Consider the following 72,089-nt stretch of genomic DNA (forward strand, 5'->3'; position numbering starts at 1 on the left):
GAAATGTGGTTGGAACTCGGCATGAATCTTTATTCTATGACACACTCAATCTATATTCTATACTAAAGAGAACGGTCGTCGCCGGCCGCGGTGGCCGAGCGGTTCTAGGCGCTTCAGTGGGGAACCGCGCGACTGCTATTAGTTAAGCTTAAATAGTTCTAAGTTCTAGGGGCCTGATGACCTCAGATGTTAATTCCCATAGTGCTCAGAGCCATCTGAATCATTTAGAACGGTCAAAAAAGGGTTGGTCCAAATGGCTCTGAGCACTATGGAACTTAACATCTATGGCCATCAGTCCCCTAGAACTTAGAACTACTTAAACCTAACTAACCTAAGGACAGCACACAACACCCAGCCATCACGAGGCAGAGAAAATCCCTGACCCCGCCGGGAATCGAACCCGGGAAGCGAGAACGCTACCGCACGACCACGAGATGCGGGCGTAGAACGGTCGTCCTACGCAATAGTTATTTATTGAGATACAATCGGAAGTTTATTGAGCTTCTGATAGCTTTCCTCCCTTGTCCCTAAACGACAAATTAAGAACCATTTATTAGAGAACGAGCTAATTCTCTCTAAAAGAGTGGTTTTGAATACGGAACCAGCACTTGGAAAGTAAAATGCTGACTTGTACCTGTAAACGAATTAGTGGTAGGAAATAAAGAATTAACTGTTTTAACCTGAAAAAGCCAGTACCCGACTTGTCCTTTATCCCTAAACTATTAGAACAAACATATTCAAAAGTTTTTATTTCGAATATATCTTTTCGTATCAAAGTAAATCAAAAGGTCAATAAAGTAGAAGGCTGGCATATTGCTAAAAGCGAAGTTCAAAGAAATTAAAACCGTAAAGAAAAGGAATGATATTTTCCGGTTAATAGCTTGCAACAAAAAGAAAGCTAATTAATCTTTATTTAGACACGGAAAGCAAATTTTTGTTTCATTGGAAAGTGATTAAGTATAAATGAAAAGTTTCTCCATTTAATTCTGAAATGTTGAGATAGACGTAATAGTTTGTTACAATAGCATTTCAGTAGCGTCAAGGATATTGTTGTAACAAGGCGCTACTTATAGAGGTTATCTATCGTTGATTGACAACGAAAGATGAACAATATTAAATTATGTCTTTGTTTTGTGAACGTATTCTCCAATTTACGTAAAAATTTATAACGTTTACACTGTATATACGATTATTCGTTGAAGCTTTAGAATAGGAGCAGCTACAAGAGGCAACGGATCTATATGACGTTTTCATCAATTATATACAAAAGCTGTAGCTTCTAGCCCCTCCGATGTTGAGAAAATGTTTAGTTGTGTTGTCAGATTACACAGAGTAAGCTTCGCTACAGGTTGCCGTTATTGGTAAAGTAAATATATCATTCCTACTCCCCGTAGACTTTCGCATTTAGTATTTTTCTGGTGACTGAAACTAGCTTTGGTGGTACTTTATGTTTCGAACCTAGTGAAATCTGATAGTCGGGTGCCAACTTTGTTTGCACGTATAACACCACTTTCCCCACTACACAAAGAAATGTGCTATTGTGGCCATCCTTTTGCACATAGCGAGCTGTAGTATAATTTATATCGTGAGAAGCTGAATATCACATCTTACGTGACATCGTTGTATTGGTACAGACGATTATTTCCAGTTCCACAGATTACGTCTTGAGTGTAGGCAAGGTCTTGTTAGTACAACTTATCGTAGTATTACGGGAGTGAGCTACATTGTCCGACGTTGCTTTTCACCTAAGTAGTGCAGCGTCGTTAGAGCCTGTTCATGCAGTATATCTCCTACGAGTTAGTGGTATCTAAAGGATGGCGCAGTACACCTTTTTCCCCTTTACCTTCGACTATTTCCCGATAATTCCTAACATCTTGCTCCAGTTTACATTGTTGAACGCTTTTTGTGTGTATACAAATTTTACGAACGTGTCCTCATTTTTCTTAAATCTTGCACAGATTATCAAGCGCAACGTCAGAACTGCCTGCCTTGCGCATTTCTGTGTCCTAACAGCTCCAGGATTTTCTTTATATTTTTCTCTGTATTATTCTTGCCAGAAACTTGGATGTTTGAGCTATCGGGCTGATTTTGCGATAGTTCTTGCACTTATCAGCGTTTGCTATCTCCGAGATTGTGTGGATGATATTTACCGATCGTCTGATGATATTGCCGTAGACTCATAAATTCAGCACACCAACTTGAACAGTCGATCGGCTGATATTTCACCCGGTGATTTTATAAATTCCGACACAATGTTATTTATTCCTTCTACCTTATTTGATCACTAGTTCAAAAATGGTTCAAATGGCTCGGAGCACTATGGGACTTAACATCTGAGGTCATCAGTCCCCTTTCATTCTCGAGTGATTGCTATTCACTTAGAATATTTCCTTGAACATTTTTGTACTACCTATTTTCCTCGATCAACTAAAGTATTTCTTCTGTTACCCAAGGTTTCTTCGCACATTAACTTCCATGCACCTACGTTTTTCGAAATATTTCTCTGTTTGCCGTTTTTAGGGACGTCCATTCCTCTCCAGCTGAACTGGCTACTGTGGTGTTCCTAATCGCAGTATTTACAGCCTTAGTGGACTTGGGTGGACTCATAAGGTGAGGAATGAGTAGGTTCTGCGCAGAATCGGAGAGGAAATGAATATGTGGAAAACACGAATAACACGACTTGCGTAGTCTTGAAAATAGTCGGATAAGCAAGATGATTTACGACGACGTTCTGAAAGGTAATGCTTCCGAATTTTGTCTGTGAAAACTATTAATGGTTTCTAAATAAAACAAACGTCATTAACATTCTGGTACTTTATTTTCCACGTCTACGTATTTTGAGCCCTCTGTCGCCAGACGTCTCCGAATTGCAGCGTGTAACATGGCCACTTGTAACGTAACTACGTCGGCGCGGGAGGAGCGATGTGATGCAATAGTGTTTATAACTGGAGAAGAGAGTGTTTATAGATGGAGATCCTGTCCTTCAACATGGCAATGTGAAACCACACACGAGCGCTGCGACATATGCAACAATCCGAGACCTCTGTTCCACTGTCACCGATCATCCTCCATACAATCCCGACTGGATCCCACTCGATTTTCATCTGTTTCCAAAACTTAAAGAACACCTTCGAGGACTTCACTTTGATAGTGTTGAAGCGGTGCAAGCACAGGTGAGGTTACGGCTCCGTCGGCAAACTCAAACACTCTACAGTGACGGTGTCAACAAACTGGTCTCTCGTTGGGAGGAATGCGTTCGTCACCACGGTCAATATATTGAGAAATAAATATGTAGACGTGAAGATGTGGAATATTAATTAATTTTTTTTAATTTTAGGGGTTTTCACATTAAAAAATCGGAAGCATTATTTCTCAGAACGCCGTCTTAAAAAAGACTGGTCGTTCGGAGAGGTACAGATGGTATCGGAATGGTACCAGCCCTTCACGTGACCTGTAGCGCTGACGTAGGCCACTGCGGTGAAGAGGAGCGTACGTGGAATAGGGATGACAAAAACTGGCCGGTTAAAACCAATACCAGTGTTTTAGTTCTGAATAACCGGTATTTTTTGGTATTTGTTTGGTCTCTGTTATAACTTTTTTATTTTTTATTAAAAACCGAGAAAAAACCGAAATATCGACTAGCCATAGCAGCAGTGCTTAAAGTTTCCGTTTTAAATAATCGTTTTACAAAAAAAGGAGCAATTTTTATTCCTAAAATCTGCATTGATTTGGTATTGCGATATTAGAGAAAGTGGGAAAAGCGGTCAGTGCTGTCTTAATAACAATTCCAACAGAAATGAACAAATAACATATGGCATAAGAATTGATACAGCATTGCTGAGACGATGATGTTAGCATGTGCTGTGGCCTATATGATAGTACGGGTGTACATGCATAGCAAGACTTGCCCCATCTCATTTACGAGGGTCACTCCAAAAGAAATGCACACTATTTTTGTAACAATACGGTTTTCATACTGCATGTGTGAAAGTTTTGCAGTGTGTAGATACATCCTTCCCGCTTGTTTTCAAACTTATTTCAACCTGTTCCCGTGATTGGGGCTGTCACAGTATGTCTTCAAGATGGCTGCTGCACTTGACGTTGGTCAGAAGCAACGTGCTGTCATAGAATTCCTGTGCTGTGAAAACGAGGCAGTGGGAAACATCCACAAGAGCTTGAAAAGGGTGTATGGAGATGTTGCTGTCGATCGCAGTACACTTAGTCGGTGGGCAAGCAGGTTACGTGATGAAAGCGGGCACGGCAATATTGAGGATTGTCCTCGCAGCGGCCTAGTACTGCATACACTCCAGACAATGTGCAGAGTGTTAACGAATTGGTGACTGCTGACAGACCAATCACAGTGAACGAATTGTCACACTACGTTGGGGTAGGGGAAGGAAGTGTTTGCAGAATACTGAGACAGTTGGCGTTAAAAAAAGGTTTGCGTCAGGTGGGTTCCCAGGATGTTGACAGTGGCTCACAAAAAAACATGAAAAACGCTATGCAGCGAACTTCTGGAGCAGTACGAGAATGGTGGAGATGAATTTCTCGGAAGAACTGTGACAGGTGACGAAACATGGCTCCATCACTTTTCGCCAGAGACGAGGAGGCAATCAGTGGAGTGGCATCATGCAAATTCACCTGAGAAAAAAAATTCAAAACCACACCTTCTGCTGGAAAAGTTATAGCTACGGTGTTTGTCTGTTCCGAAGGACTCTTGCTTGTGGACATCATGCCAAGTGGAACCACCATAAATTCTGATGCATATGTGACGACACTGAAGAAACTTCAAGCTCGACTGAGTCGTGTTCGACCACATCGGAAAAAGCAGGATGTTTTGCTGTTGCACGACAATTCAAGGCAACATGCCAGTCGAAAAACCGTGGAGGCGATCACAAAAGTCGGATCGACAACACTGAAACACCCGCCTTACAGTCCTGACCTGACTCCATGTGATTGTCATCTCTCTGGGAAGCAGAAAGACTCTCTTCGTGGAACAAGGTTTGAAAAGATGATGATTCCCTTGTGTGCGCTGCCAAACAGTCGCTCCAACAGGTTGGTCCACAATTTTACCGTGCGGGTATACAGGCGCTGGTTCCAAGATGGCGTAAGGCAGTTGAGAGGGATGGAAATTATGTGGAGGAATGAAAATATTGTTCCTAAAGGATGTATCTACACACTTCAAAACTTTCAGACATGTAGAATGAAAGATGGATTTTAAAAAAATAGGGTGTATTTATTTTGGAGTGACCCTCGTGTATGATAGTTTCTCACTGTCGTCGTTGAAGATCAGCTGTATTATAGAATGCTACCGTCCCTAGTCTGCAAGTATTTTTACAAACTACGGTATCAATGAAGTACAATGCTCCATTTGGTTTAAAAGATTAAAAACACGGCGAGCCACAACCAACTTGTGACATAATATAAGGAGAAACGTAAAAATTAACGCTCTTATACTGCTACGGCGGTATAATGGCTAACACGCCTGCCTAGTAAGCAATGAGACATCGCTCCAACTTTAATTCGATTTTTCAGCTTCTATCATAATCGTAATTCATTCATAGTCTACATGACACACCTTTATCTGCTTGTAGCCATTGAAAACGGGCAAATTAACACGAAAAATACAGTTGTTCAGCCTCGGTTTTCACCCTTTAGCACCGAGTATTCGTATTGTCCAACTAGTGCTACGATCCGCGTTTAATACATGATTTCTGAGCAGAATTTCAAAATATTAGAAGCAATGAGAAAACTGGTGATTTTTTGTAGCAGTCAGCCACTTACCACTTTTCGACGTAAGCAGCAAATGGTGGAAGGACAAAGTTTTGTTTTATTTGCCTATTTAATTTAATATTTTGATTCTTACTATCTTGAAACTGAGGGAGTCAAAATTTGTCGATCTTTTTACGGTTTCTACGTTTATTACAGGAAATAATAGGAATGAAAAATCGGCAATCGGTTATTTCAGAAACCGGTTATTTTGAGCCGTTTTAATAGTCCAGTTAAACTAACCTATAAAAAACCGATATAACGGAAAACCGGTTGTTTCAGCGATAACCGCCAGCCCTACGGCCCAACGAGATATTGAATTCACACTGTGCGTATGGAGGGTGTACTTCAGGCAGTAGGTTGTTCCGTCATGTTTTGGGGGTGCTTCTCGTACCACGACTTGGACCCCTCATTAAGTTTACTATGAACGTGAACGTGAGCACTCTCAACGAAATATTGTCCTTCCTATCAGACCTTGTCTTGCAAGATAAAACAGCCGTGTTCGCAGAACTACGCGCATACTTTCCTGGTATTACGGACACTTTGTGGGCACCACAGGGCCCCTGCAAAAACACCCGAACTTAATTCCACACAAAATGCCTGGAACTCTTTCAAAACTGCAGGTGAAACGTAGCAATCGATATCTCCCTATCTGGTGCTTCTCCGGGTTGTAATCATTGAACAGTGCTGTGTGTGGCATTCGTAAAGAAACTTGTCGCCTTTGTTTCTCGCCGGATGTTGCGTGGGGGCTTAATTATATATATAATGCAAATAATTTTGATCTTAGTAGCTGACTGTCCGGTTACGCAGTCTCGTAACCGGTTGGCCCTGACTGGTATTAGTACGCAATCTGACTGCATAGAATAACAACAAGAAATGAAAGAAAACTTCCGTTAACACAATTAATTAATTAAGTCCCCAGCAACTATAAAAGCTACGAAACAAAAACTACGAACAACAAAGCACAAGTGCAACTGTTCTGTGTGTGGAAGTGTGATTCAACGTACACATCTGGCACGGTTCTTCCTCAAAAAGACAAGATATTTTAAATACCATTTACACTGAATTAATTAAATAAAACTGAAATACTATACCTGCACATAGAAACCAGAATTACGCTCTAATACATGAACACAAGCCAGATGCTTTGTTGACTGAACCTGTGACCAAGAGACATTATTGTTTAAGACATTTGAAATAAAAATAAAAAAATTTATTACCTTCATATACACTCCTGGAAATGGAAAAAAGAACACATTGACACCGGTGTGTCAGACCCACCATACTTCCTCCGGACACTGCGAGAGGGCTGTACAAGCAATGATCACACGCACGGCACAGCGGACACACCAGGAACCGCGGTGTTGGCCGTCGAATGGCGCTAGCTGCGCAGCATTTGTGCGCCGCCGCCGTCAGTGTCAGCCAGTTTGCCGTGGCATACGGAGCTCCATCGCAGTCTTTAACACTGGTAGCATGCCGCGACAGCGTGGACGTGAACCGTATGTGCAGTTGACGGACTTTGAGCGAGGGCGTATAGTGGGCATGCGGGAGGCCGGGTGGACGTACCGCCGAATTGCTCAACACGTGGGGCGTGAGGTCTCCACAGTACATCGATGTTGTCGCCAGTGGTCGGCGGAAGGTGCACGTGCCCGTCGACCTGGGACCGGACCGCAGCGACGCACGGATGCACGCCAAGACCGTAGGATCCTACGCAGTGCCGTAGGGGACCGCACCGCCACTTCCCAGCAAATTAGGGGCACTGTTGCTCCTGGGGTATCGGCGAGGACCATTCGCAACCGTCTCCATGAAGCTGGGCTACGGTCCCGCACACCGTTAGGCCGTCTTCCGCTCACGCCCCAACATCGTGCAGCCCGACTCCAGTGGTGTCGTGACAGGCGTGAATGGAGGGACGAATGGAGACGTGTCGTCTTCAGCGATGAGAGTCGCTTCTGCCTTGGTGCCAATGATGGTCGTATGCGTGTTTGGCGCCGTGCAGGTGAGCGCCACAATCAGGACTGCATACGACCGAGGCACACAGGGCCAACACCCGGCATCATGGTGTGGGGAGCGATCTCCTACACTGGCCGTACACCACTGGTGATCATCGAGGGGACACTGAATAGTGCACGGTACATCCAAACCGTCATCGAACCCATCGTTCTACCATTCCTAGACCGGCAAGGGAACTTGCTGTTCCAACAGGACAATGCACGTCCGCATGTATCCCGTGCCACCCAACGTGCTCTAGAAGGTGTAAGTCAACTACCCTGGCTAGCAAGATCTCCGCATCTGTCCCCCATTGAGCATGTTTGGGACTGGATGAAGCGTCGTCTCACGTGGTCTGCACGTCCAGCACGAACGCTGGTCCAACTGAGGCGCCAGGTGGAAATGGCATGCCAAGCCGTTCCACAGAATCTCTACGATCGTCTCCATGGGAGAATAGCAGCCTGCATTGCTGCGAAAGGTGGATTACACTGTACTAGTGCCGACATTGTGCATACTCTGTTTCCTGTGTCTATGTGCCTGTGGTTCTGTCAGTGTGATCATGTGATGTATCTGACCCCAGGAATGTGTCAATAAAGTTTCCCCTTCCTGGGACAATGAATTCACGGTGTTCTTATTTCAATTTCCAGGAGTGTATATTGACGAAACATACACTCTGATCATTACAACATCCGTAATCGAACAGCATCGACTGTCTAGCTCATCAGAACAACTGCATACAACATGCTCACAACTAGTCACGGCTACATCAGAACTCCTACTGCCCACTTCTCAATATGCACTCTCCACGACGACTTCTCAACAAGCACTCTCCACTACCACATCTCAACAAGCACTGCCAGTGGAGGCGGCAGAATAAAACTCTTTGGCGCAATCTCTGGCGCTGTGACTCAGTGTAGCCACCTTTCATATGCCCCTCCTCCACAGGCTAGAATTTGATGGTATTTTTGCCAGCATTGGTGGTGAAAATACCACCAAATTCGTCCAAAAAATACAGACAAAAATTAAAAAGTAATATTAATAAGTGAATATCGCATAACTAAATAAATTTTGGCTTTGCACTGACCCTTCAATAACCTAATATATAAAATACAGTAAGGAATACAAATGCTTGCATACATATGATTTTACATAATAGTTTACACAGGTATCATGTGGTTAAACAATTCAATCAATAGCGTCAGCAATGACGAATAGGTGCAGGTAAGAGTCTCATAACATCTCATAAACAGTAAACACACAAAAAATCAGTTTATACAAATATTCACATAAAATCCTTTCAATAGTTCAATAAACAAGTACAACTCCTCAGAGTAGTTGACAGTTCCAACAGTAGCACCCAGCAATGATCAACAGGTGCAGATAGCAGTCTCATAACATTTCATCAGCATTATTTAAACAGCTTCAACAGTGGCACCCAAAAATGGCGAGCAGGCGCAGACACCAACAAGTGACATTATTTCAGTAGAAGCAGTCCATCAGTGGCACCCAGCAATGTTGAACAGGTGCAGACACGAACAACAGTTTGAATGCACACACAATTGCTTTTAGAAAGTTATTATCAACGCTCTTACACTAAACATACAAATAATAATAAACACACAAATGATATCAGATAATTGTCATATTAAATAATACACAAATATCAGTAAACCTATAATAATTATGTATGTCAGTGCAAACCACAACAAACAAGTAAAATAATATTTAGGAGATAGGTCGGTACCAATTATTTGGGATTAGGAAAGGAAAACACACAAAACACACTCACTCATCTTTCATCTACATTAAGTACTACTGTGTAATTGAATAGTGTTAACTGTGTAAAAAATTTATGTTCAACTTGTGTATCAAGTAGTAGTGGCAGCAATGTATAACAGTCAATAATAGTTAGTCAACATCGTAGTCATCATGTCAAGACCAATGTTTGCCAAGCCAAATCAAAATGTACGGTTGCTGAACAACTGTCAGTGTGCCAAGATATGCAATTACTTCCTCTCTCCAAAAAAAAAAAAAAAAAAAAAAAAAAAAAAAAAAAAAAAAAAAAAAAAAATTACTGCTTAGTGATTTAACAAAGTGTGTGTGTAGACAATCTTCTTTCCACTTGAGTGTTCTAGTCTGCCATCTTCATCCTCCTTGTTCCATATAAAGCAACAAAAAAAATATGCTCCTCACTTACTTTACCTCTTATCCACTAAAACTCCAATAATCATCACCATCACATAATCTTAATATTTCAATAATACCTCTTACGTCGATACATATAAACCTTATCATCAATATCATTTACCTTACCTCTTGTCCACCAAAACTCCAATAATCATCAACTTCACACAATCTCAATACCTCAATAATACCTCTTCAATACGTCGATACATATAAACCTTATCACCAATATCATTTCACTTCCATAACTACCCTTTCCTCTAGTCAGTCTCCTCGAACAAGTACAGATAAAATCCTAGTGCAAACTTCAATTTATCATCCCATGCAATCCGAAGACACAATGTCCACACACAACCTCTGTGTAGTCCACCTGAGCCAAATCTTCTACTCATTATGAATTACAAAATACATTTTGGTTACCTTGTCCATCATAAAATAAAAGAAATGCATACATGACCTCTAACAGGCTTCAGTTTGAATAACTTTCAGTAAGTAAGTACGAGTTCGGAGTGTGAATGATAGTAATATTTCACAGTGTGTACACCACTTCAAGAATCATAGCAAAACAGAAGCAAACATGTGGAGTATTTCTTGTGTCAAGTGTCACTTACTATTTCAATTGCTCACGAAGAATGCAGTGTAATGACTGTCAATGGTCTAAACCTAGTGTTGGTATGTCATGTCGTTAGCTTCCTTCCTAGTAACATAAATTTATACAGCTTCCATAAAACCTCCAGCTCATGTGACTTCAATGAAGTTTCTTGTACCAATGTCGTTCGTAGAATCATAGCAGTTCATTTTCTTATCATAAAATATAAGGCACTGAGCGTAAGCAAAACATGCAATAGCGAGTAAATATACCAGTAGAGAACAGAATGTCAAGCACAATCCCTAAAACGAGGCTCTGCCAAGCGAACAATCTATAATTAATACCATAGTGTGACCTAAACTCCATGTTCGTACACCGCATATCAGCATATCTATATACCAAATTAAAGAGTAGTTATGACAACAAACAGAAATGTATAAATATGCAATCCATATGCAAAGCAGCAAACATGTATCTTACATAATAAACAGGTCATTAGCATCATATCAGCATAAGCAAATAAATGATCATATGTAATCTTAATAAGTAAACATGAAGGCGCAAGCAGATAAATTACAAAGTGTAACCTACATACATAACCATATCAGCACAACTAATCAGGTGACAATTATAATTTAAATAAATAAGCACAGCAGGCACATAGTAAAAAAAATGTGACATCAGTGAAAAAGCATAGCAGCCAAGCGGTGCATAATATACACAAGTAACAACCCTGTTCATTAATCAATCATTGTCAAAATCAGTTAATGTACGCAAGTACGTCGCTTCACAAGTAAATTCATAGAACATGAAATTTAGAACAAAGTATAAATCACGTAATCGCGAGCAGCAAATTACGTCTAAAGTACGTACCTAAGTGGAAATCTGTTACCTGAAAAATAAACTCAATTAATAGTTACCTTTTTAGTTTATTAGTTTCTTCTTCGAAATTACATTCTTCCTGAAATTTTCTCGATAGCAAGTCCTCTTACCGTCGAACACACACAGAATTTACCTGAAGTTCTTAAATATTTTATACAACCGTATCCTGAAAAATACTGAACGTTAATAACATAATTTATCAAGTCACTATAGCTTTATACTGAATTTAATCAGAGAAATTAGACTGTGTATTTGTTTACTGCTGTCAGTGCATTCGCACTGAGCGCTCGATCAGCTGTAGGTACGCGTGACGTAGGAAGTAATTGTTTGCGGTAAACGACTGCCTTGTGCGGCGCGCAGACTTGACTGTTGCTTTGAGTATGTGCCGCCGCCGGAACACGGCGCGGTATCCTTGCATTCTCCACGTGTTTACGTATAACTGTTAGTTTCTCAAAAGTATGTCATTCCACAAAAATTTTAACGTTCGATATATGATGTATTCCCTTGGAGCGCCGAGATTTAAGGGTTTCTACTTCGACAGTGTTGTCATGAATAATTTTGCGAACTCTATATCGACCGTTATAAAACAGAAAAAATTTGCGACACAAGCCTTTTCCTTTGTGAGACAGACGATGAGACTTAATTAACACGTTTTGACCAACTGACAAGGTTTTTAAACGACCAGGACGTTTAGCTGATTTCTCTCTTCTAGCAGCCGCAGATGCAATATTTTGTAGAGCCAGATTCACAACTTCAGAATGCCGCAGTTTCGGTGTAGGCGGAAAAGGAACGATTTCAGAAATGCGATTTGTCGGTGCTTTATTTTTTAATATCAATATAGGCGGTAAAGAAGTTGAATCATTAGGGAGTTCATTCAGAATGTTTCGAAAAATGTGAAGATACTGATCCCAAGTTCTGTGATTCTGATGACAATAAAGTCGACACAATTTATTGATTTCCTTCATCCATCTCTCTGAAGCGTTAGATTGAGGGTGAAAAAGTGAAGTGAAGATTGGTTTAATCTTACGACGCCGTAGAGTACGAAGCCAAATTTTAGAACGAAACTGTGATCCATTATCTGATATAACCTTATCAACATGACCCACTTCTTTAAGAAAATGTTTGATGAAAGCGTTAGATACTGAACGAGCTGTTGCTTTGCGTAAAGGTGTAAAACACATATATTTTGATGTCAATTCCACTGCTACTAAAATGTACGCAACACCATTAGTAGGACGAACCGCTGGACCGAACAAATCGACTGCAGCCATCTCCTTTAATTTCGCTGGAATGATAGGAAACAACGGTGCTCTGTGAGAAATAGTTGGCGGCTTAGCCTTTTGACATAATTTGCATTTGGCAAGAACAGATCGGCAATAGTTTTCTGTACTACAACGCCGTTTTCTTCTATCTCTTGAAATAAGTGTGCACCTAGGCCTTTGTATGATGAGTCCGTCGCCAAACAAAAATCTTTAGATAAATACGGATGTGAAAGAAGTGGAGCAGCAACTAAAGCATCACGAAGTTGTTCAAATTCTGATTGAGCTTCCTCATCCCAAGACCAATTAGAATTCTTTCCAGATGGTTCACATAAACGAGGTGTGGCCAAATTGTCCAATCTAACAAAGCGTCTAAGAAAATTACAGACACCAAGGAAACTACGAACATCACGTTTTGTAGTAGGAACAGCATAATTATGAATAGCATCTAGTTTCTCTGGATCAGGAAGAATACCTTTTGTAGAAATAATATGACCAAGAAATTTCACCTGAGAACAACCAAATTCAGATTTTTCCAAGTTCACTGTGATGCCAACCCTTGCAAAAATACGTAATAATGAATCCAAAATTTTGTTGTGCTCACTCCAAGAACGTTTAGCAATAAGAATATCGTCAACATATGAAGTAATATTGTCACGAAGATAAACAGGTAAAATTTCGTTTAAACTACGAATGAATGCTGCAGAAGATACAGTAAGTCCAAATGGTAATTTCCGAAATTACTTTTGGGTAAATAGTCATATCCGGTTACTTTTTACCGACTCTCTAGATAGATTGATAGTTGAAGAGTTGTTTTGATAGATACAAAAAATAGTAAAAGAGTAGGCAGCAGTGCAGAAAACTAAAAGGGAAATAGCACTACTACAGCTCGGGGCCCTGTGCACGCTACGGCACATACTCACTTAGTGTAGTGAATCCCCTGAGGACTTTAATAGCCGCACATAAATTCCAGTTTGTGACTTAGTGGCCAATTTGGTGGAAGTGCGTACATAAATTGATCTAACCATGAGCATGGATGTATGTCGTTCTTAGAATTGCGAAAGAACTTAAATTTCCGAACAGTTAAGAAGTGTTTATAGTCAAAGTTTTCGCCTCGTGGCGACAAAGACCTACCGCGTCTGTCCCAGTCCGAATGTCGATTAGTGTCAAGTTCGCGCGCCTGGCGCTCTCTTGTTGCTTCTCGTAAATGAAATAAATTACTTTCTTCAAACCCCTCTGCTATCTGTGATTCTAAATTTCTTCTACTGTCTTTCCCTACGATTTCGCCTTCAATTTGTTTGACTTGCTTTTGTAATGCCTCAAATTCCCTTTTAACGCGATCATTAAATTTTCCCTGATTTTCAACATGCTTATTTATGTTCTGGTACTCTTCGGTTTCTGAAAATGGCAATTGAGCTGTATCATCTGAATCTCTGTCCCCTTTTAAACTAAGACTTGTCAATTTATCTGCAATCTCCTCAACTCTTTCCGATAAGTCACCTATTTGTTCTTTCTGTTTATTTACGTCTTCCGTAAGTGTCGCGACTCGGGTTTCAGCATTGACACATTTAGTAGTTAATTGTTCATACTGTTGTGTTAGGTTATATATTCTGTCATTTGTTACGCATTCCTCGATTCTTTAAAGTATTTCTTCCTTATCGTGTGCACGTTGTAAACTTAGCTCTGAAAATTTTTGTACTATCACGCGATCTCTTTCTTCCCGTTCTCTGTCCTGTTCCTCTTGTCTAATTTCTATTGAAATTAAACTATTATTGTGAGCATTCAAAATCGGTTGTACTTCTTCTCTAATTTCTTTCTTTGATTCATCTTTCGTATTTTTGAAACATGTCCCTATTCGTGAGTCTAACCGTGTTGTCAAAGTTTCCATCTTCGTTTTAATTCTTCCTATTTCTGTTTTAAATTCAGATCGTATCTGTGATCCCACTGTTTTTGATTCAGATCCCAAATTTAATATTGCACTCATCAACTGCTCCATATTAACTTGTTCGAAATTCTTTTCGCCCCTAACATTTCCCGTAAAACTAACTTCCTTCGTCATAGCATCTGTGTTCGATACTATTCCAGAATCTTCTGTCGTTAATCTCGTATTCTCAAAATTTTTTGATTGTGAAAAATTTTGAACTGGTTCCGGACTACTTTCCCGACTTATTAAATTGTTTTCTACTTCATTATTCAAGTTCTCCTGTGTTGGCGAGTTCGCCATGTCAACAATTTCGTCATTCTGACTATCCATCATTTTTGCCTTTTTCATCGATCGCGTAATCATTTACAAAACATACAAAACTCGTCACTATACGAAAATTACACACAATATGACACTTTATCACCAACAATACCATTCACACGAAACACGAAATACTTCCCTCAAACACGATTAGCGAACAATTGAAATCTTCATAATTGCACAATTGTCAAACGCGTATACAAGACATCAAAAATTAAATTCTGCAAAAATACCATTAGAAGAATGATAAGACAACTACAAATGTTCAATTACCAAATCTCCACATGCAATATAGACTACAATTACTAAACTACAAATTACTTCAACAGTACTACTGTCTGCTATTTTTACTATCAGAAGATTCCAAGGGACGATCCGAAGCAGCGGTCGCCACGTGCATGGGGGCTTAATTATATATATAATGCAAATAATTTTGATCTTAGTAGCTGAGTGTCCGGTTACGCAGTCTCGTAACCGGTTGGCCCTGACTGATATTAGTACGCAATCTGACTGCATAGAATAACAACAAGAAATGAAAGAAAACTTCCGTTAACACAATTAATTAATTAAGTCCCCAGCAACTATAAAAGCTACGAAACAAAAACTACGAACAACAAAGCACAAGTGTAACTGTTCTGTGTGTGGAAGTGTGATTCAACGTACACATCTGGCACGGTTATTTCTCAAAAAGACAAGATATTTTAAATACCATTTACACTGAATTAATTAAATAAAACTGAAATACTATACTTGCACATAGAAACCAGAATTACGCTCTAATACAAGATATTTTAAATATCATTTACACTGAATTAATTAAATAAAACTGAAATACTATACTTGCACATAGAAACCAGAATTACGCTCTAATACATGAACGTGAAAGAACTGTCCCCCCTTCTAACAGCCGTGTACCGCAAGTCTCTAGAGGAACGGAAGGTTCCAAATGATAGGAAAAGAGCACAGGTAGTCCCAGTCTTCAAGAAGGGTCGTCGAGCAGATGCGCAAAACTATAGACCTATATCTCTGACGTCGATCTGTTGTAGAATTTTAGAACATGTTTTTTGCTCGAGTATCATGTCGTTTTTGGAAACCCAGAATCTACTATGTAGGAATCAACATGGATTCCGGAAACAGCGATCGTGTGAGACCCATCTCGCTTTATTTGTTCATGAGACCCAGAAAATATTAGATACAGGCTCCCAGGTAGATGCTATTTTTCTTGACTTCCGGAAGGCGTTCGATACAGTTCCGCACTGTCGCCTGATAAACAAAGTAAGAGCCTACGGAATATCAGACCAGTTGTGTGGCTGGATTGAAGAGTTTTTAGCAAACATAACACAACATGTTGTTATCAATGGAGAGACGTCTACAGACGTTAAAGTAACCTCTGGCGTGCCACAGGGGAGTCTTATGGGACCATTCCTTTTCACAATATATATAAATGACCTAGTAGATAGTGTCGGAAGTTCCATGCGGCTTTTCGTGGATGATGCTGTAGTATACAGAGAAGTTGCAGCATTAGAAAATTGTAGCGAAGTGCAGGAAGATCTGCAGCGGATAGGCACTTGGTGCAGGGAGTGGCAACTGTCCCTTAACATAGACAAATGTAATGTATTGCGAATACATAGAAAGAAGGATCCTTTATTGTATGATTATATGATAGCGGAACAAACACTGGTAGCAGTTACTTCTGTAAAATATCTGGGAGTATGCGTGCGGAACGATTTGAAGTGGAATGATCATATAAAATTAATTGTTGGTAAGGCGGGTACCAGGTTGAGATTCATTGGGAGAGTGCTTAGAAAATATAGTCCATCAACAAAGGATGTGGCTTACAAAACACTCGTTCGACCTATACTTGAGTATTGCTCATCAGTGTGGGATCCGTACCAGATCGGTTTGACTGAGGAGATAGAGAAGATCCAAAGAAGAGCGGCGCGTTTTGTCACAGGGTTATTTGGTAACCGTGATAGCGTTACGGAGATGTTTAATAAACTCAAGTGGCAGACTCTGCAAGAGAGGCGCTCTGCATCGCGGTGTAGCTTGCTCGCCAGGTTTCGAGAGGGTGCGTTTCTGGATGAGGTATCGAATATATTGCTTCCCCCTACTTATACCTACCGAGGAGATCACGAATGTAAAATTAGAGAGATTAGAGCGCGCACGGAGGCTTTCAGACAGTCGTTCTTCCCGCGAACCATACGCGACTGGAACAGGAAAGGGAGATAATGACAGTGGCACGTAAAGTGCCCTCCGCCACACACCGTTGGGTGGCTTGCGGAGTATAAATGTAGATGTAGATGTAGAACACAAGCCAGATGCTTTGTTGACTGAACCTGTGACCAAGAGGCATTAATGTTTAAGACATTTGAAATAAAAATAAAAAAAATTATTACCTTCATATATATTGACGAAACATACACTCTGATCATTACAACATCCGCAATCGAACAGCATCGGCTGTCTAGCTCATCAGAACAACCGCATACAACATGCTCACAACTAGTCACGGCTACATCGGAACTCCTGCTGCCCACTTCTCAATCAGCACTCTCCACCACGACTTCTCGACAAGAACTCTCCACTACCACATGTCAACAAGCACTGCCAGTGGAGGCGGCTGAATAATACTCTTTGGCGCAATCTCTGGCGCTGTGACTCAGTGTAGCCACCTTTCAATGTAAACTGTTACAGAGAACAGAGGCGGTGTTGTGCGATTGTAGCGGTAGGACTGCAACTAAACGGAAGCCAAGTCTTCGACGGAATCACTTGAGCTACGAATTCGCGACATCCAGCAACATATGGCCCAAGTATGCCAATATCGATTTTTTGAGAGATGCGTATAGGGCCTGAAGATGGCATAATGAATTCTCAAAACTGGTGGCAAAAATAAAATAGAGTAACATCTACATTCTACATCTACATTGATACTCCGCAAGCCACCCAACGGTGTGTGGCGGAGGGCACTTTACGTGCCACTGTCATTACCTCCCTTTCCTGTTCCAGTCGCGTATGGTTCGCGGGAAGAACGACTGTCTGAAAGCCTCCGTGGGCGCTCTAATCTCTCTAATTTTACATTAGTGATCTCCTCGGGAGGTATAGGTAGGGGGAAGCAATATATTCGATACCTCATCCAGAAACGCACCCTCTCGAAACCTGGCGAGCAATCTACACCGCGATGCAGAGCGCCTCTCTTGCAGAGTCTGCCACTTGAGTTTATTAAACATCTCCGTAACGCTATCACGGTTACCAAATAACCCTGTGACGAAACGCGCCGCTCTTCTTTGGATCTTCTCTATCTCCTCCGTCAGACCGATCTGGTACGGATCCCACACTGATGAGCAATACTCAAGTATAGGTCGAACGAGTGTTTTGTAAGCCACCTCCTTTGTTGATGGACTACAATTTCTAAGCACTCTCCCAATGAATCTCAACCTGGTACCCGCCTTACCAACAATTAATTTTATATGATCATTCCACTTCAAATCGTTCCGCACGCATACTCCCAGATATTTTACAGAAGTAACTGCTACCAGTGTTTGTTCCGCTATCATATAATCATACAATAAAGGATCCTTCTTTCTATGTATTCGCAATACATTACATTTGTCTATGTTAAGGGTCATTTGCCACTCCCTGCACCAAGTGCCAATCCGCTGCAGGTCTTCCTGCACTTCGCTACAATTTTCTAATGCTGCAACTTCTCTGTATACTACAGCATCATCCGCGAAAGGCCGCATGGAACTTCCGACACTATCTGCTAGGTCATTTATATATATTGTGAAAAGCAATGGTCCCATAACACTCCCCTGTGGCACGCTAGAGGTTACTTTAACGTCTGTAGACGTCTCTCCATTGATAACAACATGCTGTGTTCTGTTTGCTAAAAACTCTTCAATTCAGCCACACAGCTGGTCTGATATTCCGTAGGCTCTTACTTTGTTTATCAGGCGACAGTGCGGAACTGTATCGAACGCCTTCCGGAAGTCAAGAAAAATGGCATCTACCTGGCTGCCTGTATCTAATATTTTCTGGGTCTCATGAACAAATAAAGCGAGTTGGGTCTCACACGATCGCTGTTTCCTGAATCCATGTTGATTCCTACATAGTAGATTCTGGGTTTCCAAAGACGACATTATAATCGAGCAAAAAACATGTTCTAAAATTCTACAACATCTCAATTTCAAGACTGTTTGGCGAATTCCAGTGGTAAAAGTTAAACATCCACGTTAATGTCAACTAATACGTGTCCGAATCCATTTGACCAGATAGTGTAAGGTCTGAGTAGTACGATCAACATGCAGTCTTGCGTTATCTTGTTGAAAGACAACATGACGGAGGGCTCCAATTTACCTCATAGCCAGCGTTATTAACACGTCAGACACGTACCGCCTGCAATGCAAATCGGCACTTCTGCGAATCTTGCATACCCAATGACACCCCATTCCATCATGTCGACGCTGTGGTCAACAGAGCTCTGATTTCCGATGGGTGGGAAGAAATCGGGAGTGTGTTTTTGGAAGTAACCACGCGGATGCTCACATTAATAGTTCCGGAAAAACCACCGGAAATTTAAGTCTGCACAGCCTAACGTGGCTTTGAATCACGGACCTCCCGAAAGCATGTGCATTGTCTTCCCTGTGGTCCGCCTCGCTCGATACTCTTGTTAACACTCATTAACCTGCCGGCCAGTGTGACCGAGCGGTTCTAGGTGCTTCAGTCTGGAACCGCGCGACGCTACGGTCGCAGGTTCGAATCCTGCCTCGGGCATGGATGCGTGTAATGTCCTTAGGTTGGTTAGGTTTAAGTAATTCTAAGTTCTAGGGGACTGGTGACCTCAGATGTTAGGTCCCATAGTGCTCAGAGCCATTTTAACCAATTTTTTGAACTCATTAACTCCCAATCCGGAAACTTAATATTTCCGGACGATATTTTGATACAATCTCCGCTTCTAACTTTCGCGTAGGGAATCATTTCCCTAACAGCGCCCATTACTTTTAACACATTCTCCGTTTTCACAGGTTGCGCTTCTGTAAGCGTTGTGAATAGGCCGTTGCCAAGATCGCTGCGGGACTTCCGTCCATTAATGACATCCGTTCCCGAAGCGTGTGTGGCTTACAGCCGCATACTGAAGCGATGCAGATACGTGGGCACTGTACGTGAAACGCATTAGGAACCGAGAGAGTAGGATACGCCACGTATCCTCGTTCTAAAACGAGCTCTGCAAACATTTCCTTCACACGGCTAAAGCTCTGCTCTCTAATTCCCGCTTATTCTGATCTTTCCTGGCGACGCACTGAGTTTTCCGTCTGATGCGCGCGCTCCTGCCTCCACGCCGCTGAATATTCACGATAAACAACTGACGCTCGTCGTTCAACGTATGCTGACTGGCCTGTGAATTGTAAACTAGGAGGAACGCGACAGTATTGCGTTACTAGAAGCTGACCCCGTCTTTATCACGGTTGCGAGTAACAAATTACTAACAAGCCTGCTGTTCATCATAGAGTACGAAACTTTTAAAATCCAACGAAAAGAATTCGCGTTACGTGGAAGCGCCTAGCCAATTTACGTGAGACAGTTTTACAGTATATAGTAATTAACAGCGGTGGGACTATAGAACGACAGAAACAAGAAAGAACGAGTAAATAATTAATGACCATGAAGGGAGCATTTTCAGAGATCAGAAGCAGTAACAGTTATGGGCCGTCAAGTGTCTGATGTACACAAACTAGATGGCATTTATTAATGCTGAGGGAATTAGATTAGGACATGAGACACTTAAAGTATTACATCTACATACATACTCCGCAATCCACCATACGGTGCGTGGCGGAGGGTACCTCGTACCACAACTAGCATCTTCTCTCCCTGTTCCACTCCCAAACAGAACGAGGGAAAAATGACGACCTATATGCCTATGTACGAGGCCTAATCTCTCTTATCTTTGTGGTCTTTCCGCGAAATGTAAGTTGGCGGCAGTAAAGTTCTACTGCAGTCAGCCTCAAATGCTGGTTCTCTAAATTTCCTCAGTAGCGATTCACGAAAAGAACGCCTCCTTTCCTCCAGAGACTCCCACCCGCGTTCCTGAAGCATTTCCGCAACACTCGCGTGATGATCAAACCTACCAGTAACAAATCTAGCAGCCCGCCTCTGAATTGCTTCTATGTCCTCCCTCAATCTGACCTGATAGGGATCCCAAACGCTCGAGCAGTACTCAAGAATAGGCCGCGTTAGTGTTTTATAAGCGGTCTCCTTTACAGATGAACCACATCTTCCCAAAATTCTACCAATGAACCGAAGACGATTATCCGCCTTCCCCACAACTGCCATTACATGCTTGTCCCACTTCATATCGCTCTGCAATGTTACGCCCAAATATTTAATCGACGTGACTGTGTCAAGCGCTACACTACTAATGGACTATTCAAACATTACGGGATTCTTTTTCCTATTCATCTGCATTAATTTACATTTATCTATACTTAGAGTTAGCAGCCATCCCTTACACCAATCACAAATCCTGTCCAAGTCATCTTGTATCCTCCTACAGTCACTCAACGACGACACCTTCCCGTACACCACGGCATCCTCAGTAAACAGCCGCACATTGCTATCCACCCTATCCAAAAGATCATTTATGTAGATAGAAAACAACAGCGGACCTGCCACACTTCCCTGGGGCACTCCAGATGATACCCTCACCATCGAGGACAATGTACTGGGTTCTATTACTTAAGAAGTCTTCGAGCCACTCACATATTTGGGAACAAATCCCATATGCTCGTACCTTAGTGAGGAGTCTGCATTAACTTTTCTACTAATTGCGTGAACAGAAACTTGCTATAGTCCTTCGTGGTTCCACATTTCTACTATCTGACTCACTGGAATACAAACGTTATCAGCTGAAGTGGAACCATGTGAGGTACCATAGTGGGTTGAGGATTATGTGGTAGGCAGGACGCAGAAATTTATCACGAATGGAGTGCAATGGATAGATGCAGAAGTAGCTGTAGGAGACCACGGGGAAGTGTGTTTAACATGAAGATTGACATTAATTATAGGACATACGACTAAATGCAGTTATTTGCATGTATATCAGCGTTATTCATTAACGGCGTCAAACTTATAGAGCACGACTGAATTGTGCTGGTAAATTTCTATGTTATATTAATATTTATTTTGTAGAACAAAAGCAAACTGGTCCTTTTCATTTATTATATACTCGTATTTGATACTGAAACAGCTGAGCAAAACTAAACGTAGACTGTTTTATCTTTACTTATTCTGATCATCACTAAACTGACACACAATATTTTAGCGCAACGCAATCTGACTTTCAATAATCCCTACAAAAGCATAGCCCTGACTAACAATAACCGCCGGCCGGGGTAGCCGAGCGGTTCTAGGCGCTACAGTCTGGAACCGCGCGACCGCTACGGTCGCAGGTTCGAATCCTGCCTCGGGCATGGATGTGTGTGATGTCCTTAGGTTGGTTAGATTTCAGTAGTTCTTAGGGGACCGATGACCTCAGAAGTTAAGTCCCATAGTGCTCAGAGCCATTTTTTAACAATAACCTATACCTTTCATGAATCACTTACCTCACAAAAATCTTTGTTACTCGAACTACTGCAATGTAGCGAGTGCCAATACTGCCAGCTAAAAAAAATGTTATTTATATCTACACTCCTGGAAATTGAAATAAGAACACCGTGAATTCATTGTCCCAGGGAGGGGAAACTTTATTGACACATTCCTGGGGTCAGATACATCACATTATCACACTGACAGAACCACAGGCACATAGACACAGGCAACAGAGCATGCACAATGTCGGCACTAGTACAGTGTATATCCACCTTTCGCAGCAATGCAGGCTACTATTCTCCCAAGGAGACGATCGTAGAGATGCTGGATGTAGTCCTGTGGAACGGCTTGCCATGCCATTTCCACCTGGCGCCTCAGTTGGACCAGCGTTCGTGCTGGACGTGCAGACCGCGTGAGACGACGCTTCATCCAGTCCCAAACATGCTCAATGGGGGACAGATCCGGAGATCTTGCTGGCCAGGGTAGTTGACTTACATCTTCTAGAGCACGTTGGGTGGCGCGGGATACATGCGGACGTGCATTGTCCTGTTGGAACAGCAAGTTCCCTTGCCGGTCTAGGAATGGTAGAACGATGGGTTCGATGACGGTTTGGATGTACCGTGCACTATTCAGTGTCCCCTCGACGATCACCAGTGGTGTACGCCCAGTGTAGGAGATCGCTCCCCACACCATGATGCCGGGTGTTGGCCCTGTGTGCCTCGGTCGTATGCAGTCCTGATTGTGGCGCTCACCTGCACGGCGCCAAACACGCATACGACCATCATTGGCACCAAGGCAGAAGCGACTCTCATCGCTGAAGACGACACGTCTCCATTCGTCCCTCCATTCACGCCTGTCGCGACACCACTGGAGGCGGGCTGCACGATGTTGGGGCGTGAGCGGAAGACGGCCTAACGGTGTGGGGGACCGTAGCCCAGCTTCATGGAGACGGTTGCGAATGGTCCTCGCCGATACCCCAGGAGCAACAGTGTCCCTAATTTGCTGGGAAGTGTCGGTGCGGTCCCCTACGGCACTGCGTAGGATCCTACGGTCTTGGCGTGCATCCGTGCGTCGCTGCGGTCCGGTCCCAGGTCGACGGGCACGTGCACCTTCCGCCGACCACTGGCGACAACATCGATGTACTGTGGAGACCTCACGCCCCACGTGTTGAGCAATTCGGCGGTACGTCCACCCGGCCTCCCGCATGCCCACTATACGCCCTCGCTCAAAGTCCGTCAATTGCTCATACGGTTCACGTCCACGCTGTCGCGGCATGCTACCAGTGTTAAAGACTGCGATGGAGCTCCGTATGCCACGGCAAACTGGCTGACACTGACGGCGGCGGTGCACAAATGCTGCGCAGCTAGCGCCATTCGACGGCCAACACCGCGGTTCCTGGTGTGTCCGCTGTGCCGTGCGTGTGATCATTGCTTGTACAGCCCTCTCGCAGAATCCGGAGCAAGTATGGTGGGTCTGACACACCGGTGTCAATGTGTTCTTTTTTCCATTTCCAGGAGTGTATTTGACGATGCTGGTGCTGATTCCGCATTTAACATTTGACGCTGCCACTGTGGCTGCAGTACATTAGGACTGTTTTTATTAAGCAGGTATGCCCCTTCATATTTAAAGCGCACAAATGTAAATTTTGTCAGTACTACTTTTCATTATGGTCTATGTATTGTTCTTAAACTGTAGGCAGTTTGCTGGTGTATTTATGTTTTTCCCATTTTTGCTGCAGATCTGATGATGGTCATTAAAGACCGAAACCGGTAATCTGTTAACAAAAAGTAACTTGCTGGCAGATTAAAACTGTGTGCAGACCGAGACTCGAACTCGGGACCTTCGCCTTTCGCGGACAAGTGCTCAATCAACCTTTTTTTTATTTCATTTTGTTCGTTTTCGTTCGTTGCATCTGATCGGGGCGGACGTCGTAAGACACCCTTATAAGTTCGTTGTTGATCCATTAACTCCGTTTTTTTATTACAGAGGGCAGGTAATCCTCTGACCGAACACGCTCAGCTACCGTGCCGGCACCAAATAAGCTACCCAAGCACAACTCACGCCCCGTCCTCATAGCTTATTTCTGCCAGTACCTCGCCTCCTACCTTCCTAACTTTACAGAAGCTCTCCTGCGAACCTTGCAGAACTAGCACTCCTGAAAGATAGGATATTGCGGAGACATGCCTTAGCCACAGCCTGGGGGATGTTCCCAGAATGAGAATTTCGCTCTGCAGCGGAGTGTGCGCTGACATGAAACTTCCTGGCAGATTAAAACTGTCCGCCAGACCGAGACTCCAACTCGGGACCTTTGCCTTTCGCGGGCAAGCGCTCCACCACTGAGCTACCGCAGCACGACTCACGGCTCGTCCTCACAGCTTTCATATCAGCGCACATTCCGCTGCAGAGTGAAAATCTAATTCTCGAAACATCCCCCAGGCTGTAGCTAAGTCACGTCTCCGCAATATCATTTCTTCCAGGAGTGCTAGTTCTGCAAGGTTCGCAGGAGAACTTCTGTGAAGTTTGGAAGGTAGGAGGCGAGGTACTGGCAGAAGTAAAGCTGGGAGGACAGGGCTTGAGTCGTGCTTGGGTAGCTCAGTGGTAATATATATATATAAAAGTGGTAGAGCACTTGCCCGCGAAAGGTAAAGGTCCCGAGTTGGAGTCTCGGTCTGGCGGACAGTTTTAATCTGCCAGGAAGTTTCATATCTGCGCACACTCCGCTTCAGAGTGAAATTCTCATTCTGTTAACAAAACGTTTGTGACCATAGACGTAAATTAAAGGAAACTTATTACATATACGGGTCACTGTTTTTTCGCGACAATGTCAACTTGTGAGACGCACATGTCTCGAATAGTGAATTCAGACCAGCAAGTCGATCTGTGAAAGGGGCTTAAGGTGTCAAGTCTGCATGTGGAAGGAAGTGTGTGTCGGGAAGGCGGGGTGGGGAAGGGAGTTGCAGAGGGAGACCGAGGTGGAATACGTTAAGATTGGTCGAAATGGGTGTAGGTTGCAGCAGTTACGGATAGCCGAAGAGGCCTGTGCAGGGTAGCATAGCGTGGAGAGCCGCAGAGAGCCAGTCACCGGACTGAAGACCCCGATTACGGCTAACACGTGGCGTACACTGTTATTACGGCGCTGTCGCACGGGGCTGCGGAGGTGTGCGGCGAGCGGCTGAGCTGGATTCGGCCAGCTGCCGGAAGGGACCGGCCTGGAGTGGTGTGGCGCCGCCCACGCAGGCGAGCCGGGCCCGCGGCGAAGGCCGCCCGCTTTGGGAACCAGAGCGCCGCCCAGCACAATGGCTCTGACGTCAGAGGGCGCTGCCGCCGCGGAAGGCGAGCGTCGTGTTGACGCAGGTAGGCAGTCAGTCACACAGCCGCCACACTCCACAGCTGACAGCCTCGCCCGTTATAGAGTAAAACCAGAAAAGAAGACTAATCGGAAATAATCGCTACAAAAGCTTTTATTGTTGGTGTTAGGACAGCAACCGACCACAAATTTACTTTCAGTTCCTTTATTCAAAGGGTACCGTTACCCGTTTCGAATCGTTGTGATTCATCCTCAGACGGTTTACACGCTTTCTTTATGACATGTGGTGTGTTTTGTACACATTAATTGTCCTAAAATATAAATAATACATAATTATAAACACGCCACACACAGATGGTTGCGTTACAGATTTTCGTTGCATGTGACTTACGTGAAACGTCGGTTTGGAGTGTTTGTTTCCATAACATTCGTCCAACAGATGTAAATGCATTCCCACTGCATTCTTATTGTTGGACACGTAAATTTTTCTCACTGAACACTTTAGATTTGTCACTGAGAAGATTTCTACCACGCACCACATGTTTTGATTCATACAAAGAGCTTACAATCATATGAGTATCACAGATGCTACGATATATCGTAACATTTGACAATGATGTCCTATGTTTGGGAAGGATCATATATTCACTTACGCAACTGTAACGCCTTTTACACTAGTACAGAGTCATTGAATTTTTGTAGTTGATATTGTTAAATTAATTATAATTTTTTTTAAAATATATATATCATAATAGCTGTGATTCTCATACGCTCAACTCCCTTCTCTCCTCGAAATCCAAAATTCCCCCACACTGTCTCAGAACATCATTCGCACCAACAGCGACCGTTCCCTCCAATTTCGAGGAGGGCTTTATGACGTCAGCTAGCCTCAGTTTAAGTTGACCAATCATGCCTCTGCTATTCAGCTGAGGGCACTGAACCTGCCGTTTGACCGGCTACGAAAACAACATAGCTAGACCACCGGCCATCCGGCGCCAGACAGTCGCTCCCAGCAGGGCACGGTCCACAAGTATCCTCAGAATCATGAGGACAGTGCAGTCAGTCGGTGCCAGGAATCATCGTTCCGGACGCGCCAGAACAGTAAACACACAAACTGTGGCGACACTCAGACGTCGCGCAGGTCGTTTCGCTCGCATACAACAGGCGAAACTTGACCGACACCAGTCGTTCTGCCAGGCGCTTAAGCCCATGGTAAGCACCCCTCAGAATTCAGGGAAGTGCAGCCCCAACCAGAAATGCAGTGTGCCACGTCCTCCAATGCTCGCCTCGCGCAGACCACCCAGGGAAGTAACCCAACATGCTTAAGAATCAAGTGAAAGGTACTTTTGTGCGCTCTCAGTACAAATACTCTCATTACAATAACCTTATTCAGTCTGTTACCACCCTGCAATGACATAGAACATTAATAAAATTGGTGAAAATGAGAGCACAGCATCTCCGAGGTAGCGATGAGGTGAGGATTTTCCCTTACGACCATTTCGCGAGTGTACCGTGAACATCAGGATTCCGGCAAAACATCACATCTCCGACATCAACGTGGCCGGAAAAGGATCCTGCAAGAACAGGACCAACGACCACTGAAGAGAATTGTTCAACGTGGCGCAAGTGCAACCATTCCGCAAATTGCTGCATATTTCAATGCTGGGTCAACAAGTGTCAGGGTGCGAAGCATCCAAAGAAACATAACTGATATGGGCATTCGGAGCCGAAGGCCCACGTTTGTACCGTTGATTACTTCAGTGTATAGACAAGAGGTAGCACAACAAAATTTATTTTGTAGATAACATGTTGACCAAGTATCAAATGATTACGTTTACAGACGTCTGTGACATGTGGTTCCTGACAGAATCAGTAGCCAGAGTAGCCGCCATTGTTGGAGATCACCGCTGCCACACGTCTCGGCATTGAGTCAAAGAGACGTTGGATGTGTTCCTGGGGTACAGCAGCCCAAGCAGCTTCCACACGTTGACAAAGATCATCTGGTGTGGCAGCTGGGGATGTAATCTGGGTCACTCGTTGAGCAACCATGGACCACATGTTTTCTATCGGCCAAAGATCCGGAGAGCGAGCCGGCCAGGGAAGCAATTCAATCTGGTTATTGACGAAGAACCTTTGGACAATGCGTGCCACGTGTGGTCGCGCATTATCCTGTTGAAATATGGCTGTGGTCGAGCCCTGAAGGCAAGGAAGGACAACTGGCTCCAGCACCTCGGATATGTAGCGCCGGCTATTTAAAGTACCGGCAATGCGTACTAGAGGCGTGCGAGAGTAATATCCAATACCGCCCCACACCATAATACGCGGTGCAAGACCAGTGTGGCGGTGCATAATGCAGCTGTCCAGCATCCTCTCTCCACGGTGTCTCCACACTCGAATCCGACCATCGTGGTGCTGCAGACAGAAGCGTGCCTCGCCACTAAAGACAACGTCATTCCATTCTGCCGTCCACATCCGTCTGTCATCACACCATTGGCGACGGAGACGTCTGTGGTTCTGCGTCAATGGTAGACGAAGCAATGGACGTCTTGCGGACAGACCACTCTGCTGTAAACGGCGTCGAATGGTACGCGCAGACACTGGATGATGCGTTACAGACGCAATGTGCTGTGCTATGGTTCGGGATGTCACTGAGCGATCCGTCACTGCCATGCGCACAATTTGCCTATCAGCACGTGCAGTGGTGCACCGAGGTGAATGCGATCGACCACGTCGGTCCGTCGTACCCTCCTGCATCCAATGGTCACATATCCGCATTACAGTTGTTTGGTTTCGTCCAACACGACTAACGATTTCTCTGTATGATAATCCACAATCTCGGTAAGCCACTATCCTTCCTCTGTCGAACTCGGATACTTGATCAAACGATGTTCGCTGTTGTCTACGAGGCATAACTGATCGTCTTGTGAAACAACCACAAGGTAAACACACGTGCCGAACGTACACTCGTCGAAATCGCCAAGCCTTAAATGGCGCTATGAGGTGGCGCCACAGGCGCGCGTGATGTGCGTCTGCGCTGAAATTCTAATCAGTTGCATATGTCATCGCTGCAAACCCATGGTGTAAATTTCACTTGATTCGGATGCTTCCTTCAGGGTGTTGCATTTACGGTGGCCAGCAGTGTATTTTGTTTCTCGAGTAAAATTCGGCACAATTATGTGCCTCGAATGATATTCTCGGGACACTGGGACATTTGTGTGAAGACTGGGACTGTCCGGGCAAAATCGAGACGTCTAGTCAACTGACGTAAACATGAGTCCGGCAACAAGCCGTTTGTGAAGTTACTGCACATTGTGGCTGTGGCCCGACACTGAGCTCAGCATGAAATAACGTCCCAGTTATTGCAAATCTACTTCAAATGTAAAATTTTCGACTAGCCACATCTAACTGGGCTCACAGTTCACCTGTGGCCACGGCTGAGACCGGCCGCTGTAACCGAGCGGTTCTAGGCGTTTCAGTCCTTAGTGGTCAGCGCGACAGTCTGTCAATCCTATGGGCCCGGGTGCCATTCCCGGCTGAGTCGGAGATTTTCTCTGCTCAGGGGCTGGGTGTTGTGTTGTCCTAATCATCGTCATTTCATCTCCATCGACGCGCAAGTTGCCGAAATGGCGTCAAATCGAAAGACTTGCTCCCGGCGAACGGTCTACCCGACGGGAGGCCCTAGTCACACGAAGTACACTACTGCCCATTAAAATTTCTACACCAAAAATAAATGCAGATGATAAACGGGTATTCATTGGACAAATATATTATACTAAAACTGACATGTTATTATATTTTCACGCAATTTGGATGCATAGATCCTGAGAAATCAGTACCCAGAAAAACCAACTCTGGCCGTAATAACGGCCTTGATACGCCTGGGCATTGACTCAAAAAGAGCTTGCATGGCGTGTACAGGTACAGCTGTCCATGCAGCTTCAACACGATACCACAGTTCATCAAGAGTAGTGACTGGCTTATTGTGACGAGCCAGTTGCTCGGACACCATTGACCAGACGTTTTCAGTTGGTGGGATATCTGGAGAATGTGCTGGCCAGGGCAGCAGTCGAACATTTTCTGTATCCAGAAAGTGCCGTACAGGACCTGCAACATGCGGTCGTGCATTATCCTGCTGAAATGTAGGGTTTCGCAGGGATCGAATGAAGGGTAGAGCCACGGGTCGTAACGCATCTCATATGTAACGTCCACTGTTCAAAGTGACGTCAATGCGAACGAGATGTGACTGAGACGTGTAACCAATGGCACCTCATACCATCACGCTGGGTGATACGCTTGTATGGCGATGGCGAATACACGCTTCCAATGTGCGTTCACCGCGATGTCGCCAAACACGGATGTGACCATCATGACGCTGTAAACAGAACCTGGATTCATCCGAAAAAATGACGTTTTGCCATTCGTGCACCCAGGTTCTTCGTTGAGTACACCATCGCAGGCGCTCCTGTCTGTGATGCAGCGTCAAGGGTACTGCACCCGTGGTCTCCGAGCTGATAGTCCATCCTGCTGCAAACGTCGTCGAACTATTCGTGTAGATGGTTGTTGTCTTGCAAACGTCCCCATCTGTTGACTCAGGGATCGAGACGTGGCTGCACGATCCGTTACAGCAATGCGGATAAGATGCCTGTCATCTCTACTGCTAGTCATTCGAGGCCGCTGGGATCAAGCACGGCGTTCCGTATTACCCTCCTGAACCCACCGATTCCATATTCTGCTAACAGTCATTGGATCCCGGGCAATGCGAGCAGCAATGTCGCGATACGATAAACCGCAATCGCGATAGACTACAATCCGGCCTTTATCAAAGTCGGAAACGTGATGGTACGCATTCCTCTTCCTTACACGAGGCATTACAACAACGTTTCACCTGGCATCGCCGGTCAACTGCTGTTTGTGTATGAGAAATCGGTTGGAAACTGTCCTCATGTCAGCACGTTGTAGGTGTCGCCACCGGCGCCAACCTTGTGTGAATGCTCTGAAAAGCTATTCATTTTCATATCGCAGCATCTTCTTCCTGTCGGTTAAATTTCACGTCTGTAGCACGTCATCTTCGTGGTGTAGCAATTTTAATGGCCAGTAGTGTATACAGTCCGTAACCGTGCGCCTGCTACGGTCGCAAGTTCGAATCCTGCCTCGGGCATGGATGTGTCTGATGTCCTTTGGTTAGTTAAGTTTCAGTAGTTTAGGGGACTGATGACCTCAGAAGTCCCATAGTGCGTAGAGCCGTTTGAACCATTTGCCACGGCTGATGGGTAAAGAAGCCTCCACTTGTCACTCTTCTTCACAGAGCCAGCCACTTCGTTCCCGGCCATTCAGACTAGTCTAACCTCAACGGAAGCGCGTGCACCAACTATGTCATACGATAGTGGATATTGCTATACGCTTCTAGCGAGTCAGCATGGATCGTTGCCGCATCCCTCGTCACGCCCCATGCCCCCCCCCCCCCCCCAATCCTCCCTCAAATGCAGAAAACGAATTCTCGCACCTCTTCCCTCTTTATCAGTGGGCGGCTCCAGCTTGTTTTGGTTCCTCAAGTACACTGGGCCCACTGCGGGTGGGACGGGCGAACCCTTAAAAATATCGATACATGTATCGAAGTTGTTATATACAGTGTATGAATGATCTACTACCACGAAAATATCGATATTTTGATATATCAGTCGATATTTACGATAATTACATGATTTCTAAAAAATCATCGAAGTCGCTGAAATGATTAACAATGATTTGAAAATTAACAAGTACTTTATTGCATACAACATTAACCAATAAAATACACACAATGCACTATAAAATATCTTATTTATAAAATACTAATTATTGAAACCTATAATCATCACCAATAGACATTAACACAACTCTTTGTTTAAATTGTACCCCTGTCAGTTTGCTTTTGTTATCTGCTGCAAAGAAGTCTACTTTACTCTTTGTGAGGTAACAGAAGGGGCTTGGCATATTAAGTATTTTTGAGCAATTTCTGACGAAACAGGTGTGAAGTGACGACTAAACATTTGCAACAACAGAATCCATTTTCCAATACACAGTAGTGAAGTAGTGTGTGTGATTTTTATGCCGACTGTACGTTATTTTTACAGAGCGTTTGGTCTTTGTTCGTCCACGAAATCAGGGGCTAAGACAAGCGCACATTCTGCCTCATAGTTGGGAGCAGGGAGTGATAATTTCCACCATTCTCATACAGTGCTGACACCAAACGCGTGTTTCTCTGCCCGGGGACTGGGTGTTTGTGTTGTCCTCATCATTTCATCCTCATCATCCGTGACAGTGGCTAGATTGGATTGTGTAAAAATTGGACTGTGTAAAAACTGGGACTTTTTACAGCGCTGATGACCGCACAGTTGAGCACCCCACGACCAAACCTCATTATCATCACCAAATGTGTGCATTTGGCAGCTTGTACCTATCAGTTGCAGCGGTAGAAATGACACACGAAAGTAACAAGTTTTCATGAATATGCAGTATAGATACATTGATGTTCAAATCTGGGCACATTTGTAGTACTGAATACGAAATTAAATTAAGTCCATTGTAAGACATTTACTGTCAGATTAAAAAGATTGGTAGTACTTGACATTGGCAAGAAATCTGCTGATTAGAACTATAGTGCCTATGAATCAAGAAAAGACAGACAATAATAATATCGTTTTCAGTATTCATTATTAAATATCGATTAATCGTCTACGAAGTTTGATGGCCAGCGGAAGTCTTTAAACTCAGAAGAGTGTTCCTGGAGCCACTCTGTACCAATTCTGGAGGTGCGGGCCTTCGCATTGTCCTGCTGGAACTGCCCAAGTCAGTCGGAATGCGCAATGGACATGAATGGATGCACGTGATCAGACAGGATGCTTACGTACGTGTCACCTCTCAGAGCAGAATCTAGATGTATCAGAGGTCCCATATCACACCAACTGCACATGCCCCATGCCATTATACGAGGTGTGGCTAGAAAAAAACCGGACTAGTACTGGTGAAACAATAAAACGAATGCAATAAGGCTGAAAGTCGCGTGGCCTGTCACGTGACTCTCGCTCCGCCTACTGCTCGAGTTTCATCTGCACTCAGTCTGCCCGTGGCGTCTGTTTTAAGTAGTTGACGTTTTGTCCGTGCGTCGGAAAATGTTGAGTGTACAGAAAGAACAGCGTGTTAACATCAAATTTTATTTCAAACTAGGAAAATCTGCAAGTGAAGCGTTTGTAATGTTACAACAAGTGTACGGCGATGATTGTTTATCGCGAACACAAGTGTTTGAGTGGTTTAAACGATTTAAAGATGGCCGCGAAGACACCAGTGATGACACTCGCACTGGCAGACCATTGTCAGCAAAAACTGATGCAAACATTGAAAAAATCGGTAAACTTGTTCGACAAGATCGCCGTTTAACAATCAGAGCAGTGTCTGAGTTAACAGGAGTTGACAAGGATTACCGATTTACCGATTTTTTCAATGTTTGCATCAGTTTTTGCTGACAATGGTCTGCCAGTGCGAGTGTCATCACTGGTGTCTTCGCGGCCATCTTTAAATCGTTTAAACCACTCAAACACTTGTGTTCGCGATAAACAATCATCGCCGTACACTTGTTGTAACATTACAAACGTTTCACTTGCAGATTTTCCTAGTTTGAAACAAAATTTGATATTAACACGCTGTTCTTTCTGTACACTCAACATTTTCCGACGCACAGACAAAACGTCAACTACTTAAAACAGACGCCACGGGCAGACTGAGTGCAGGAGGCAGATGAAACTCGAGCAGTAGGCGGAGCGAGAGTCACGTGACAGGCCACGCGACTTTCAGCCTTATTGCATTCGTTTTATTGTTTCACCAGTACTAGTCCGGTTTTTTTCTAGCCACACCTCGTACAGCCTCCACCAACTTAGACAGTCTCCTGCTGACACACAGGGTCCATAGATTCCTGAGGTTGTCTCCATACCCGTACACGTCCACCCGCTCGAAGTTTGAAACGAGACTCGCTCGACCAGGCAACATGTTTCCAGTCATCAACTGTGCAATATCTGTGTTGACGGGCCCAGGCGAGGTGTAAAGCTCTGTGACGTGCAGTCATCGAGGGTACACGAGTGCGCCTTCGGCTCCGAAAGCCAATATCGATGATGTTTCCGTGAATGGTTCGCACACTGACATTTGTTGATGGCCCATCATTGAAATCAGCAGCAATTTGCGGAAGGGTTGCACTTCTGTCACGCTGAACGGTTCTCTTCATTCGTTGTTGCTCCCGTTCTTGCAGTATCTTCTCCCGCGTCGCACCTGTATCGGAGATTTGATGTTTCACCGGATTCCTGATATTCGAGGTACACTCGTAAAATGGTCGTATGGGAAAATCCCCACTTCATCGCTACCTCGGAGATGTTGTGTCCCACCGCTCGCGCACCGACTATAACACCACGTTCAAACTCACTTAAATCTTGACAACCTGCCATTCTAGCAGCAGTAACCGATATATCAACTGCGCCAGACACTTGTCTTATATAGGCGTTGCCGACCGACGCGCCGTATTCTGCCTGTTTGATATCTCTGCATTTGAATACGCATGCATATATCAGTTTCTTTGGCGCTTCAGTGTATAACGATGTTACACTGATGAAATATCGATATTTTCTGCCCGTCCTTATACTGCGGCGAAGGGATTTCAACACTGACTGGTCTGGAATACAAACAAACAATAAACTAATTATGCAACTTTGTTGCTTTGCAGGTGGTAATTGAGACTGTATACCTATGCAGCGTATTAACACTATATGCCATAACATTTGACTTTATTTCCACACGTAACGTGCATATTAGAAATACCGGCTATTACGTCATCCGAACAGTTTAATCATTTTGCGTATGCTGTGCGTGATGAATGACTGGAATGAGTCTGCCGCACTAGAAAGTTCTGCGCGTTCTTGTGCTCTTATGACAGCTGCCCTCGCGAAAAATATCGATTGCGAGATATTAACATAAAAATGTCGTGTGGAACGCCACGTCCACAGGTGTTCGCTGAGTTGAGTGCGGTGTTACTGTCAAAGCGAGGTGATTAACTGCTAGCGATAAACCATAGTGTTAGCTTTTTTTCATTCGTCCACGACATAAATTTTCTGTTACAGGTATTGAGACTAAATTAAAATTCTTATGAGCAGTTGAAACTTGTTACAAAGGTAGCAAAAATAAATTTATATTCCTTGTAGTTCCACTCTCTGGCAGCAGTTGCCGCATGAGGTATTTCTGTGAGACAGCGAAAGCGGCATGCGTGAAGCACGCGTCATGTAATTTAATTGCCTTCTGTAAGGGTGACGAAACAGCGGACCACGGTTTGCGATGTGATACACGAAGAAAGTTTGCGCGACAAGATAGAGAAGCAAAAGATATTCCCTATGGTGGACACGTAAAAGAATTGGAAAATAACGGACAAAATGAGGCAAATTCATTTTCCTCCTCAGCAACAGAAGACTTCTAGATAATACATTTATTCCTAAATGTTGAACTGTTTTCAGCAAAAAAAAAAAAAAAAAAAAATCTGTATCAGCTGCACCGACATTTGCGCCACACTAGAGGAAAGGTGCCTATTATGCGATAGTTCCCTAATATGAGACACCCCAACTGTGCTCATGTTAGGGGTTGCACTCTGGTGGAAAGTTTCTTAAACACGTCTATTGTATGCCAGACGACGACACAGCGAGTAGGAAGCCATAGTTGAGCCGGACACAGTACGTAGAGGTTGATACAAAATTTCTTGTGTTTGGAGTTTTTGCGACATCGGTGTTGAGACAACATTTCAGCTTAGAGGTGAATGGATATTACTGCAATCTTTTATTTTTTTTTATTTGTAACGGTATTACCTATAATTATTGACAATTAGGTTCATTTTCCAACGAACGTTATTAGCAAGTACGTGATTCTTTGTGTAAGATGGCGAAATTCCTAATATGCGATAGTATGGGGATCCAAATACGCTACAGTGTCGCATATTACGATACCTATCGCATATTAGGGAACTCGAGCTCACACGATTTTTTATATGTAATTTACGCAATACTATCATGACATAACAATATTTCATCATTTATTGTAGTAAAATTTTGGCAAATGCGTGTATTTTAATTCGATTAAATTATGATAAACAGAGATTACTTTGAGTAATCTTATGATCAGAAATTGGAATGTTTTCTGAAACTTGATGGATGGTGCACCTGCAGGATTAATACGAGCTTGTTATCCAAGTGGCTGGATACAAACTCACATTTTTAGTCAGTGGTTTGATCATCTTGTGAGTCATGTAAAGCCATCTTCAAATGACCCTGTCATTTGGATTCTTGATGGGCATTATTCCCACACAAAGAATCTCGATGTGTTAGATAAAGCACGTGAAAACAATGTTCATGTTGTACGTTTTCCACCTCACTCAACGCATAAAATGCAGCCACTTGACGTCGGATTTATGGGGCCTTTGAAAACCTACTATGGCCAAGAGATAGAAACCGTGGTTGGCAAGTAACCCAGGTCGTGTTATCACCCCATTATTAATAGCCAACTTACTTGGGGCAGCTTACAACCGAGCAGCAGCAATGGAAGCATCTGTGAATGCCTTCAGAAAAACAGGTCTCATCCCATGCAACAGAAACATCTTTAGGGAACATGAATTTTCAATTCATCGCCGTGCTGACGCTCTTCAAGAAAGAGATGCCAAAAACGAAAATGAAACTACTGACGGTGATGGTGAAGCTGTCAGCCCGGCAGACATTAGACCTCTCCCACACATCGCAAAACCACCTGGAGTTAGTCAAGTAGGTCAAACATCGCGTTCGTGCTGTGCTGCGTTACTAACTTCAACTCCTTATCTGAAGCAATTGCAAGAAGGTAAACAGAAGAAATCAGAGGCTGAAGCTAAGAAAGCAGCCAGAAAGTTATTTGGGGAGAAGAGCGGAAAATCTTCAAATAGTAGACCTAAAGCAGAAGAATCGTCTAGTGACTCGGCATCCGATGTCCACATCTTGATGACAGTGCGGATTCGGACAGCAGTGATGACGATGACGCGGAGTGTCTGTTCTGTACTGGGCGCTCTTCTGAAGACAAACACGGGGAGAAATGGGCACAGTGCACCAAATGTTATCGCTGGGTTCACGAAGATTGCGGTGTCACGGAAGACAATTTTGCGTGCCCTGGTGGTGGTGGTGGTGGTTAGTGTTTAACGTCCCGTCGACAACGAGGTCATTAGAGACGGAGCGCAAGCTCGGGTTAGGGAAGGATTGGGAAGGAAATCGGCCGTGCCCTTTCAAAGGAACCATCCCGGCATTTGCGTGAAACGATTTAGGGAAATCACGGAAAACCTAAATCAGGATGGTTGGAGACGGGATTGAACCGTCGTCCTCCCGAATGCGAGTCCAGTGTTGTGTGCCCTGGATGCCGTAAATATAAACCTAAGTAGTGTGAAATGAGTGAAGGATAACAGAAATGAATGAACATATAAAAATTTTATTTTCATATGTCATTATTATGTAATAAAATAATTACAGCAAAATATTATTACTGTCTCATATTAGGAAACCTTGATCTCATTTCTACGAATTGCCTTGTTTGTGAAGATTTAGTAACTACTCTGAAAGATTGTTTATTATTGCAAATACGATAATTGTATGATAAAATTAAATAATGCAAGATCTTATTACCATCCTAAAAAATAAAATTGCATTTACTTTTAGGTCTTTCAAATGGGTTTACAAAAGTGTGTCTCACATTAGGCACCTTTCCTCTACTCTTTCCTGTTCTGCTCCTTTCTTTATCTACTTTCGTATGACAACACTGCTGTAATGGTAAAATGAGAATACGAACATAAAAAGATTTAATAACAAAAAATTGCTGCCCAGGACGCTGGAACCGTTCGATTTCGAGACTAGTCGATTCCCAGAGAACCGACGATTCTTGGACTTGTGGAATCGTAATCGGCACATGAGTCATCCCAAATTAAAATCATTATGGATAAATTTTTTTACTCTAATTTTTTGCAGTAGTATAGTATGAATAAAAACATAACCTACAGGCTACCTAGTTAACACAAACTATAGTTTATTTTAAGAATTACTTTTAAACAGCCGCACGGAGTAGCTGCGCGGTTTGAGGCGCCATGTCACGGATTGCGCGGCCCCTCCTGCTGGAGGTTCGAGTTCTTCCTCGGGCATTGATGTGTGTGTTGTTCTTAGTTTACGTTAGTTTCAGTAGTGTGCAAGTCTAGGGACCGATTACCTCAGCAGTTTGGTCCCTTAGGAATTCACACACACAACATTTAAACTGGAGTTTTGTTTTCCTTTTTAATACGTACTACACCAAGAATTGACCTCATTAAAAATGTGTAGTTATCTTTACAGTGCAGTTTATTACCCCCCAAATTCCCTAACTCTCAAGCAGTTCTTTCAACTTGGTTGCTGCAACGTCTCCTGGCAAAACACATATTATGTGTGGTAAAAAAAAAAAAAAAGGAAAAAAAAGGAAAAAAATAATTGAACTGAATGATTGTATTCAGAATGAGATTTTCACTCTGCAGCGGAGTGTGCGCTGATATGAAACTTCCTGGCAGATTAAAACTGTGTGCCCGACCGAGACTCGAACTCGGGACCTTTGCCTTTCGCGGGCAAGCGCTCTACCATCTGAGCTACCGAAGCACGACTCACGCCCGGTACTCACGCCCGGTACTCACAGCTTTACTTCTGCCAGTATCTCGTCTCCTACCTTCCAAACTTTACAGAAGCTCTCCTGCGAACCTTCGCGAGGGGACCTGCAGGCGTGATATAAGGTAGCCGCCGTGCAATGTTTGACTTCAGTTTCGGCGAATTAATGCGACGCCTTACTCAACTGAAGATGATGGATGCGTGGACCGCCGAAATATTGTGTCTCTTGCTGGAGACCCGATAGTAGAGATGGGCAAACTGAAACACGTAACTGTTTCGAAACAAATGAAACAGTACAATGTAATGTTTCAATACGCTGTTTCGAAACAGTGAAACAGTTTGTGTTTTGATATCTAATAAATCTACACATTTTATCATCTTGAATGTCTACTGTTTAAGTATGGACATACTTATACAGTATATAAACACAAATGAGGCGCGCGAGCGCTAATCATATCGCAGAAAGTATGAAACTATCACTTAGGTGTCTTGGTAGTTTCGTATTTCCTGCTTTCGTGTCTTGTGACTTTCATACTTTTCAATTTTGTCTTTCAAGGTGTTTCTAACCGTTACTATAAATTCACCATGCTTGCCAGCCCTTCCCGTTCACCATTACACTATCAGTGATATGTCAAACAGATTGCTTGCAATTATACCTACATCAAATTTATGTATATGTCTAATAACTGTCACTCTACGCCTTTTTTTATTCGAAATGTTGTAGGCTTACTTGCGTTTCTTAATATGATTACTGTACATGAACAGAGAAGCGTATGTTATAAAAAAAGTGTAATTTAACTGAATTATTTTCACTTATTTATTATTTTGAATGTGAATAGTATGCGTTGTTTTGTTGTTTGGTTAGTGTTTATAAAGCAGATGTTACGCCATTTCGGAATAGGACAGTCAGCTAGAAACGAAGCTTTATTTTCGGATATCTTAAGCTTCATGCTATTGCTTGTCAAAAAGATTTCGGCACTCTTGAAAGTGTTTCACGAAGTGGTATGTTATGTTTCAGTACCTGTGCCGAGCCCGAATCTCGCCCGACGCAGAGCGGAATGAAACATCACTGTTTCGATACAATTAGTCCGTTCCAAGCACAGGTGGACTGAAACAGCCTTATTTTGAAACAACGATACAGTTTCTGTGTCTGGCTCGAGATTGAATCTGGTCCGGCTATCCGAGACAGGGGCGGAATGAAACACCACTGTTTCGAAACAGTGAACCACAGCCGTTCCGAAACACTGAAACAGTTACACGTGTCAAAAAAATGGCTCTGAGCACTATGGGACTCAACTGCTGTGGTCATAAGTCCCCGAGAACTTAGAACTACTTAAACCTAACTAACCTAAGGACAGCACACAACACCCAGCCATCACGAGGCAGAGAAAATCCCTGACCCCGCCGGGAATCGAACCCGGGAACCCGGGCGTGGGAAGCGAGAACGCTACCGCACGACCACGAGATGCGGGCGGTTACACGTATCGATACACTGTATCGAAACATACACTCCTGGAAATGGAAAAAAGAACACATTGACACCGGTGTGTCAGACCCACCATACTTGCTCCGGACACTGCGAGAGGGCTGTACAAGCAATGATCACACGCACGGCACAGCGGACACACCAGGAACCGCGGTGTTGGCCGTCGAATGGCGCTAGCTGCGCAGCGTTTGTGCACCGCCGCCGTCAGTGTCAGCCAGTTTGCCGTGGCATACGGAGCTCTATCGCAGTCTTTAACACTGGTAGCATGCCGCGACAGCGTGGACGTGAACCGTATGCGCAGTTGACGGACTTTGAGCGAGGGCGTATAGTGGGCATGCGGGAGGCCGGTTGGACGTACCGCCGAATTGCTCAACACGTGGGGCGTGAGGTCTCCACAGTACATCGATGTTGTCGCCAGTGGTCGGCGGAAGGTGCACGTGCCCGTCGACCTGGGACCGGACCGCAGCGACGCACGGATGCACGCCAAGACCATAGGATCCTACGCAGTGCCGTAGGGGACCGCACCGCCACTTCCCAGCAAATTAGGGACACTGTTGCTCCTTGGGTATCGGCGAGGACCATTCGCAACCGTCTCCATGAAGCTGGGCTACGGTCCTGCACACCGTTAGGCCGTCTTCCGCTCACGACCCAACATCGTGCAGCCCGCCTCCAGTGGTGTCGCGACAGGCGTGAATGGAGGGACGAATGGAGACGTGTCGTCTTCAGCGATGAGAGTCGCTTCTGCCTTGGTGCCAATAATGGTCGTATGCGTGTTTGGCGCTGTGCAGGTGAGCGCCACAATCAGGACTGCATACGACCGAGGCACACAGGGCCAACACCCGGCATCATGGTGTGGGGAGCGATCTCCTACACTGGCCGTACACCACTGGTGATCGTCGAGGGGACACTGAATAGTGCACGGTACATCCAAACCGTCATCGAACCCATCGTTCTACCATTCCTAGACCGGCAAGGGAACTTGCTGTTCCAACAGGACAATGCACGTCCGCATGTATCCCGTGCCACCCAACGTGCTCTAGAAGGTGTAAGTCAACTACCCTGGCCAGCAAGATCTCCGGATCTGTCCCCCATTGAGCATGTTTGGGACTGGATGAAGCGTCGTCTCACGCGGTCTGCACGTCCAGCACGAACGCTGGTCCAATTGAGGCGCCAGGTGGAAATGGCATGGCAAGCCGTTCCACAGGACTACATCCAGCATCTCTACGATCGTCTCCATGGGAGAATAGCAGCCTGCATTGCTGCGAAAGGTGGATATACACTGTACTAGTGCCGACATTGTGCATGCTCTGTTGCCTATGTCTATGTGCCTGTGGTTCTGTCAGTGTGATCATGTGATGTATCTGACCCCAGGAATGTGTCAATAAAGTTTCCCCTTCCTGGGACAATGAATTCACGGTGTTCTTATTTCAATTTCCAGGAGTGTAGAAACAGTGGCCAAGTATACCCGATAAGAATATCCTGAGTCTCGATTACGCCTTTTTTCTCGAATGGTGGAAGGTGACGAATGGACTAACAGCCCAACGAGGCGTTTAACCTGCAGCGTGTGGAGGGCGCAGTTCAGATCGGGATGGTGCCGCGATAATGTTCCTGTCTTTTACTATGTTCTGGGCCCCCTCGTTAAAGTTACCTTGTTTTCTTTATCTCCTTTCTGGGCGTACATCCAAGTTTCCATCTCCTTGTATCCTGCCAGTCATCTTCTTGCATGGCTCTGTCCTGCATCGGACGCCTCACTCCATCGTTTCAATGTAGCCGGTATCTTGGAGGTCTCCGGTGCCATATCTTAGAGGACCATTTTTCCTGTGGCATTCTTCTAAGATGTCCATACCATGTCAGCCATTTCTTTCTAAATCTACTACATCCATACTCCGCAAGCCACCTGACGGTGTGTGGCGGAGGGTACTTTCGGTACCTCTACCGGTTCTCCCTTCTATTCCAGTCTCGTATTGTTCGTGGAAAGAAAGAGTATCGGTATGCCTCTGTGTGGGCCCTAATCTCTCTGATTTTATCCTCATGGTCTCTTCGCGAGATATACGTAGGAGGGAGCAATATACTGCTTCAGTCCTCGGTGAAGGTATGTTCTCGAAACTTCAACAAAAGCCCGTATCGAGCTACTGAGCGTCTCTCCTGCAGAGTCTTCCACTGGAGTTTATCTATCATCTCCGTAATGTTTTCGCTATTACTAAATGATCCTGTAACGAAGCGCGCTGCTCTCCATTGGATCTTCTCTATCTCTTCTGTCAACCCTATCTGGTACGGATCCCACACAGGTGAGCAGTATTCAAGCAGTTGGCGAACAACTGTACTGTAACCTACTCCTTTGTTTTCGGACTGCACTTCCTTAGGATTCTTCCAATGAATCTCAATCTGGCATCTGCTTTGCCGAACATTAATTTTATATGGTCATTTCATTTTAAATCACTCCTAATGCGTACTCCCAGATAATTTATGGAACTAACTGCTTCCAGTTGCTGACCTGCTATATTGTGGCTAAATGATAAAGGATCTTTCTTTCTATGTATTCGCAGCACATTACACTTGTTTAAATTGAGATTCAATTGCCATTCCCTGCACCATGTGTCAATTCGTTGCAGGTCCTCCTGCATTTCAGTACAATTTTCCATTGTTACAACCTCTCGATGTACTACAGCATCATATTGTGGATAGCAACTCCCCTGCGGCACACCTGAAATGACTCTTACTTCGGAAGACTTCTCTCCATTGAGAATGACATGCTGCGTTCTGTTATCTAGGAACTCTTCAATCCAATCACACAATTGGTCTGATAGTTCATATGATCTTACTTTGTTCATTAAACGACTGTGGGGAACTGTATCGAACGCCTTTTCAGTTCTATCTACAATATCTTTTGTAACTCCAATCTGTTCTCGTAGCACTACATTTCTTATTTTGTGTCTTCTTGTTACTTCACAACTTCTTCTCCAAAACTCCATTTCAACTGCTTTTAATTCCTTCTCATTCCCACAGTTCAGCACCATACAGAGCAACGGTCTCAACTATAGTTCCGTGTATTCTCTTCCTGAAATTTTTTTACGTTTTATTCCAAATGAGAGAGTGTAACTGCTTAATTTTCACCTCTCCCTTTCCTATTCTGTGCTTGATTTTTTTCCTTTGCTTCCGAAATGATTGTCCCTAAATATTTATACGATCGACTATACTATAGATCCATCATTCATAACAAGATCCCTTCGACAAACAAATATTCAGTCTTCGTAAAGTAAATTGTCATACCCCACTGATCATATTGTTCTTTAAACTGTCTTAACAAATAAGACTTGTCCTCTTCTTCCTCGGCGAAGATGTCCTGATCGTCGGCGAAAATTAGGAACAATGCGATGTCCTCACCTACTCTAATGGCCGCCTCCGGTAGCTGAAGTGGTGCCGGCACGGTAGCTCAGCGTGTTCAGTCAGGGGGTTAGCTGCCTTCTGTAATAAAATTACTGAGTTAATCGATCAACGACGAACTTAAACGGGTGTCTTACGACGTCCGCCCCGAGCAGATGCAACGAACAAAAGCTAACAAAATGAGGACTAAAAAATTTAAAAAAATGGTCAGCCCTACAGAATGTCAATCTTAAGGTCCAGGGTTTGATTCCTGGCTGTGTCAGATATTTTCTCCTCTCAGGGACTTGTTGTTCTGTTGTCCTAATCATCATCATTTCATCCCCATCGACGCGCAAGTCGCCGAAGTGGCGTCAAATCGAAAGACTTTCACCAGGCGAACGGTCTACCCGACAGGAGACCCTAGTCACAGGACTTACTCCAGTTCCCATGTTTTTGCAGTACCTTTTCCAATTTTTCAGTTCTCCATTCAAAAACATTTTTAAAAGGGTAGGCGCTAAACAACTGCCTTGTCTCAGTCCTTTGCTAACCTTAAGTTTCTGCCATAGGAGCTTCCCAACTTTAACACGACAAGTATTTTTCGAATGTAGCTTTCTGATGACTTGTACAAAACATTTATGAATGTTCTGGTTTTTCGTTGCTTCCCACAACGTAGAAAGTGGTAAACTGTGATATGCGTTCTGCAAATCTATAAAAACCAAGTGTGTATCCAAGTTATGTGGCAGTCTCTCGTCAGTGACGTGTCTAATGCTGCAGATGTTATCGTTACAAGATCTTCCTGCCCGAAGGCCACTCTGTTCTCTTACTTCCTCAATTTCTTCCTCAGTTTCTACACCTACATCTAAATGGATACTCTGCAAATCAATACTCTGCAAATCACATTTAAGTGTCTGGCAGAGGGTTCATCGAACCACCTTCACATTTCTCTATTATTCCAGACTCGCATAGTGCGCGGAAAGAATGAACACCTATATCTTTCCGTACGAGCTCTGAATTCCCTATTTTATCGTAGTGATCCTTCCTCTCTATGTAGGTCGGTGTCAACAAAGTATTTTCGCATTCGGAGGAGAACGTTGTTGATTGGCATTTCGTGAGAAGATTCCGTCGCAACGAAAAACGACTTTCGTTTAATGATGTCCAGACCAAATCCTGTATCATCTCTGTGACACACGCTCCCATATTTCGAGATAGTAAAAAGCGTGCTGCCATTCTTTGAACTTTTTCGATGTACTCCGTCAGTCCTGTCCGGTAAGGCTCCCACACCGCTCAGCAGTATTCTAAAAGAGGACGGACAAGCGTAGTGTAGGCAGTCTCCTTAGTAGATCTGTTACATTTTCTAAGTGTGCTGCCAATAAAACGCAGTCTTTGGTTAGCCTTCTCCACAACACTTTCTATATGTTCCTTCCAATTTCAGATGTTCGTAATTGTAATACCTAGGTATTTGGTTGAATTTACGGCTTTTAGATTAGACTGATTTATCGTGTAACCGAAGTTTAACGAGTTACTTTTAGCACTCATGTGGATGACCTTGGACTTTACGTCATGTAGGGTCAACTGCCACTTTTCGTACCATTCAGATATTTTTTCTAAATCGGTTTGCAGTTTGTTTTGATCTTATGATGACTTTATTAGTCGATAAACGACAGCGTCATCTGCAAACAACCGAAGACGGCTGCTCAGATTGTCTCCCAAATCGTTTATATAGATAAGGAACAGCAAAGAGCCTATAACAATACCTTGGGGAACGGCAGAAATCACTTCCGTTTTACTCGATGACTTTCCTTCAATTACTACGAACTGTGACCTCTCTGACAGGAAATCACAAATCCAGTCACATAACTGACACGATATTCCATATGCATGCAATTTTACTACGAGCCGCTTGTGTGGTACAGTGTCAAAAGCCTTCCGGAAATCCATAAATACGGAATCGATCTGAAATCCCTTGTCAATAGCACTCAGCACTTCATGTGAATAAAGGGCTAGTTGTATTTCACAAGAACGATGTTTTCTAAATCCATGTTGACTGTGTGTCAATAGACCTTTTTCTTCGAGGTAATTCATAATGTTCGAACACAATAGATGTTATAAAATCGTGCTTTATATCGACGTTAACGATATGGGCCTGTAATTTAGTGGATTACTCCTACTACCTTTCTCGAATATTGGTGTGAGCTGTGCAACCTTCCAGTCCTTGGGTACGGATCTTTCGTCGAGCGAACGGTTGTATATGATTGATAAGTATGGAGGTAATGCATCAGCATACTCCGGAAGGAACCTAATTGGTATACAGTGTGGACCAAAGGACTTGCTTTTATTGAGTGATTTAAGTTGCTTCACTACTCCAAGGATATTTACTTCTACGTTACTCATGTTGGCAGCTGTTCTCGATTCGAATTCTGGAATATTTACTTCGTCTTCTTTTGTGAAGGCATTTCGGAAGTCTGTGATTAGTAACTCTGCTTTGGCAGCACTGTCTTCGATAGTATTTCCATTGCTATCGCGCAGAGAAGGCATTGATTGTTTCTTGCCACCAACATACTTCACGTACGACCAGAACCTCTTTGGATCTTCTGCCAGGCTTCGAGACAAAGTTTCGTTGTGGAAACTGTTATAGGCATCTCGCTTTGAAGTCCGTGCTTAATTTCGAGCTTCTGTAAAAGATCGCCAATCTTGGGGATTTTGCGTCTGTTTAAATTTGGCATGGGTTCCTAAGTAAAACTTTAGCTACTAAGTCCCCTCTACACCTTTAGATGAGTGTAAGTTGAACTGAGGTATGTCTGTGCTCGCCCTGTATTTCACAAAGAGCACTATGTGACGAAATAACTGCGCTGCGTATCCAAAACAACAGTCTTTCAGTGACAGGTCGGGACATTTTCTTGTCGCCCAAGTACCGGCCAAACACACGGCTGTATGAGCAAGGTTCTTCGCACGCTCGGCTGCACCATTACACAAGTGGACTCAGACAGAAACATAAAACACGAGAGGCGCACACCACGGCCAGATGTAAGGCCGGCTCCTTACATAACTGCCGGCAGCAGTCAGCTCGTAAATTGGCCGCGTTCCAGATCGTAAACGAGAAAGACACAGCGGGAGGCGTGGCGCGTCGCGGAACTGCTCGACTGCGAGGGCTGCCTCATACAGGCGGCGGCTACAGGCGTGTCGCACTGACGCCCCGAAGACGACTCGGTAGCAGGCCTTAACCGCTGCAAACCTCTCTGTCCGCAGTTCGGGTCTGCGCTGTAGACATTTTGACAAAACCTCGGGATGAAATTATTGTATTAATGTTGCTGCTGTGGTCCTCAGTCCAGAGACTGCTTTGATGCAGCTCTCCATGCTACTCTATCCTGTGCAAACCTCTTCATCTCCCAGTACCTACTGCAACCTACATCCCTCTGAATCTGTTTAGTGTATTCATCTCTTGGTCTCCCTCTACGATTTTTACCCTCCACGCTGCCCTCCAATACTAAACTGGTGATCCCTTGATGCCTCAGATCATGTCCTACCAACCGATCGCTTCTTGTGGTCAAGTTGTGCCACAAATATCTCTTCTCTCCAATTCTATTCAATACCTCCTCATTAGTTATGTGATCTACCCATCTAATCTTCAGCATTCTTCTGTAGCACAACATTTCGAAAGCTTCTGTTCACTTCTTGTCTAAACTATTTATCGTCCATGTTTCACTTCCATACATGGCTACGCTCCATACAAATACTTTCAGAAACGAATTCCTGACACTTAAATCTATACTCGATGTTAACAAATTTCTCTTTTTCAGAAACGATTTCCTTGCCATTGCCAGTCTACATTTTATATCCCCTCTACTTCGACCTCATCAGTTATTTTGCTCCCCAAACAGCAAAACTCATTTACTACTTTAAGCATCTCATTTCCTAATCTAATTCCCTCAGTATCACCCGATTTAATTCGGCTATATTCCATTATCCTCGTTTTCCTTTTGTTCATATTCATCTTATATCCTCCTTTCAAGACACTGCCCATTCCGTTCAGCTGCTCTTCCAGGTCCTTTGCTGTCTCTGACAGAATTACAATGTCATCGGTGAACCTCAAAGTTTTTATCGCTTCTCCATGGACTTTAATTCCTACTCCGAATTTTTCGTTTGTTTCCTTTACTGCTTGCTCAATATACAGATTGAATAACATCGGGGAGAGGCTACAACCCTGTCTCACTCCCTTCCCAACCACTGCTTCCCTTTTATGCTCCTCGACTCTTGTAACTGCCATCTGGTTTCTGTACAAATTGTAAATAGCCTTTCGCTCCCTGTATTTTACCCCTGCGACCTTCAGAATTTGAAAGAGAGTATTCCAGTCAAAATTGTCAAAAGCTTTCTCTGAGTCTACAAATGCTAGAAACGTAGGTTTGCCTTTCCTTAATCTATTTTCTAAGATAGGTCGTAGGGTCAGTATTGCCTCACGTGTTCTACGGAATCCAAACAGTTTTTCCCCGAGGTCGGCTTCTACCAATTTTTCCATTCGTCTGTAAAGAAATCGTGTTAGTATTTTGCAGCCGTGACTTATTAAACTGATAGTTCGGTAATTTTCACATCCGTCAACGCCTGCTTACTTTGGGATTGGAATTATTATATCCTTCTTGAAGTCTGAGGGTATTTTGCCTGTCTCATACAGCTTTCTCACTAGATTGTACAGTTTTGTTAGGCCTGGCTCTCCCAAAACTGTCAGTAGTTCTAATGGTATATTGTCTACTCCCGGGGCCTTGTTTCGACTTAGCTCTTTCAGTGCTCTGTCAAACTCTTCACGCAGTATCATATCTCCTATTTCATCTTCATCTGCATTCTCTTCCATTTCCATAATATTGTCCTCAAGAACGTCGCCCTTGTATAGACCCTCTATATACTCCTTTCCCCTTTCTGCTTTCCCTTCTTTGCTTAGCACTGTATTAATATGTAATTTAACTATCAATCTCTTTAATACAACGGTTACAAGATTGGCAAAGTTTTGCAGAAGTTCGAAATATAGCACGTACTTCAATGCGAGATGCTTTTAATAATTGCCACAGCGGAACTCTGTCTCGGAATCTGCCAGAAAACCCAGAGAGATTCTGGTCACACATAAAGCACACCTGCGGCAAGACGAAATCAATAGCTTCACTACGCGATAACAAAGGTGAAGTCACTGATGACAGTACCACTAAAGCAGATTTGTCAAACACGGTTTTCCGGAACTCCTTCACCAAACAAGACGAAGTAAATATTCCGGAATTCCAATGAAGAACAACTGCGAAGACGAGAAACATAGCAGTAGGTATCCCTGGTGTAGCAAAGCAGCTTAAATAACTTAATAAAGGCAAGTCCTCTGGTCCAGATTCTATACCAGTCAGGTTCCTTTATGAGTATGCTGATACAATAGCTCCATATTTAACAATTATATACACTCGCTCGCTCACAGAAAGATCCGTACCTAAAGACTGGAATATTGCTCAAGTCACACCAATACTCAAAAAGGGAAGTAGGAGTAATACCTTGAATTACAGACCTATATCACTAACGCCGATTTGCAGTAGGGTTTTCGAACATAAACTGTATTCGAACATTATGAAGTACCTCGAAGAAAACCATTTATTGACACATAGCATGGATTCAGGATACACCGTTCTTGTGAAACACAATTAGCTCTTTATACTCATGAAGTAATGAGTGCTATCGACAGGGGATGTCAAATTGATTCCATATTTTTTGATTTACAGAAGGCTTTCGACACCGTTCCCCATAAACGTCTTCTAACCAAACTGCGTCCCTATGGAATATCGCCTCAGTTGTGCGACTGGATTCGTGATTTCCTGTCAGAAAGGTCACAGTTCGTAGTAATAGACGGAAAGCGATCGAGTAAAGCAGAAGTAATATCCGGCGTTCCCCAAGGAAGTGTTATAGGCCCTCCATTTTGCTGATCTATATTAACGACATAGGAGACAATCTGAGTAGCCTTCGTAGATCATTTGCAGATGAAGCTGTCATTTACAGTCTTGTAAAGTCATCAGATGACCAAAACGAATTGCAAAATCATTTACATAAGATATCTGTATGGTGCAAAAAGTGGCAAATGACCATGAATAAAGAAAAGTGTGAAGTTATTCAGATGATTACTAAAAGAAATTGCTACATTTCGATTACGAGACAAGTCACATAAATCTGAAGGCTGTAAATTTAATTAAATCCCGGTATTTAGGGATTACAATTACAAGTAACCCAAATTTGAACGATCACATAGTTAATGTTGTGGGTAGAGCAAATCAAAGACTGCGATTCATTGGCAGAACACTTAGAAGGTGCACTAAAGGTGTACTAAAGAGACTGCTTACACCACGCTTGTCCGCTCTATTCTGGAGTACTGCTGTGAGGTGTGGGATCCACATGACGTGGGACTGACGGATGACATAGAAAAAGTTCAAAGAAGGGCGTCTCGTTTTGTATTATCGCGAACTAGGGGAGATAGTGCCACGGGCATGATACCTGAATTGGAGTGGCAATCTTTAAAACAATCCGAATCTCCTGAAAAAATTAATATTTGGGTCAACATTTGTAAAACTCTAATTCCCCTCTCTCAAACCCCAGAGTTTTAGTTTCAGCGAATCAAAATTTACGAAGTAAACAACTATTATTTTATTTATCCGTAACCATTTTACACGCAAAAATGAGAACATGGATTTTCTTGAATTACAGCCCCAACTACCAAGAATCAAAACAAATGTTTAAGACCAAATGTACGTAGTTTTTTATGTAGAATCTGATTCTGCAGTAAAAAATGGGGGTTCGTATTTGAAATTTTAAAGTTGCTTCCCGCCCCACCCCCAGGAGCCTGGGGTGGCGGGCTAATTTTTGCACCAGTAGATGTCCCCCTCGAAAATAATCAACTTTGGATTCTACACGTTATTTTCGTGTAACGCTTATTTTTCGAGTTATTCTGATTTGTCAACTTAAAATTTACACCCTGCATACTTATATTAAACCAAAACAAAGTATCAGAACCTATTAATGACGCAAAGGTTTTAAAAAAATCGAATCTAGTGGGATGAACCACAAACACATCATGAAGATCGTCGCGCACCTCTGTCCCTAACTTCGCTAACGCGACGAAAAGTCTTTTGTCACTACATCTAGTTTGTTAACATCTCCTGAAAGCTTTAATCGCAGCTGTATTAGTAATTCATATTTAATTATAACAAATTCTGCCAAGAGCAATGTGTTTTTGATGGATCCTCAACATGCCGTTGCCTTCAAATGGTATACTCCCGTAATACGCAAGTTACAATAATTCCGTTAGCACTAATACGGTGTTTCTCGTCATTTTATTACAACGAATCATACAACTAACCGGGGTTTCTGAGAGCTCCTTAGTTAGCTGGTGCTCCGAAACGGCATATATACAGGGTGAGTCACCTAACGTTACCGCTGGATATAATTCGTAAACCACATCAAATACTGACGAATCGATTCCACAGACCGAACGTGAGGAGAGGGGCTAGTGTAATTGGTTAATAGAAACCATAAAAAAATGCACGGAAGTATGTTTTTTAACACAAACCTACATTTTTTTAAATGGAACCCGTTAGTTTTGTTAGCGCATCTGAACATGTAAATAAATACGTAATCAGTGCCGTTTGTTGCATTGTAAAATGTTAATTACATCCGGAGATATTGTAACCTAAAGTTGACGCTTGAGTACCACTCCTCCGCTGTTCGATCGTGTGTATCGGAGAGCACCGAATTACGTAGGGATCCAAAGGGGACGGTGATGGACCTTAGGTACAGAAGAGACTGGAACAGCACATTACCTCCACATGCTAACACCTTTTTATTGGTCTTTTTCACTGACGCACATGTACATTACCATGAGGGGTGAGGTACACGTTCGACGGGCGAAGTTACGAAGAAATTCTGCTGCGTTCGAAGCAAAATAACAACACGCACGAAGCAAGGAGGGCATAAAAAGCAAACTACTACTGACGAAGAGGGCGTTCTAAGGCAAAAGAAATCTACCGGTACCAAACAAATTGAGGAAGTAATTTCAGAGTATGGACGTTTGGCGCAGAGCATTGTAATGAATCACGGAATGCGGGAAAATAGCGCATGGACAACACAAAAAAATCTCAAAATACTGCAACCTTCAGTAAACCACTCGTTTGTCAGTTATCAAATGCTCTGTCTTATCGGTCCTGCTGTATAGAGTACTATCTTGAGAGAGCTAAAATGTCACGTAAGAACAAGCTGAAGGCTTTTAAACGTGAAACATTAAATAATCTGTGAAATATATAACGTCACCGTGCACTACACCACCAAGCTGTCACATTTCTTGAAATAGCCACCGTAAATTCCAGGAAAACCCAGTGTTTTCGGCACTTTTTCCGGAACGTAAATCGCATTGCAATCAAAGCATTAACAATCTAAGTCGTGCAAAGAAAAATCTTTATATTAGAAATAAAGTGCATCCTTCTACGGGTGGTAATCTACAAGTGGTTTTTTATCAGACACTTTCTTCGCCTTTTTTACCCGTTGGTGTGAGATGTGTGTAGTCAGCCAGGCGTGCGACAAAGCCTGATACATATGCAACCCGTTGCTCTTCCAAGCGTATGTAGTAGCCGCTGCCACAGGCGCGCTTACAGCTCAGGGGGGCGTTTGCTCCAACGATCCTTTTCTCGACGTAACCAATTAAGGCGGTAGACAACAATTCATGTGCCTTGAATAGTGCAAACTAAATATAATAGGTAGATAACGACAAATAATGTTTCAGGGGGTGTCATAGGGTACAAGAAGATTAAGTTATTACTCGTATAGGGAACTGAATTCGTCAGAGACAATAATGGCTTTGAACGAAACAGAATAAAGTTTCTGGGGCGTACATGAAAAAAAGAATTAAACCAAGGACAATGGAGTCCAACCGTACTATGTTAGATGATGCTGAAGTAATCGGAATAGAAGAGATCCCAAAAATACTTGTAGCAGACTAGTTTTGTTATTTGGGTAGCAAAATACCTGGCGACGGCAGAAAGATTTACTGCAAAGTGAAACACGTTAATGCAGAATACACTGATATCACGATATGCATATATATATAGACGGCTGTACTATCGTGTGCATAAGGTATAAGCCAATCGTTCATCACGTGAAAGCTAGACTGTACTGTGATCAACCGGAACGGGTTGCCTAGTCCGACGAATCGCGCTTCTTCTCACACCAGGTTGACGGTCGTGTCCAGATATGACGTCATACGACACTCGCATCACGCACCACGCACAACGACACAGACGCATGTCGGTGGGGTTGGTAGTATGCTACATGGGAAATTCGTGGGCATTTCTAAACGCTACCTGTGGCAGTAATCGAAGGCTACACGTAGCGTCTCTCTGGGCATCGCCTTCCGTGCCGGCAACCCGCAGCGCATTTACACTTAGCGGGTTATCGTCAGCGCGACCCCTGAATCCAGGTTGGTTTTCGCGGTTCTCTAGATCAAAGGGCGTCACAGTACAACCCTCGCAGGGTACGTTGGCCGATGCGCTGTGACAAGTTTTTGTCCAAAGCGCTGGGCGAGTTTGCTCGTATTTTCGGAAGGGGAGCCGACAATGTTCGACGACTTTCGGCCTGTTGGCGATGACATAATCGACGCGCAAGCCCTACAATATGTCTCAAACGATTTTACAGAAACTATTCGGCAAAAAAATTATTTTTGCGTTACTTGTAGCTTTATATGTCACTTCATAATGGTGTGCCTAACATTTTGTTAAGGATCATAGCCATTGTAATATTTACATGGAAATGAACACTACGCGAAATTCGAAAAAGTTTGCAATGAAAAATAGAGGTCGCTATGATTTTGCGTTTGGTACATATTACGTAGTATGTTGCTGCGTATGAAATTTAGCTAACATATCTAACTTTCTTTAAGCTTGGAAGGAGGTCTCTATCTGTCACCAGTCTCGAGAAAATTGATCTGATGTACGAGGGTTATTCGGAAAGTAAGGAACGATCGGTCGCGAAATGGAAACCACATTGAAAATCCGATGAAGTTTTGCACAGGTGTGTCTCCAGTATGCCCGTCGATCGCGTTACGTCGTTCGATTTAGTTCTGAGCACACAGGGAGCAAATAAAGATACCTAGAACAATAGTGTCTCCCGCCAAGTACGAAGGCCTGGTGAGAAATTTCGCCTGGAGCTATGCAGCCAACATTACAGACCTGTAGTGCGTTTTCTTCTTCAAGGCAATTCTCAGCCGCATTCTGCGTCGTTTTCAATTGGAAAAGTTTCATCACCCACAATACAGCCCATAATTGTCTCCCTCCGAGTTTCATCTTCGCTCACATGAACCGCTGGCTATGAAGATGAAGAACAATGAGTTGTAGGCTAGCGTAGAGAATTGCCGGAAAGCTCTGGCGGCTGCTTTCCATAACGAGGGTATTGGAAAGTTGGTACAACGCTACGAGAAACGTCTAAGTCGGATCGGCGACTATGGAGAAAAGAAGCTGGAAGCTGTAGCTAACTGTTGCAAATGAAACAGTTTTGATTTTCACTGTGGTTTCCATTTCACGACCTATCGCTCCTTACTTTGCGAATAGCCGTCGTAGCACACTCATTTGCGATCGCTCCGCACCATCGATGAAACCAGAGTAAAATATCTGTAACATTCCTCATATTTCATAAACGGTTTGAGATATCGAAGTGAGATTTTGGTATTTGACAGCACACAAATGGGAGAGTATTTTACCATATGACTCTTACGCAAAACTTCATTATCTACAGTATTATTCCACTAACTATAGATTTTTTCGATGATAGAATGTAGTTTTTAGGGCCATTGATAGCGGGGGGACAAGAAATGCTATGGGTTTTGGAACAACATAAGTGAAGACACTACACGTTTATTTTGTACCGAGGATGTGCTTTTTCATAAGCTACTGACCTTGTATTGTATTGTATGTTAACCGGGGACCTAGAAACGACGGAGAGGCTCCGTCGCCGCCGCAGCCGCAGTGGTCCACAACTCCACGACGACTACCGCAGTCGACTTCACCCCTCCGCCGCCCCACACCGAACTCAGGGTTATTGTGCGGTTCGGCCCCCGGCAGACCCCCCCCCCCCCCCCCTCCAGGGAACGTCTCACACGAGACGAGTGTAACCCCTATGTTTCCGTGGTAAAGGTGGTGTACGCATACATGGAGAAAGTGTTTGCACAGCAATAGCGTAGCTGAGGTGGAATAAGGGGAACCAGCCCGCATTCGCCGAGGCAGATGGAAAACCGCCTAAAAACCATCCACATACTGGCCAGGTCACCGGACCTCTACACAAGTCCGCCGGGCGGATTCGTGCCGGGGACCAGGCGCTCCTTCCCACTCCAGAAAGCCGTGCGTTAGACCGCTCGGCTAACCGGGCGGACAGCTACTGACTTTACTTTTTCTCAGTTCCTCACTTAATAAACCTAATAAACGACTGTTTCAGAATTCTCTCGCAATTACGTCTGCACAACATGTTAGTGAGGTGACACTGTGTAAACACTGCTGTATTTTGGCAAAACAAGCAAATTTTAATATGGAAACAACAGAAATGCATAGATTTTACACAAAATTCACCACCACTCATGACACTTCCCTGGAAGCTACAAATGGTTAACAAGACAAGCGAAAATAAATCACAACATTTTCAGCTGAATTCTTTTTAGATAGTAAGCATACCACAGGTGACATATATTTTTGAATGGTTACCATGCACGTGTGGGCGTGGAGGAGCTCCACTTAATATTTACAAAAAACGTGAGCGTAGGTTTCAGTTTACAACGGCACTTCCCCCACCCGCACTCGGTATTTCCCCTACAGCGCCTGCCCGCAGCCCTTACGACTACAGTTCCGCAGCTCGTGGTCGTGCGGTAGCGTTCTTGCTTCCCGCACCCGGGTTCCCGGGTTTGATTCCCGGCGGGTCAGGGATTTTCTCTGCCTCGTGATGACTGGATGTTGTGTGATGTCCTTAGGTTAGTTAGGTTTAAGTAGTTCTAAGTTCTAGGGGATTGATGACCGTAGATGTTAAGTTACATAGTGCTGAGAGCCTTACCACTACCGCTCTAACCAGGCGTTCTCTGCCGACTGCGCTTCGGCCGTTCACGGTATTCTGCACGGTTTCTAACCAGCCAGAGGGCGAAGAAGAGAGCTACAGAGGTCGCTCCAGACATGCACCTCTCGCTGCATCCGCCGCAATTACGATAGCCAATAGCAAAACTGTAAACTTCCGCCGCGCGAGAATTTCTGCACGCGCGGAGCCGTCTACGGTCAGTTCCAGTCTTCGTCAGCCAGCGACTGACGTACGAGGGTATTCGCAAAAGTAAGGTCTCCTATTTTTTTACAGGTACATAGACCTGTTTATTTCTACAATCGTTTACATCCGTTTACAGCTTGAACATTTAGCTATTTTCCGACATAATCACCATTTCTTCCGATGCATTTTCGTAGGCACTGTGGCAGTTTTTGTATACCCATGTCATACCAGCTCGCCGCCATGCTGTTCAGAAAGCTATGAACCTCTCCTCTCACCTCGTCGTCGGAGCTTAATCGCTGGGACCACAATTAACGCTGACAGGTACTGTGAGACTGCCGCGCGGGATTAGCCGAGCGGTTTAAGGCGCTGCAGTCATGGCCTGTGCGGCTGATCCCGGCGGAGGTTCGAGTCCTCCCTTGGGCATGGGTGTGCGTGTTTGTCCTTAGGATAATTTAGGTTAAGTAGTGTGTAAGCTCAGGGACTGATGACCTTAGCAGTTAAGTCCCATAAGATTTCACACACATTTGAACATTTTATTTTACTGTGAGACTCTGAAAAAACGCAAACGGGCATTTCAGAACCGGAGAAGAGGAACGTTGAGCAAGGGCGTACACATTCTTCACGACAACGCTCGCCCAAATATCGCTCGGCAAATCGTTGCCTCTGCTGCAACAGTTTTTTTTCTGAGCACTATGGGACTTTACTTCTGAGGTCATCAGTCCCCTAGAACTTAGAGCTACTTAAACCTAACTAACCTAAGGACATCACACACATCCACGCCCGAGGCAGGATTAGAACCTGCGACCGTAGCGGACGCGCAGTTCCAGACTGAAGCGCCTAGAACTGCTCGGCCACCCCCGCCGGCTGCAACAGTTTCGGTGGAACATAATCACCCACCCACCCTATTATAGTTCTGACCTGGCGCCCAGTGACTGTTCCCTAGGTTAAAATAACATTTTGCAGGAAAGCGATCCAGCTCCGACGACGAGGTGAAAGAAGAGGTTCATAACTTTCTGAACAGCATGGCGGCGAGCTGGTATGACACGGGCATACAAAAACTGCCACAGCGTCTACAAAAATGCATCGACAGAAATGGTAATTATGTCGAAAAATAGCTAAATGTTCAAGCTGTAAACTGATGTAAACCGTTGTAGAAATAAACAGGTCTGTGTACTTATAAAAAATAGGAGACCTTACTTTTGGGATTACCCTCGTACCATCACAGTTTGGACACCATCTCGGATCGGATGTCGCCTTTTCCACCCAGACGGATTGCGCTCCTACGACCTATACTCCGAGCCTAGTGTTCTTCGCTGTGGATAAGTTGTGCTGGACGAGAGACAGAACTTTGAAAACGTACTTTGTTTTGAAGATCGACTTTTCATTGGTCAAGAGAGTGTAATCTACGCTCCCAAGTATCTATTTTAGTTTCTTTCGAGAACAATTGTTTGTGACTAGCTTCACATTACTAAGTCCGCAGCTCGTGGTCTCGCGGTAGCGTTCTCGCTTCCCGCGCACGGGGTCCCGGGTTCGATTCCCGGCGGCGTCAGGGCTTTTCCCTGCCTCGAGATGACAGTGTTGTGTCGTCTTCATCATCATCATTCATCCGCATTACGGTCGGAGGAAAGCAATGGCAAAGAACCTCCGCTAGCACCGTGCCTTGTACGGCGGTGCGGGTCTCCCGCATCGCCCCTTACTCTTCTCGGAGTATGGGACCTCATCATCATCACATCAGTAAGAAGAATTTCTGCAGAACGTTTGTTTTCTTTTGTCGTACTCAATCAGAAACAGTAGACGAAAATGGTTCAAATGGCTCTGAGCACTATGGGACTTAACAGCTGTGGTCACCAGTCCCCTAGAACTTAGAACTATTTAAACCTAACTAACCTATGGACATTATACACATCCATGCCCGAGGCAGGATTCGAACCTGCGACCGTAGCGGTCACGCGGTTGCAGAGTGAAGCGCCTAGAACCGCTCGGCCACAACGGCCGGCAAAGTGTGAAGCAAGTATGGTGTGGAAACTGTCTTCAGACCTCCAAAGAAGACAAAGAAATGTTCATGATAGGCAAAACATCTGTAGGGTTGAACACAAGAGGAAGTGCCACCTGGCACACACGGATAATTCGGCCATAGCGGAACATCTTTACCAAGCGGGTGATCATGAAATAAAATTCAGGAGAGGGGGTCATATCGAAAATATCGCATTCATAGAGACGCTATAGAATTTACAAACAGAGTAATAATTTTAACAAAAAGATGGAGGTGTTAAATTAGATAAAATTTGGATGACGTTGCACCGTAAGAATGTCGATCGATTACTTTCAGGTGAGAATGTTGGCATTACCACACATAATCTCGTAACCAATGTCAAGTGATGCACTGTCGTGCTATTTACATTGCATATGTATTCGGCGTGCCCTCAAGTTCTGCTTGCAGTTCGTCTCATTGCCTCTGAAGGTGACTCCAGCAGTGGGAGATGAAACGTTAGCAAAAGGTTTTATACATCGACCACGGCCTGTCATCCCGGAAGTTTCAAGTGAAGTCAGTAGCGGCGGTGAAATTGTACATTGTATGATCATGCTCAACAGAATTCTTGAACGTATTCTCAGTCCCAGTATAATAGACTTCCTCAAGGCCGAAAAGATTCTGTCCCTCGAATCAGCACGGTTCTAGAAAGCATCGCTAATGCGAAACTCAAGTTGCCCTTTTCTCGCTTATATCCTGAGAATTATGGATGAAGGGCAACAGGCAGATTCCGTATTCCTACATTTCAGAAATTATTTAACATGATGCCCCACTGCGGACGGCTCAAAAACGTACGTACATATGGGTTAGGTTGTAAGTAGGATGTTTAGGTTTTTACGTTGGTAACGCCACGTAGCGCTCTGCATGAAAATCACTGACTGTGCTGTGTGCAGTCTGTGGCTGGTTAGCATTGTTGGAATATTCGCTATTGTAGTGTTGGGCAGTTGGATGTGAACAGCGCGTAGCGTTGCGCAGTTGGACGTGAGAAGCCAGCAAGCTGTGGTGGATGTGGAGAGAGAGATGCCCGAGTTTTGAGAGCGGACGATATGGACGTGTGTCTGTCAGAAAGAGGAATATATATATATACTGGGTGAGTCACCTAACATTACCGCTGGATATATTTCGTAAACCACATCAAATACTGACGAATCGATTCCACAGACCGAACGTGAGGAGAGGAGCTAGTGTAATTGGTTAATACAAACCATAAAAAAGTGTTTTTTAACACAAACCTACGTTTTTTTAAAATGGAACCCCGGTAGTTTTGTTATCACATCTGAACATATAAACAAATACGTAATCAGTGCCGTTTGTTGCATTGTAAAATGTTAACTACATCCGGAGATATTGTAACCTAAAGTTGACGCTTGAGTACCACTCCTTCACTGTTCGATCGTGTGTATCGGAGAGCACCGAATTACGTAGGGATCCAAAGGGAACGGTGATGGACCTTAGGTACAGAAGAGACTGGAACAACACATTACGTCCACATGCTAACGTCTTTGGTATTGGTCTTTTTCACTGACGCACATGTACATTACCATGAGGGGTGAGGTACACGTACACACGTGGTTTCCGTTTTCAATTACGGAGTGGAATAGAGTGTGTCCCGACATGTTAGGCCAATAGATGTTCAATGTGGTGGCCATCATTTGCTGCACACAATTGCAATCTCTGGCGTAATGAATGTCGCACACGCCGCAGTGCATCTGGTGTAATGTCGCCGCAGGCTGCCACAATACGTTGTTTCATATCCTCTGGGCTTGTAGGCACATCACGGTACACATTCTCCTTTAACGTACCCCACAGAAAGAAGTCCAGAGGTGTAAGATCAGGAGAACGGACTGGCCAATTTATGCGTCCTCCACGTCCTATGAAACGCCCGTCGAACATCCTGTCAAGGGTCAGCCTAGTGTTAATTGCGGAATGTGCAGGTGCACCACCATGCTGATACCACATACGTCGACGCGTTTCCGGTGGGACATTTTCGAGCAACGTTGGCAGATCATTTTGTAGAAACGCGATGTATGTTGCAGCTGTTTGGGCCCCTGCAATGAAGTGAGGACCAATGAGGTGGTCGCCAATGATTCCGCACCATACATTTACAGTCCACGGTCGCTGTCGCTCTACCTGTCTGAGCCAGCAAGGATTGTCCACGGACCAGTAATGCATGTTCCGTAGATTCACTGCCCCGTGGTTTGTGAAACCCGCTTAATCGGTAAACAGGTAGAACTGCAACGCATTCTCTGTTAATGCCCATTGACAGAATTGCACTCGATGATTAAAGTCATCACCATGTAATTGCTGATGTAGCGACACATGAAACGGGTGAAAGCGGTGACGATGCAGTATGCGCATGACACTACTTTGACTCAGTCCACCGGCTCCCGCAATGTCCCGTGTACTCATCTGTGCAACAGCAGCTAACACACCAACTGCACCCGCTTCTCCTGTGACGGGCCTGTTACGGACCCGTTTGCGTGCTACGACCATACCTGTTGCCTACAGTTGGCGGTAGATGTTTTGCAATGTGCGGCACGTTGGATGCTCTCTGTCCGGGTACCGTTCTGCATACACCCTGCAGGCTTCAGCTGCATTTCGTCGACATTCGCCATACATGAGTATCATCTCCGCCTTTTCAGAGTTCGAATACACCATGGTCACAGTTCCTACAACACTACACTATCACAGACGTCTGGTAACACGGTGTACTACAGTTGGTCTGCGTGCGGAGACGAATGCAGAATAACAATAGCAGCAAGCGCTACATGCGGACACTGCGACAGCTAGACCAAACTACAACAGTGCACTACAGCCACACTCGTAAACACGGTCGTCATCGTAAACATGTCCCTGCAGATGCTGCTCGCCGACCGTGGCCCGTGTTTGTTACAACACGCAACTGGACGTCGGAGGTTTCAAGCGTCAACTTTAGGTTACAATATCTCCGGATGTAATTAACACAAACGGCGTATTTGTTTATATGTTCAGATGTGCTAACAAAACTAACGTGGTTCCATTTAAAAAAACGTAGGTTTGTGTTAAAAAACATACTTCCGTGCATTTTTGTATGGTTTGTATTAAACAATTACACTAGCCCCTCTCCTCACGTTCGGTCTGTGGAATCGGTTCGTCAGTATTTGATGTGGTTTACGAAATATATCCAGCGGTAACGTTAGGTGGCTCACCCTATATATATATTATATATATATATATACTTTTGAACATTATTAAGGTAAATACATTGTTTGTTCTCTATCAAAATCTTTCATTTGCTAACTCTGCCTATCAATAGTTAGTGCCTTCAGTAGTTAGAATCTGTCGTTTAGCTGGCAGTATAGTCCCTAGCTGTATTGCAGTACTTCGAGTAACGAAGATTTTTGTGAGGTGAGTGATTTATGAAAAGTATAGGTTATTGTTAGTTAGAGCCATTCTTTTGTAGGGATTATTGAAAGTCAAATTCCGTTGCGCTAAAAAATATTTTGTGTCAGTTTAGTGATGATCAGAATAAGTAAAGAGAGAAATGTCTGAGTACCTGCAGTTTTACTCAGCTGTCTCTGTATCAAATAACGTAGAAGTTTACCTACACAGTAACTCATAAATTTCCAAAGGGGATGTTTCACATTTCCATTCTCCCTACGTATCGCGCCAGGGGGCATCACGAACACAAGATAAGAACTTTGAATTCTTTGTGTTCCGCATATATTTACTAAAACCATACACCATACATCATGAGCTGCACTAGAAATATTTTATTTGCCAAGTAAATAAGTATACTTATATTACTGCTATATATTACATTTATCATTTTGTAGAAATTGATGCACACACAGTTGTTTGTTCTTCTGTATTAGATGCCAGTCATGATGGGTTATGAACCCGGAAACTGGCTTTGGCAAATAAAACATTTCCAGTGCAGCTGATGATGTGCAGGAGATGCCATTTAATAATTAATAATTAAAAACCATTCAAAATCCAAAATCGTACAAAAATTTTTTTTTTCAAGGCAACTGGGTTGAACAGTCTTAGCTGCCATCTTCAGGTCTTAAACATTTTTTTCGTAGTAAAACGTATTCATTTTACCAACTGCGACATAATCGCGTACACAAACAGTGATCCAATACTGTCAAATGTTTGTGATTCCAGTCTCTGATCACAATATCAATTCTTTAGACGATGCCCGGTTTCAGTCCGTAATGACCATCCTCAGATCTAAAATATATAATAATTTTATCTTTCATAAGCAATTTATATGTTGCCACAGGCAATGTATTACGTATATTAATTGTTGACCGTAAATTCACCATAAAAAAGGGTCGGGCCTATTTTGTTCATATATTTCCTTTTAATAATTTTATATGGGTAACTGCATTCATCTCTTAATGTGTCACAATTGGTTTCTATGATAGTCATCAATTTTAATAAGCCTACTACATGCATTTTACCTAATTTGTTTTTATCAGATTATATTTGTTGCGTAAATGGTGACTACATCCAAGTAAGCCCACAGTAGCGACATCTAGGGTGGATGTAGGCAAACAGGTTTCTGGTTGCTACTGTACTTCAGTAGCCAGTTGCAATAATCACTATGTGGATGATGTGGCCTATTCTACACATTATTTTAGTTCCATGTGACGATGCTGTGCTGATTATATTTATATGTTTTGACGATGCCATTATGCCCTTGTCACTATAGGACATGGTGTAAAAAAGGTACGTTAAACCATATTTTATCTGTACATTTCCCTTGTTGTATGACAGTATATTGTGATACATATTGCTGTTTTATGTTGAAAGACACACTGCTCACTAGATGTGTATGTTTATATATTTTAGATCTGAGGATGGTCATTACGGACTGAAACCGGTCATCGTCTAAAGAATTGAGATTGTGATCAGAGACTGGAATAAAGAACATTTGATATTCATTTTACGCTGAACCTCTTGCACGATATGTGCTGAGTTTTATCCACATGACATCTTGTGCATGAGCTTCTGCGTAAAATGAACGTGTTTTACTGCAAAAAAAAAAAAAGTTCTTTAGACCTGAAAATGACAGCTAAGGCTTTCAAGATCGGTTCTCTTGGATGAAATATATTTTGTGCGATCTTGGATTTTGAATGTTTTTTATTACTTAAAAAAGATCGTGCTTCAATACTCTCGTAATGAGAAAATTCAGTCTTTTAATAAATACAAGATTAGTCCAATTACAGCGGTCATGCGAATACAACAAGAAGAAGTCCTGATAACTGGTACAGTGGCAAGTACCCTCTGCCATGCACTTCAGAATAGCTCGGAGACTGCAGGTGTAGAAGTCGCACCCTGTATGATAAAACACCTTTACAGCCGTTGCCGGTAATCACTGGCCGTAATGTGTGGTTGCGTTGCTGTTGCAGGTGAGAGGAAATGTTCTCCGCCCGGGGGCGAACAGCTATAGGGGGCCACGTGTGTGTGTGTGTGTGTGTGTGTGTGTGTGTGTGTGTGTGTGTGTGCGTGTGTGTCAGAGCGGGAGCTGTTGTCGACCTGACGACGCCACCGAAGCACCATTAGGCTGTCCAGCTGACTGGGGATGTTTTGGCGCGGATGCGGAAAGTTTTCTGACTGGGGGACTCGCCCGCCACGGCCGCCCGCTGTCCCTGCGGCCGAGGCGTCTTTCCACAGGATCACACTCTTCCTCGGCGGACGCAATCGCCGCGGGAAGTCGCCTTGGTGGGGTGTCAACATCCCTTATCACGCCACACTAAGTACGCTGTAAAGAATCTGACCAAAAGTACTCACATGTATTGCTGGACATTAACACTTTGCAGTCCGCACGTGTCGTACAAATGTATTCATTTGTCGCCGGCAGCGCTAATGCGGATTACTTGGCTTATCGCCGGCCGTTCTTGACATCATAGCCATCTTTTGGATAGGGTGGATAGCAATGTGCGGCTGTTTGCTGATGATGCTGTGGTGTCGTCGTTGAGTGACTGTAGGAGGATACAAGATGAGTTGGACAGGATTTGTGATTGGTGTAAAGAATGGCAGCTAACTCTAAATATAGATAAATGTAAATTCATGCAGATGAATAGGAAAAAGAATCCCGTAATGTTTGAATACTCCATTAGTAGTGTAGCGCTTGACACAATCACGTCCATTAAATATTTGGGCGTAACATTGCAGAGCGATATGAAGTGGGACAAGCATGTAATGGCAGTTGTGGGGAAGGCGGATAGTCGTCTTCGATTCATTGGTAGAATTTTGGGAAGATGTGGTTCATCTGTAAAGAAGACCGCTTATAAAACACTAACACGACCTATTCTCGAGTACTGCTCGAGCGTTTGAGATCCCTATCAGGTCGGATTGAGGGAGGACATAGAAGCAATTCAGAGGCGGGCTGCTAGATTTGTTACTGGTAGGTTTGATCATCACGCGAGTGTTGCGGAAATGCTTCAGGAACTCGGGTGGGAGTCTCTAGAGGAAAGGAGACGTTCTTTTCGTGATTCGCTACTGAGGAAATTTAGAGAACCAGCATTTGAGGCTGACTGCAGTACAATTTTACTGCCGCCAACTTATATTTCGCGGAAAGACCACAAAGATAAGAGGGATTAGGCCTCTTACAGAGGCATATAGGCCGTCATTTTTCCCTCGTTCTGTTTGGGAGTGGAACAGGGAGAGAAGATGCTAGTTGTGGTACGAGGTACCCTCCGCCACGCGCCGTATGGTGGATTGCGGAGTATGTATGTAGATGTAGATTATAATTGTTAAGTTTTACTAATCTCATCGTTAGTTCTCATAAGTCCAGAATCCTGTTCCCCTACTTTCATATATTTGTTTATTTGCATTGTCTTTGGTACTTAGTGTTTCTCTTTCGTATCACGCAACTCCACATTAAGTTTATTGTTCTCCTTTTTTGTTTTTGGAACGTTTCGGAAATAAGTACTAGCTGGTGTTGCTTTACGTGACTGGAAAGTCTGTCAACCGGATCATAATGAGACGTGCGCGACGTAACGGCAACCCCCCAAGTTTTGCTCAGAAGTAGGTACCTGGTTGTTTATCAAAAAAATGGTTCAAATGGCTCTGAGCACTATGGGACTTAACATCTATGGTCATCAGTCCCCTAGAACTTAGAACTACTTAAACCTAACTAACCTAAGGACAGCACACAACACCCAGCCATCACGAGGCAGAGAAAATCCCTGATCCCGCCGGGAATCGAACCCGGGAACCCGGGCGTGGGAAGCGAGAACGCTACCGCAAGACCACGAGATGCGGGCGGTTGTTTATCCACCAATCAGACACTTTCAATAAGAAATCGTGAAATCGGAGACTCTTGTGGTCTGTATTGAAATATTGACATGTACGGAACACATTAAATAATGCGCAGTTAAAGAGGTACATGCATATCTTTTTTGACCATTTTATAGTTTTTCTGTACATAGAGCAATAAAACCTGAGTCGAAACAAGGCCGCGGAAGTAGACAACATTCCATTAGAACTAATGACAGCGTTGGAGAGTCAGTCCTGACAAAACTCTACCTTCTGGTGAGCAAAATCTATGAGAAAGGTGAAATACCCTCAGACGTCAAGAAGAATATAATAATTCCAATCCCAAAGAAAGAACGTATTGACATATGTGAAAATTACCGAACTAACACCGCTACAAAATACTAACGCGAATTCTTTACAGACGAATGGAAAAACTGGTAGAAGCCGACTTCGGGGAAGAGCAGTTTGCATTCCGTACAAATATTGGAAGACGTGAGGCAATACTCACCCTACGACTATTCTTAGAAGATAGATTAAGGAAAGGCAAACCTTCGTTTCTAGCATTTGTAGACTTAGATAGCTTTTGACAATGTTGACTGGAATACTCTCTTTCAAATTCTGAAAGCGACAGAGGTCAAATACAGGGAGCGAAAGGCTATTTACAATTTGTACAGAAACCAGATGGCAGTTATAAGAGTAGTGGGCCATGAAAGGGAAGCAGTGGTTGGGAATGGAGTGAGACAGGGTTGTAGCCTCTCCCCGATGCTATTCAATCTGTATATTGAGCAAGCAGTAAAGGAAACAGAAGAAAAATTCGGAGTAGGAATTAAAGTCCATGGAGAAGAATTAAATCTTTGAGGTTTGCCGATTACATTGTAATTCTGTCAGAGACAGCAAAGGACTTGGAAGAGCAGTTGAACGGAATGGACAGTGTCTTGAAAGGAGGATATAAGATGAACATTAACAAAAGCAAAACGAGGATAATGGAACGTAGTCGAATTAAGTCGGGTGTTGTTGTTGTTGTGGTCTTCAGTCCAGAGACTGGTTTGATGTAGCTCTCCATGCTACTCTATCCTGCGCAAGCATCTTCACCTCCCAGTACTTACTGCAACCTACATCCTTCTGAATCTGTTCAGTGTATTCATCTCTTGGTCTCCCTCTATGATTTTTACCCTCCACGCTCCCCTCCAATACTAAATTGGTGATCCCTTCATGCCTCAGGATGTGTCCTGCCAACCGATCTCTGCTTCTAGTCAAGTTGTGCCACAAACTTCTCTTCTCCCCAATCCTATTTAATACTTCCTCATTAGTTATGTGATCCACCCATCTAATCTTCAGCATTCTTTTGTAGCACCACATTTCGAAAGCTTCTATTCTCTTCTTGTCCAAACTAGTTATCGTCCATGTTTCACTTCCATACATGGTTACATTCCATACAAATACTTTCAGAAACGACTTCCTGACACTTAAATCTATACTCGATGTGAACAAATTTCTCTTCTTCAGAAACGCTTTCCTTGCCATTGCCAGCCTGCATTTGATATCCTCTCTACTTCGACCATCATCAGTTATTTTGCTCCCCAAATAGCAAAACTCCTTTACTACTTTAAGTGTCTCATTTCCTAATCTAATTTCCTCAGCATCACCCGACTTCCCCCAAGAACCATGGACCTTGCCGTTGGTGGGGAGGCTTGCGTGCCTCAGCGATACAGATGGCCGTACCGTAGGTGCAACCACAACGGAGGGGTATCTGTTGAGAGGCCAGACAAACGTGTGGTTCCTGAAGAGGGGCAGCAGCCTTTTCAGTAGTTGCAGGGGCAACAGTCTGGATGATTGACTGATCTGGCCTTGTAACACTAACCAAAACGGCCTTGCTGCGCTGGAACTGCGAACCACTGAAAGCATGGGGAGACTACAGCCGTAACTTTTCCCGAGGGCATGCAGCTTTGCTGTATGGTTAAATGATGATGGCGTCCTCTTAGGTAAAATATTCCGGAGGTAAAATAGTCCCCCAATTGAAGTAAAATAATATAGCCATAACGTGAGGAGTACAGCTGAAAATAAAACATTTGATTACATATATAACATATACCACTTACTGAAGGTCAACCCCGTAACTATCTGTATTATCATGTTCCATATATTAGTAATAAAAGGAGAATATAAAAGTACATCAGTGAAATTTACAGATCACAAACTCCTAAGATGCAACTTATTTAATAAAACGTTTCTAGTGAATAAAACTATGAATCTAATGTGATATACCGTAACGAATTCCCTTTAACCAGTAAGTATCGTAATGTACGGAAAAGGCAAAACTAACGTTATCACTAAAGTAATAACTCTGCTGGCAAGCAGGCGTATGGCTAGGTGATGTAGTAAACCATAAGCTATGGAGTAAGCCTAAAGGAAAAGTACTGCGTTGCATACGCAGTGTATTAGAAAGACGCTCAATACAATCAGAATCACGAAAGGCGCCTACCTCTATATGTCATGTAGCCCTTAAGCTAGGGAAGAGAAAAGATAGTATGACCTACGATAGAAAAACCACCAGAACATGTGTAATATTACACATTGCTGCAGTACGCCAGCATATGGCGCGTGATACCTAAATCGTTTAATTCGTACGGAAGTGATGATATTCAGTTTCTAACGCTGTTCTGTAATTTCTTGTCTACACACTTTCCCGGTAACAAAACTGCCGCTAAGCGAGACAGGTCGCCCGGCCGTACATACTGACGGGTAAACCTACCCAAGGGAGACACTTCGATTTTGATCGGTTCTGAATATGTTGTAGTGCAGAGAAAAATTAAGAGACACTTATTTATTTATACGTGCTCATACGGCCGTTAAGGGAGTGAAACACCCCCATGAAAAAAATTGAGTTCAAATTTCTTAACGAGAATTGTTGAAACTGTCACAGATATAAAAAAAAAAATTCAAATAAAAGTTCTATGGTTTTTAATGTATGTTATAACGGTGCACCCAGATTTGTAAGATAGTCATTTATTTCGAAATCCTGCTACTCGCTATTTTGGTTTTCATTTCATCATTCAACTAATAGCAAAATGTGTAGTATCATTAATGCCAAATTCAGTTAATAGATGATGAAGTATTCCAATGTCGCATTTGTCAGAAATGAGCTAGAAATATGCGCCTGATATGTCTCCGTCTCAATGCCAATTGTGATATTGGGTTGTTTAATAAGTCTTCCCGAGATACACACACACACACACACACACACACACACACACACACACACACGTTGAAATAAAAAATATCTTGTGTTGTATTTTTTTTCTCTTTTCACAATTGGTGCATTTTTATGTTTTCAGGTTGTATCCTTTTCAGATTCAATAATATTTGATACTGTTTTTTACACTATTGTTGCAGCGTTATTGTAAATCTGTATAACAAAGAGAAAGCACAGAGTTGTTTCGATTTTTCAATTGGCTGTTTCACACCCTTAGAGGGCGTATGGGCACGTATAAAAAAAGTCTTCTTTTTCTCTACACTACAACATATTCAGACCTGATAAAAACCGAACTGTATCCGTTGGGTAGATTGCGCGTGCGAAACTAGTTATCGTATATAATTCAGCAGCACAGACGAGGCTGCAGAGTTCAAAATTATGTACAGCTCAATTATATCGCTTACATAGCGTAAATAAACTTATTGATGTATCACCTTTTTGTAGCGGTCTCCTTGTATTTACTGACCGCCTCATCGACACGAGACCACAATTTCACATTTTCAGGAAACTAGAATTACATAATTACGTTACCCTGGCAATAATTTGGTCTAAATTTTGTTCCTCTGGCCTAATGTCTTCTTAGCGTTGCGTTTTCATTTTGAACTAGTATAGTAACTGCCTTCACTAACGACTGGGTGTCAAAGAGATCACACACTCTTTTCACAATCGAAACCAGGAACGGAAGGCGTGAATATTAATGAACAGGGAGAGACTGGCCGTTAATGAGCGCCTATCTCTTAGCCGTCTCTCGGGGAATCACGCGAGTTTTGGGGGCTACAGATAACCTTTTTCATCTGACAATTAGCTGAAATGGCACTTCTTACGTGTTCTGTGTCGAGAGGTTGCTGTATCTAAGATGACAGTATTTCCAGTTAAAACCTATTTGGAAACGGTGCTTCCCCGCGTTGATGTAGTCGTTGCTCGTACAGCAATCCCGCTAGACGTTGTTAGGTCCTAAGCTGGGGTCACCATTAAGCGCGGGTTTCCTCTTTATCTGACCTGGACGGTGACGCATGCAGAATATGCCACCAGAGTAACAATAGTTGTCGGGTGGTTATTTTGTGCATTAAACTTCCATACGCTCATGTAATTTAAGTTAGTTGTGGACAACGGTTAAAATTAATTTGAAAATACTGGCCTCAATGAAACATGAGTACCCTTAATAAAGGTGGCGGGCATCAGCTAGGCACGGCTTGGGATCAGGCAGCGGGCACGTATGGCGCTTAACGAAAACAAAACATTACCCTATGCAGCGGCATCAGTGACGTCACAGAAGGCTAAGGAGGATAGCAGGAACCAAAAGGCAGTCACCACTGACAGTGGCCGATGAGTACTCGGCCGAAAGCTCGTGGATTTTAAACCAGCTGACATTATACAGGGTGAGTCACCTAACGTTACCGCTGGATATAATTTGTAAACCACATCAAATACTGACGAATCGATTCCACAGACCGAACGTGAGGAGAGGGGCTAGTGTAATTGGTTAATACAAACCGTAAAAAAATGCACGGAAGTATGTTTTTTAACACAAACCTACCTTTTTTTTAATTGGAACCCCGTTAGTTTTGTTAGCACATCTGAACATATAAACAAATACGTAATCAGTGCCGTTTGTTGCATTGTAAAATGTTAATTACATCCGGAGATATTGTAACCTAAAGTTGACGCTTGAGTACCACTCCTCCGCTGTTCGAGCATATGTACATTACCATGAGGGGTGAGGTACACGTACACACGTGGTTTCCGTTTTCAATTACGGAGTGCAATAGAGTGTGTCCCGACATGTCAGGCCAATAGATGTTCAATGAGGTGGCCATCATTTGCTGCACACAATTGCAATCTCTGGCGTAATTAATATCGTACACGCCGCAGTATATCTGGTGTAATGTCGCAGCAGGCTGCCAAAATACGTTGTTTCATATCCTCTGGGGTTGTAGGTACATCACGGTACACATTCTCCTTTAACGTACCCCACAGAAAGAAGTCCAGAGGTGTAAGATCAGGAGAACGGGCTGGCCAATTTATGCGTCCTCCACGTCCTATGAAACGCCCGTCGAACGTGTACCTCACCCCTCATGGTAATGTACATGAGCGTCAGTGAAAAAGACCAATAAAAAGGTGTTAGCATGTGGACGTAATGTGCTGTTCCAGTCTCTTCTGTACCTAAGGTCCATCACCGTTCCCTTTGGATCCCTACGTAATTCGGTGCTCTCCGATACACACGATCGAACAGCGGAGGAGTGGTACTCAAGCGTCAACTTTAGGTTACAATATCTCCGGATGTAATTAACATTTTACAATGCAACAAACGGCACTGATTACGTATTTATTTACATGTTCAGATGCGCTAACAAAACTAACTGGGTTCCATTTTAAAAAACGTAGGTTTGTGTTATAAAACATACTTCCGTGCATTTTTTTATGGTTTGTATTAACCAGTTACACTAGCCCCTCTCCTCACGTTCGGTCTGTGGAATCGACTCGTCAGTATTTGATGTGGTTTACGAAATATATCCAGCGGTAATGTTAGGTGATTCACCCTGTATATGTACTTAATGCGAAGGAGATCATCTGATTACTGCCGGCCGGTGTGGCCGAGCGCTTCTAGGCGCTTCGGTCTGGAACCGCGCGACCGCTACGGTCGCAGGTTCGAATCCTGCCTCGGGCATGGACGCGTGTGATGTCCTTAGGTTAGTTAGGTTTAAGTAGTTCTAAGTTCTAGGGGACTGATGACCTCACATGTTAAGTCCCATAGTGCTCAGAGCCGTTTGAACCATCATCTGATTACTAAATTAAACAGAATGCCAAATCGTTTTAAGCTGGTTGCCTGACTGCGTCACTCGAATGCTAGTACGGTCTTGGCAAAGACCGGAATGTGAGGCAGTGTGTGAGGTCGCCACCTGATAAATCGCCTGTGAAAATTAGATCGCGCATCGCCTGCTCATTGGTTGCGTGATTACGTCGAAGGAATCAATAACTACAGCATGCACAGTACATCAAAGTCTGCCCTCAAAAAATGCAGGGAATTAGAGTGTTCAGGACAGTTACTTGCTCCTGACTTCACGCCTGCACGTAATGTTCGAGCGTATTCACCTAAGTGCCTAAGCTCGCGTAGTATGGTCAGACTCCGCAAGTCGATGAGCAGAAGCCATCATGAGCTAGTAAGTGCTGTTAGCGGAAGTGATGTCCGCGCACACCGGGTCTGGGTAAAGAAGTCTCCCAAGAAACAAGTCTGTACTCGGTGCCCCACAGCGGAGAAGACTTGCTTCTGCGCGTGCACGACTTTCTGTGATCCAGTGAGACGATTCTACAATATGCTGCCCGGTGACGCGATACGGATGAATTCAGCATCGTCCGAGTTTGCAATGTTAACACACGGAAGGACTCAGTTCTTAACAGATATCATCGGTGTCCATGCAGCTCTTTTAGAATGAAATGATAATTAAATCAAGACCCTAAGCTGTCGACAAGCATTGATATAGATCAAGGGGGCAGTTGAAAATGTGTGCCCCGACCGGGACTCGAACCCGGGATCTCCTGCTTACATGGCAGACGCTATAGCCTGCAGCATCGTCGACAGGACTGACTGCGGAGCCGAGTGGAGGGTCTGAATCAGAGGCTGAGACGGTTCTGCGACCGTGTGGGCTGCAGATTCCTCGACTTGCGCCATAGGGTGGTGGGGTTTCGGGTTCCGCTGGATAGGTCAGGAGTCCACTACACGCAACAAGCAGCTACACGGGTAGCAGGGGTTGTGTGGCGTGGGCTGGGCGGTTTTTTTTAGGTTAGATGGCCTTGGGCAAGTACAGAAAGGGCAACAGCCTCAACGGGTGCGGGGCAAAGTCAGGACATGCGGGTACCAAGCAGCAATCGGTATTGTAAACTGTCGAAGCTGCGTTGGTAAAGTACCGGAACTTCAAGC

This window comes from Schistocerca americana, chromosome 9, assembly GCF_021461395.2.
Source record: "Schistocerca americana isolate TAMUIC-IGC-003095 chromosome 9, iqSchAmer2.1, whole genome shotgun sequence".
Lineage (NCBI taxonomy): Eukaryota > Metazoa > Arthropoda > Insecta > Orthoptera > Acrididae > Schistocerca > Schistocerca americana.